This window comes from Lagopus leucura, unplaced genomic scaffold (assembly GCF_019238085.1).
Source record: "Lagopus leucura isolate 7727_CA_CO unplaced genomic scaffold, USGS_WTPT01 Super-Scaffold_100047, whole genome shotgun sequence".
Lineage (NCBI taxonomy): Eukaryota > Metazoa > Chordata > Aves > Galliformes > Phasianidae > Lagopus > Lagopus leucura.
The window spans coordinates 122,419-192,097 of NW_024962293.1; the positions used below are offsets into that span (position 1 = coordinate 122,419).

At 46.3% G+C, this 69,679-nt stretch overlaps 4 protein-coding genes across 6 annotated transcripts; 1 reads left to right on the plus strand and 3 right to left on the minus strand.

The window, feature by feature from the left end:
* Positions 1-4,036: 4,036 nt before the first annotated feature.
* On the minus strand, positions 4,037-25,100 carry SLC35C2 (solute carrier family 35 member C2). Its single transcript, XM_042884872.1, has 9 exons — positions 24,990-25,100; positions 24,768-24,918; positions 23,296-23,359; positions 23,004-23,076; positions 22,667-22,835; positions 22,309-22,392; positions 21,844-22,019; positions 20,994-21,123; positions 4,037-20,859 (listed from the first exon to the last, which is right to left on the minus strand). Exons 1-9 carry the CDS (start codon positions 25,098-25,100, stop codon positions 20,741-20,743), a joined length of 1,077 nt encoding a protein of 358 aa, XP_042740806.1. The 3' UTR covers positions 4,037-20,740.
* A 115-nt stretch (positions 25,101-25,215) lies between these two features.
* On the minus strand, positions 25,216-43,770 carry ELMO2 (engulfment and cell motility 2). 3 transcript variants are annotated; one of them, XM_042884904.1, is made up of 22 exons: positions 43,705-43,770; positions 38,597-38,679; positions 37,904-38,030; positions 37,375-37,415; positions 36,847-36,919; positions 36,463-36,513; positions 35,460-35,641; positions 35,178-35,277; positions 34,794-34,945; positions 33,881-33,959; positions 30,599-30,649; positions 30,145-30,267; positions 29,386-29,520; positions 28,914-29,018; positions 28,726-28,834; positions 27,938-28,074; positions 27,461-27,624; positions 27,268-27,380; positions 26,872-26,979; positions 26,451-26,533; positions 26,044-26,121; positions 25,216-25,524 (listed from the first exon to the last, which is right to left on the minus strand). In XM_042884904.1, the coding sequence occupies exons 3-22, from the start codon at positions 37,979-37,981 to the stop codon at positions 25,324-25,326; spliced, it is 2,163 nt and encodes a 720-aa protein (XP_042740838.1). In that variant the 5' UTR covers positions 37,982-38,030; positions 38,597-38,679; positions 43,705-43,770; the 3' UTR covers positions 25,216-25,323. The 3 variants fall into 3 exon arrangements, with proteins under 3 accessions (XP_042740838.1, XP_042740836.1, XP_042740839.1); XM_042884902.1 differs by having other exon boundaries at positions 43,630-43,711; XM_042884905.1 differs by lacking the exon at positions 43,705-43,770 and adding an exon at positions 33,222-33,257 and having other exon boundaries at positions 25,226-25,524.
* Positions 43,771-43,787: 17 nt separating this feature from the next.
* SNRPB (small nuclear ribonucleoprotein polypeptides B and B1) lies at positions 43,788-46,477 on the plus strand. Its single transcript, XM_042884906.1, has 7 exons — positions 43,788-43,893; positions 43,979-44,130; positions 44,759-44,870; positions 45,118-45,270; positions 45,637-45,775; positions 45,926-46,051; positions 46,296-46,477. Exons 1-7 carry the CDS (start codon positions 43,891-43,893, stop codon positions 46,331-46,333), a joined length of 723 nt encoding a protein of 240 aa, XP_042740840.1. The 5' UTR covers positions 43,788-43,890; the 3' UTR covers positions 46,334-46,477.
* Positions 46,478-47,096: 619 nt separating this feature from the next.
* Positions 47,097-52,914, minus strand: DDX27 (DEAD-box helicase 27). The gene is made up of 21 exons (XM_042884913.1): positions 52,815-52,914; positions 52,598-52,732; positions 52,458-52,517; positions 52,021-52,177; positions 51,643-51,692; positions 51,398-51,484; positions 51,012-51,117; positions 50,755-50,928; positions 50,278-50,428; positions 50,023-50,122; positions 49,771-49,912; positions 49,543-49,696; positions 49,344-49,425; positions 49,093-49,270; positions 48,853-48,959; positions 48,599-48,704; positions 48,399-48,493; positions 48,169-48,295; positions 47,802-47,886; positions 47,551-47,625; positions 47,097-47,292 (listed from the first exon to the last, which is right to left on the minus strand). The coding sequence occupies exons 1-21, from the start codon at positions 52,902-52,904 to the stop codon at positions 47,277-47,279; spliced, it is 2,277 nt and encodes a 758-aa protein (XP_042740847.1). The 5' UTR covers positions 52,905-52,914; the 3' UTR covers positions 47,097-47,276.
* Between the last annotated feature and the right edge of the window lie 16,765 nt (positions 52,915-69,679).

Here is a 69,679-nt window from a genome sequence, read left to right on the forward strand (position 1 = left end):
CCCTGCTGCTTTGTGTGTGCAGTGCCTTGTACACATCTTGTGCTCAGCCAATAGGGGCAAGAAATGGTGCTAACACAGCAGCAGGGTTTCTCATCCACATATCACTTGGGTATGGTGCTTCCCGCACTGGCAGGTTGTCTGCAGGTCAGGGAGAAGTGGATGTAAAGCAGAAGAGAGTGGCTCATAATCACAGCATGAATCCAGGGGAAATGACCTCTTCCCCAGACCACGAGCTGAGCGGGGCAGCCAGCTCAGGCACCTTTCTCCCCATACAGCTCCAGCACAGCACAAGGCCTCCAAACCTCGTTCAACTGCATGACTCCCACCCTTGAAGGCCAACAGCTCCTCACATGTTTGAGCACTGTGCACAGCCCCCACAGCTCTGTTCCACAGCAAACACCAGCACATCCCTTCTGTGCCATGTCTTGCATTCTCAGTGATGCAAGGATGGCTGGTTATCCTTTATCTTTGCTGGCTTTTCCTGTATCTCCACAGTCATTAAGTCCTTATCTGTCTTCTCCTTTCCTCCTATTCCCATCTTTCTTTATCCCAGCATTCAAGTAGCCCTTCTGTAATTTTTAGCTCCCCTGTACCTGCAGCATTCTCCCCTTATCCTGCTGCACTCTCCCCATCTCACGGAGCTCCAGGCCCCTTTGCTTTGTTCTCTCGCTTTCTTTCTGCTACTGACTTGTTCCATCTCCCATGTTGTGATTTGTCTTCTCTGCTCTGTCCCTTTCACTCATCTTCTCTCCTCGGCTCTTTTGTTCCTTTCCCTTCCTCTTCCCATTCTTTGCACTACCCCCCCCACCAGCTCCCATGTGCCCTTGTCTGTAGGAGTTGAAAATGAAAAGCTTTTCCAACCTGATCCCGAGCAGCTTTCCCTGGTACTTTCATCTCCACAGCACATTTGTAAAACTGCTCAGACCAAAGAGTCATTACATAAACTGAAGAAATACTACAGAAATATCAGAACAAAAAAAAAAACCACCACAAAACCAAACCACCAGGACTCCCAGCATCAGATGGAAATTTGTCTTCTCCATGTAAACCTCCCTCATTCACTACCACTGAGATAATCTCTCTCAACTGTTCCCCATAAACACTTCACACAGTGAGATTTATCAGCACCCCTCTCGCCTGCCTGCAGTCCTTACCCCTTTCTCATGTGCTCTGTGCAGCATCCAGCACTGTCTGGGCCAGAGCAGCTGCAGACAGTGACTCCAAGGAAAACTCAGGGAAGAAGTGCTTTCAGACCTCTGCTCTCATAGTGCTTTGGGGCAGGCTGTGCTGAGCAGGATGAGGACAGCCAACCTTAGCTGTGACCAGCAGTGGGGAATTCCAAAGTTCCCAATATGGATCTATGCTCCACACAAAGCTGTCTGCTCACGTGGAAATTTGTTGCTGAGGAGCTCCTGAATGCTGGCTATTCTCACAATGCTGTAAGGGATTAATCTTGCTAAATCCTCCTACTTCTTCCCTATTGGAGAGCAGATTCAGCACAGGACAAGCTCTGTGACTCACCTCTGTGTTGGCAGAGCCAGCTCCCATTAATCTAACTCCCTATCTAATGTCCATATCTTAGTGGCAGGCAATCCATCTCCAGTCCTGCTCTCTGTCCAGGACCCAGCTCCCTGTCACTCACAACCTGCCTCATTCTGCTGCCCTGCAGAGCTTCTCCAAAGCAGGATGGTGGGACACCTTCATCCCCACTACCCGGGATGACAGTAAGGGACGGAATCTGGGCTGGAGAGGTCCTTGCTGGGCAAAGCAAAATTGGGCTGCGGTGAGAGCTGTGCTCAGCATCAGCCCAAAGGCCTTTTTTAATTCTCAGCTCTCACCTGGCACCATCTCAGGAACAGATATTCCTCCCCTACAGCTCAAGGATGGCATAAGGCCTCCAAACCTTGTATGATTGTGTGACTCCCATCCTTGAAGGCCAACAGGAACACAGCTCCTCATGTGTGCGAGCACTGAGTGCAGCCCCCACAGCTCTGCTCACACCAGCACATCCATCCCTTCCATGTCATGTCTTGCATTCTCAGTGATGCAAGGAAGGACGGGACATCAGAGCCAACGGGACGCAGTTGGAATGGGCACAGCTGTGCACGTTTGCTGAGCACACCCAGAGCAACCCATCTCCCTCAGCCTGTTCCTCAGAGCAGTTCTCACATGCTGCTCCACTCCAGCTGCCCAAGCAGCACTGCCTTGCTTCCACTGATGGTGGCTTCCAGTCCTTTTCTGGGAGCATTTCCACTGTCCCGCACAGTTAGGCACTCTCTCCCTATCTTTATTCTCCCCAAGTACTGTGTCATTTGCAGCCTCCACGGTGTCAGCCTTGTGATTAAATTCCAATGCCTTTATGAATAATTTGTTGCGCAATTATAAAGCAAATATTTAATTGAACTTTATGTAAAATTGCTTCTGCCTCTGAGTGCTGAACCGCTGGTTTGGGATAGGGAGTCACGCAACTTCCCATCAGACAGCAGGAGCCCAGCAAAGAGCCCCACAGCAAATGGGCTGATCCCCTCCCTGAAGCCTGAATTCATAAGCAGAGCTTTGGCACCATGGTGACAATCTCAGGAGAGGCTCCTCAGCCCACAGCAGGGCCAGCAATCCATGAAGAAATACTCTGCACGCCATGACGTCACCTGGAAGAGTTGGCATGGAGGGTCTGAGCACACCTCAGATTGGCCATGGCTTTGCCTCTGTAGGGAAAAACATCTCCATCAGCAAAACCAACAGCACTGGACAAAATCTTAATTTACTACGGTCTGTAAAAGAGGCTGAAGTGCCTATTTCCAGCAAGGGAAATTTGAAATCGAGAGAGGAAAACGAGTGCATTGAAGAGATCAGAAGCTCCTTTCCAAGCGTGTATCTGGTGCAGGTAATTGCTAACTGACCTGAGGGGCTCTTGAAATCGACCTAATGCAGCAGATTGTGCTGCACGGAGCAACTTGGAGGCTGGGGACAGGCACACACACGTGGCATTCCCTGCAGGCAGGCTGGGGCAGCGATGGGCAGCAGTTTCCTGCAGGAGCCCAGGGATAACCCCTTCCCCACCTGCACTTCGCTCAGTTTGGGCAGCACCTGTGGCCAGCAGTATGACAGCCCTCATTCTCTTTGCTTTTACGGCTACAGAGGAAGCAGCACAAAGTACCCCTTGGCTGCTGGTCACACGCTCCCTGCTGCCAGTTCACCCCAGGACCAGGGCCATTAGCTGCTGCCTCTGGCAGCTCCCTGCGCCCCGCAGCCCTTTGCAGCTCTTTGCTCACAGGTGTTAAAGGTTCCTTTCAAGGCGCACCCCTCTGCTTCCTCTGCAATCCAGGCGTTTTTTTAATAAATAGCACTTGCTTTGGCTCTGCGATGCCTATTTGGCTTCAAGCTTTCATCTCTGCCACTGGTTGTGCCCAGCATGAAATGCTGCCACTCAGACTACAAAAATTAATGGTTGGGGCAGTCATTTGTAGCAGTGACTCAGCTCTCACCCTGCTGGTCCAGTCCCAGACTGTGGCTTGAAGAAAGCCCGACAGCAAGAGTTTGGAGTTTCTGGTGGGCAGGCGGCAGAGAGGTGATGAGGAGAGGATGCCCCACTGCTATGGGATGGCTCACACAGTGCCCTTCTGCAGCCAGCACAGACACTCTGTTCCAAGCAGTGTTTACTCCGAGACCTACAGCTAGATGCACGGCTCACCACTTAGGCAGAGTGAGACAGGAGGCATCCCCTAAATGTGCAAAGAAAACGCAGGAAAGGCAGAGGTCTGGGCTACACAGAAGGATCCCAGCTAGGCTGAAAGCTTAGAGCAAGGCTAACTGGAAGGAGGAGCATGACACAGCCTCCTCTCATGATTCTCTCTCTAGTAAATACACATGCATGCACACGCACTCCCACGTGCTTTTCTGTGCCCTTACACCCTCTGAGAGAGGGGAGAAGCAGCGCTCAGAGCAACTGTAATCTTCCCATAAAGACAGGAGAGCTGTGGTGCAGTCACATGCAGTGAAAGCCCCAATTTTGCTGCAAAAAGCTGTGGAGAGCAGGTAAGTTGGAAAATAGCAGTAGTTTATTTCTGGTATTAGGATGGTCTTTGGACTCGCACCCCAGCAAGGCACAGCAACGTGACCCCTTTTGGAGTACGCTGGTGCTGTAATGGCTGAGCTCATTAGCCTGAAAAATAACGTGGCTGGGAGGGAGCAGCAAAGCCCCAGCACTGCAGGTGAAGGAGCCCCTGTCCAGTGCCTGCATCTGGAGGTACAGCATGAAAACCCATCCTTTCCCATGCCCAACCCCCTCCTGTGCAAACCCTGCCCAGCCGTCGCCAACAGATCCACCGCCTTTTAACAGACGTCTGTGCATGCCATGTGAACTCCTTGGCTCCTACAGCCCCTCTCATAGAGGGCTGCCTTTGAAATACACTTTCTTTGCACCATGTGTTTTTCTTCTGTCTCTGCTAACAGATTTCCCTGTGAATCATTTCATGATACGTGTGTGCAGCTGCAGGAACCCAAGCCTCCCCAAAGGCACAGCACAAGAGCACCATGTCGAGCTCACTCAGTAACCAGGATCCAGGGAACAATCCTAACGTTATAACAAACATGAGTATTTCCAAATGGCAAATTGTGTCATCTCTCCTACGTCACGAGTGTAGAACCTACCAGTGTAGGAACTTCTAGAACAGACTGAAATGTAGCCCACCTTGCCCTTTGCCCACAGAACGAAGTTTAGCTGTTCTGTATTCCTTCCTTTCCTTTTTCCAGGGCTACCACACTACCAACCCCACCTGCCCCTCCGAAGCCAACCTAACCTCTGCATTTCATACAGCGCTTCACAGCATGAAGTCCACAATACACTTTTACCTAGAGTCCTCCAGAAGATGCAGCCTTGAAGAACAGATTCTGAGTCACAGTTTTCGGATGTACTTTAGGGCCACATTTGCTATAACTTGGGATTTTCCTGGGAAATACTCCTGCTTTCTGTAAATGCTCCATATCTGTTACCAGAGGTGATTTCTCCTTTCCAAAGGGCAGTCCTCCTGTCCAGACTTCTGCTGTTGCAGCTTCTGGCTCTCATTCATTGGATGCTTGCCTTTCCTTTCATACCACATACAGAATTCCAATTCTGTCAGCTCCACGGTTTTACTGCAGGTCTTCAATCATGTCACAGACTGATTGGCTTCTGCTCGCATGAAAAAATTTACAGGAAGTCGTTGTTTCGTAGGATACATAACCACGTTTTGTCACGTTTATATTTTCTCTTCCACGTTTCTCTCCTCCTCTGACCCTACGCACAGAGACTGGCGCTTTCACGTTAGCGTTTCTTTCATCTACACTAATTGCTGTTAAATGGATCTCAAACTGCCTGATAGTTTCCATTCTCAACTGCATCCCAGCAGGGAAGGGTTTAATGCTGGACCCTGTGATATGCTTGTTAGTTCTTCCAAGAGCTCTCAGAAGCCATCAAAGATCATACTTACATTTTGTGAGAGCCACCTTACAAAAGAGGTGTATATATGAGGAAAGATTGCCTCCACTGCGGCTGCTATGAACCAGCCCTGACAAATGTGACATCTTTCTGAACAGCAAATTGCAGGAGGTTAAAAATAATTTCCCAGCGTATCTGTGTCCCTCGTCTCAAGAAGCAGCAACACCTGGCGTTACGCAAACACAGGCCATGGAGAGCACTGATGGGAACACACATCCCTGGGATGCAAAGAGCTCTGCTTCCTGACCCCGAGGGGTTGCAGAGCCGAGCAGAGCTGTGCTCTGTGCTCAGCAAAGATGAGCACCTCGGCCAAACCCTCTGCATCTCCATCACACAGTGCACTGCAAACCCCTTCCTCCTCCAGCCACGCCTGCAGCCCTCAGCCTGAGGATCAAAGGTGCCGGCAGCAGCAAACCCAAACTCAGCTCTCCTGCTGAAGTTCAGCAGCAGAGCAGCACAAAGGCACTGGCTGGATAGCAGCTCCCAATGCCTCATTCCTCCTGGTTCTGCCATCGGTGCCACAGCAGTTTCAATAGCAACAGGCGATCCGTGAGTGCTGTTTGAAAAGAGAAGTGTCTGAGCAGCGGTGCAGTGGGGTAGGAAAGCACTGCCTCATCCAGGACAGACTCCCAGAGGCATTTTCTAGCAGCAGGGACCCCTTGAGACAAAGTATAATCCCTCTGTGATCATCGCCATCCCTCCAAAGATGCCTAGGAGCCTTTCTGAAATTCAAAGAGACCCTTTGTGCTATCCCTCTCTTTCCCTCTCTCAACACAAACTTTTGCTTGCGGAAACCTCTCTGAAGGCCATTTGAGAACAAGCTGCCAAACATGAGTGCCCATGGATGTGGCTCCCACCATCTTTGTCACAGAAGAACTCCCAGGTTCTGACAGCCATTCAGCTTTTGACTTACGTTCAGTTGTAAATTTCTTTACAGCAGGTCATGTTTGTCCATTGCCTTCTTCTCTATGCTTCATTGCAGCTGGAACAGACACAACAGTCTGCCATTTAACCCCTCCTGGACCTAGGCTGTCAAGCAGGATGCTGCACTTCATTCCACGGCACTCTCAAGCCTTGCAGCAATCTTCTGATGCTGGGGAGCTGCTCCTGTACAAACAGCCTCAGTCCAGGCTGCCAGGAGCTGGGAAGGCAACATCCACACAGAAATGTTCAGTGCGGCTCCTCAGGGTGTTCTTGAGATTGCTTTTGGAGCAGCATAGCCCTGGGACAGGTGTGGGGATCAGGCCTCACATGGCACTTCCTTCCCTGAAACTTCAAACAGCATCGAACCTGAATTATTCACTTGTAATCCCTTGGAGCTGGCAGCAGCTCAGAGAGGATCCAGTTCAGGTGCTAAGAAGCAAGCAAGAAAAAAAGAACCCATTAAATTTAAAAACCTCTGAGTCATAACATGTAAAAATATATTCAGGACAGGAGCCAGGCCAGGATGGGGATGCTGGGTGCAAGCACCATGCTGGCAGCTCTCTGAGTATGAGCAGGTAGGACAAAGATGAGGGAATCTGGGGCTGAGGAAGGTCCTGGGCTTGGTGGGCCCTAGATGCTCAGCTCTGACACCTCTTCCAACTCCTTGCAGTCCCTTGTCTTCTCTCTGTGATGTCACTGTGGTAAGGAAAGAGCAGGAGACAGGAATAGAGGAAGCAGAGCAGGGCTAAGAAAGGCTGAAATACATAGTCCTCCTCCATAAGAGACTGCCCTCTCCCTCCCCACTGCCAGAACCTTGACACAGCCTCTGCAGAGGTGTTAGGGGTCCTCAAACCAAGGTGCAGAGCAGCTCTCCCCAGGGACACATTCAAGGAGCCCGGAGCTGCCCTTGCAGCAATGTAATCTGAAAGCTCCTGTTTGCTAAGACCATAGAATCACAGCATGGCTTGGGTTGGAAGGGACCTTCAGGATCACCTAGTTCCATCCCCCTGCTGTGCAAAAAGCAGCTCTGGAGAGACACAAACTACAGAGAGCTGTAATGGAAAGCATTTAAAAAGTCATGCTCCAGCAGCCTGGCTGCCCAGCAGCCTCAGCTCACTCCTGCTGTGAGTGCTCCATCACTCCTGAACCAAACTGGACTGATGAGGGAGAAACACTCCATCTCAGGGCTGGAAACGTACTCTGCAGCTGCCAGGAGCTGGCTGCTGGGCATAGGGTGAGCAGCAGGCACCCAAGGGCAATGCTGCTTTGCCCTGGGCCATACAGAAATGCCTCCAGCCAGCTGCACAGAGTCTCAAGAGCTCTGTCCATCCTCCTGCTGTAGTGCTTTAGCTCTCCATGTCCAGTGCTCTGGACCCAAACCCAGACTGCGCTCTATGTCTTGGGAACAGGTGCTCACTGGCGCCTGCGGGCAGCGTGGCAATTTGTTTGTTCACCCTCCCTCAAATCCATCTCTACAAGCAAAGCAGCTTTGTGCTTCCTCACCCAATGAACTGACAGAGCACCAGAGCAAGGTCAGGGTACTGAGCAAACTGGTGCAAGTAAAAAATGGTGAGGGTTTTTTGCTGGGTGCAGAATGCAGATGAAGGTCTGGGGAAGGTCTCTGGGCAGCTAGAAAGACCAGGGCAAGCAGGAAGGTCACGCATCCAGCAAAATTTGGTGTTTGTCTCTTCATCAGAACTTGCCACCTCAACCCGAGCACTCTTACCATCTAGATAGAGGAATGTCCCACCTACCGTCTGGCACCCTTCCCACCTCAACAGCTGAGTACAGCCCCTTATTGCTGTCACACCCCAAAATCTGTTCCTTTGCACGGCTCGGAGGAGTGCTGATCCCATCACCCCACCACACCCCAGCTGCTCACTGCTGCAGAGCAGAGCCAGGCAAACAGCTCTTCAAGAACAAAGCTCTTTCCTGAGTGGGTTTGGCTGCCTCGCTTGCAACTAAATATTCAGAGGCACTGTGTGCTAGCCCTTTGATCAGCAATTTATCTCTCCATGCCACAAGTTTCCTGCAGCCTGGCATTTCCTCCCTGTGCTCAGCCCAGCTCCCAGGAGCCTGGGAGACAGGTGTGAGAAATTAGCTATAGGGACTAACGCTCTGACAGGAACCAGCACCAAAAGCAGAGGACAGAGCGTAATGTTTATTACACTTGAAGCAAAGCAAACATGTGGCCTACTTATGTATCTACAGAGAATTAATTGGGGAGCTCCACAAAGCAGTAGATTATAAATTAGAATCATTTTCACCAACTTCAGCCCATTCGTCTTATTTCACACCAGGGCTGTCAGTGCTGCCTGACGCGGCCGTGAGAGGCCCTGGACCACTGGCTGCTGCCACGGAGGGTCTGCCAGCAGAGAGCCCCATGGGCATGGCATACCTGATCCCACAGGGAGAGGATGGGGTCAAGCCAAGGCGTTTCCTTGAACAGAAAGCAAAGCCAGAGACTCGAGAATGGCTGTAGAGGTGCTGAGATGCCACAGCACTCACCTACAGGGCTATGCAGTGCTCTGCACCATTAGCATCAGCTCTGGTTGGACCAAGGCCCAGTAAGTGCTCCAAAGGCATTTCAGGCATTCTGGTCTGGATCCAGAACACCCAGAGCAGCCCCCGACCTCCAGATGGTGACACCTTGCCAGCACATCACAAAACAAAGGATTAGAATAACTCAGATTTGGCCTATAAATACTTACCAATTCCCAAGGGGACAGCACGCAAAATATCACATTGATGCTGGGATCATTTCTCTCCGAAAGGTCACCTGCTGCCTGGCTGGAAGGAGCAGTAAAACAGCCCATGAAGGTTGCACAAGGTCTGAAGATCCGCTCCTGAAGGTGCCATTTGGGTCTGGCAAACAGACCACAGCCCCTGATTTTGACTCTCCTGCCTTTCACAGCAACCAGAGGTAAACAGAACCAAAAGTGGGGTTGGATCCTCTCAGCATCCACCTGTCTCCTACAAAACCACTCCATGAAAGGTGTCTGCAGGGTTCTGGTTTCCTCAGGCACCAAATGGTTTCTGCTGAGAGTCTTTTCAATTTGTGTTGTGTCTTCAGTGTAGCCAGGAGCAACACACAGGAGTAGGCTGGGGACAGGGGTATGCAGGTGATGCTCTTCCCAACTACAATTTTCAGCTCTGGGAACAGCCGCCTATTTGTAATCAGCCCTTTCCACCAAGCTTCCCAGAAGCAGGATGCCCAGGAGCTGCCAAGGGCTTTGGAGCTGCAGTACAAGCCTTGCCACTGCTAACAGGGCCAGACAAGCTCCTTCCCATGGCAGGGACTCACGTCAAACTGTTCTTTTTGCAGCTGCAGCAACTTGCATTGACACACAGGCCATCTGGTTCAGCAGTACCACCGGAGCTCGCACCAGAAAAGCTGTACAGTCAGGGCAGAGCCCACCATGCACCCTGGCCCAGATGCAGAGCGCCCGCTGCAGGGTTCCTCCTGGCTCTGACAGCATGGAGAAGCCCAGGGCCTCATTCTGCTGCCAGGCCCCGTGCCAGAGCTTCACACCCCGTAATCGCTGCTCTCCATGCAGCAGCTGCAGCCCTCGCTCTGCGCCTGGCTGGCTGGTAATTTGTATCGTTAAGCGAGAGTTCGTTCGAATGGCATTCCTAATTAGTACAGCAATACTATTAGCATTGCTAACGCATTCCAAACGTTTTCATTAACGCATTCTGACACCGTGTAAAAGCAGTGCTGGGGAAGAGCCCGGGGTGAGGAAGCTGGGTGAAAAGGCAGCATCCCTGCTCCAGCACTGCTGGCCCTGATAAACGGCAACCAGCAGAAGCTGAACTGGGTCAGATCTGTGCCACTGCGCGTGCACAAACACCCATGTGTGTGGCAGGGAATCACAGCGACAGAAGTGATCCAGAGAGGGAATTTCAGGACAAAAGAAGAAAACTGGTAGAAGGGAGCTGGTGGGGGCAGGGGCAATAAACCAAAATGTAAGCTGAATAAATTATTTACTGCAAGAAACAATGTGAAGTTACTTACTCTGGCTCTCTGCATCCTAAATGGGATCTACAGCATTTCTCACATCTCCCCAGCGTGCCGACTGATTTTTTTGTTACAATTGGATGCATGAGGCTGGGGCAATCTTATAAAGGACTCCAAGAGATCGGTTTAGCATTGATCATGTGCTGAATTTAAAGGCTTTTCACATCCATCTGCTGTCGCTCTTCGAGTGATAGGTCAGCTGGGACCTGGGCACGCACTGCACCCTGCGGCTGGGCTGCTGTAGGAGCCTTCTGTATGAGAAATGTCCCAACTTCACAAACCAGCAGAACAGAATAGAAAAAAAAATGACTCTTACAGGTCCACATTTACTCAACAGACCTGGAAAATGAATGGCAGCAATCTCAACATCTACATGGTCTGGTCTGACAGAGGCAGGGATACCTCTGTATTCTTGGCAAGCAGGAGAGCAGCTCACAGTTTGGGAAACGGGCAGCTCCAAGCTGGGATGTGCTGGCTGTCCTGTGCATGTAGCTCTGCCAGCAGCTGATGCACGTACTCTGGATCCCAGGTTTTCAGATGGAACAGGAGGAGTTACAGCAAAGAGCAGCAGAGTAATTGTGACTTAATACCATCCCATGTTTTTTATTACACTCAGAGTATTAAATTGATAGCTTGGTACCAGAGGCCAGAAGTGCCATCTCTCAGCATGATGAAATCTATGAAGCCCATGAACAGGAGAAAACGGTGAGATTTATAAAGGCATCCGTAAAATTAACGTTTGGGTGAGAATGTGGGAGAGCAGAGAGCATGAAATGCAGCAGCAGGCTGTCAAGAACCCCTCTGCACATACAGAGCTGTCAGTCCAACAGACCATTGCCTGGGTGCATCCTCCTGCACTGGTGCTCAGCTGGATGGGGCCCCAGGGCCTCACTACTGCCACGAAGAAGGGCCGCTTACCCAGACCAGCTGACACTGTGTTGCACAGCACACACTTCTGCATGCAGACACCATGGCACATCCTACCTGTATGCACTCAGACACGTGCCATACACACCCTGCTGCCTCCAATGCTCAGTGTAAATGGAGGTGTTGCCACCACTGCCTGCAGTATGACTGGTTTGCAATTAAAGCAATGAAATGTTTATACAGGAATAAATCTATGTTAATGAGGTGAATTCCGTTCCTCCCCTGGCAGACTAGGAACTTGGGGAAGATGGATATCTGATGTGCACTGCTTCCAGCCAGTAGCTAGGCTTGGGAGCAGGAAGGCAAAGGGGAGTAACTCTGGCAGGTGGTTAGTTGTGCTCTGGAGACACCAACAGTTTGATTTCCATCTGGTTTCCCCTACAAGGGGCTAGCAGGAGAGACCAGAACAGTACCAGGAGGCTGGTTGAGCTAGTTTATTCCCTGGAAAGTGAACAGCACCTGGCTCAAAGAATTAGGAAGAAAACACAAAATTCAGGCAGCAACACTACCAAAGATTAAGGACATGCTGCTCCCAGCCCTTCCACCTCAACAGCCTGTTCAAAAAGTCCTTTGCTAGCAGCAGGGGTTATGCAGGAGGAAATCCCCATGCAGGTCATCCTCAACTCTCCTCTGTTCCTCAGAAGCACTACAACTAATCCCTGTTGCCTGCCTACATGAGAAACCACGGAGACACAGAATCCAATTAGCTTGAAACCCAGCTCTGGCTCCCACACAGCATCTTCCTTCTAATAGAGCTGTGAAGCTGCAGAGATAAATGGTGCATTAGGATTCCAGTGGGATATGACATGCAAGGATGGCTCTGGAACTGCAGCTGCAGCCCAGGGAATGAGTGAGACTCCAATGCACCTCTACCAAGCACCTCTCTCTATCTATGCATCACACCAGCTCTTCCTCACTTGTCCTGCAGCACCACGTGAGTGAACCCAGGTGCACATAGTGAAACCTGAGGACAGAGGCTATGGCCATGCCTGCAGCACTCACTCTCTCCTTTGCACCCACAGTAAATTACCTGCTTTGCAGATTGCAGCAACAACTTAACAGTATTAATTTATTGTGTCCTGTCTTTAACAAACACCATTATCATATCACCAGCCAGGATTATGCAAATCCGAGGAAAGGAATTATTTCTCTCCCCAAAGTCACCTTGATTTATCAGCGTTAGCCCAAAATGAAACAGAAGTTGCTTTAATAGTTGTTAAACACATGACCACACACCCGAGGGGCTGTGAGAGCCCCAGGTGATAAAATGCACATCCAGGCCAGGCACAGCCCAGCTGGGTGACCCTCAATATCCACAGGTGACACAGGGACAGCTCTGTGCTGGCTCCCATATCTGCTCCATCGTTTTTTCTTTGCAAGATCCACAGGTGGCAGAGAAAGATACAGGTGCACTGAACAGCCACGCTGCGTGGGTTTGCCTGGAAGCAGCACAGAGCTGTGTACAGACTGATGCTTGTGGCACGTGTTTCACACCACAGACAAGCTGCAAGGAGGAATGAGGACGAATGACCACCACAGTCACAGCCCAAGATGTGGGATGCCACACCTCTGCATGGCACAGCAAACCCTGGGATCAAGGCTGCTTCTTGTCTCATGAGAAGTCAGTCAGTCTCTTTCCTGCTGCATGTTCAGTCTGGTTTCTCCCCCAGCTGCTCACCACTAGTCCTCCTTTCCAGTTGTGTCTGATGTCTTCTGATCATCCCAAGCCTCCTCATGCACTGCCCCGTGTCAGGCCCTGCCTTTACTGTCCTTGCAGAGTTGGAAGGAAGCTTGGAAAGGGTCTTTATCCTGGCCTTGCGAGTCCCAGGGATGAAACCCTCCTAATGCAGCCAGCCCTGCCCACAGCAGCACCTCTCCACAGACGTGAACGCCTTGCAGACAGACACTGCTCTGCTGAGCGTAGGGACAAGGGAGACCAGAGGCAGGAAAGCATGTGCAAAGCTACAGCACAGGAGGGATGCAATGGCAGAGAGAGAAACAGGGAAGGCAATTCAATTTTCAGAGGCTGTCCCACCAATTCAACACAGAGATGATAAGAAACCCATTTCCAGCGATAGGCACCCTAATCCCCAGCCATCCTGCATTTCCATTTCTGAGAGGCACCGTTTCCAACAGGGAGGCATTTTCCCATCTAGGTTTGCTAGAAGGGACAGTGCTGGATTAAATACCAATTTTCCCAGCACTATTTAACTCCTTCTGCACCCACTCTTGCCACTTACGTGAGCACTGGATGCGCGTGGCAGTGGGACAGCTGCTGCAGTCCCCTGCAACAGACACTGGGTGCCTCTCATGGGATTCTGCCAGAGCACTGCAGCCTGCAGAGACAGAGCCAAGGGTGAGCAGTGCAGCTTAGGTCAATTTATTACTGCTCAAGGTATGGTTCTCAGAACTGTGGGACTGGAATCCTGTAGTGAAGCCTACAAAGGCCTTGCTTCCCACATAGAGCAGGACTCCTCACCACCTGGGATCCACTAGGCTGCTGCACTCCTGAAATACCAGCATGGTTTATCCTCAGGTGCTTGCAGCCAACCCTCTGTGTTTCCATCACACAGCCCAGTGCTCTCCCTCTGCAGAGACTCTCCATTTTTCCTTCTTTCCTTACACCAGGGCTCTTACCCACAATTTACATCAGTCCCTCACTGTACTGTTATTTACTGGATCAGAAATGACGAATGGCAACACAAAGGGGCTGGGCCCAGTGCACAGGGAGTGCTGATGCAGCAGTAGCCAAGGGAGCTGTATGCTAGGGGGAGAGACCCACAACACGGGGCTAAGGGAACAGCCAAGGACCAAATTCCTCTCACACCTTCACCATTCAAGGCAAGATTTTTAGCAGAAGCTTCTGTAAGAAACACCCACATGACAAAGAATAGAGATGAGCACTGCGTGAGCTGCGCCTGTCCTCTATGCTCCTGAGAGCTACGCTTCCCATGGAGCCCCGGCTGGTGCCACTGCAGATTTAAGGCACAAGAAACAAACACCAAAAATGCTTCAGCCCTGGGGGAAGAGGAGCACCTGCTGGAAAGACAGAGTAAACGTAAGCATTACCACTCCTCCCCCTCGTAATCTCCCAGCTGTGGAGAGTTTGATCTGCATTCAGCAGTAATCTAAAGCAGGCTCTTTAGCGCAGGTGCCCATTACTGCCTGCTAATGTAAGCAGCTCTGATAAAGCAATCACCCAGTCCTGCAAAGCTGAGAAGTTTAAGAGCAACTCAGATGGCAGGGCTATGTAATCTAGAGGGGGTCTTGTAGGACAGTTCTGTGCCCCACCAAAGCCCTTTGAATGCTGGGCAGAATGAGTTCTTGCACTCATGCCCTCTAGCTTCTGCAACTGCATCTCTCACCATTCTCATTCCTTGTTTTCTGTGTCCTTTTCTGGTTAGATGCCTTCCCCTCCTCTTCTCTGTTTAAAGCCTCCATTTTGCTTGCTTTTCCATGGAAGATGTGGCAGTGGGGAAGGCAGCTAAACCAAGGGCCAAGTGCCAATGATGGAAACAAGTATATACAATTCCCAGCAAAAACTCACTGTTCTTTGTTCTCTTACCCTCCAGGACCTGCCAACCTGGTGGGTTTGACAGTGGGCAATGACAGTGAGACTGACCCACCTGGGCTAATATCAGGCAGAGGGGAAATCAGTCATTCATGGGCCACAGAGTCCTTTTTTGCTCTACACAGAGCACTCTGTCTCCTGCATACGCTATTAGTCGGGAAAGAAGAGATGTGGATGGTTGTGGTGAGTGGGATGGCGCTGACGATCCGTTCTGGTGCCCACATTTCTAAAGGGATTTTGAAAAAATAAAAAAAAAAAAAAAGTAGGATGTACAGAAGAATGACAAATGTGATTTGGAGGCTGGAAAAAACATTTGCCAGAGACAGAATGAAAGAGTTCAGTCTGTTATCTCACCAAAAAGGGAGCCTGAGAGGTGATTTGATTGTAAGCACTTCACAGAGAGAAAATACTTGGTGTGAAAGAGCTCTTTAACTTTGTGAAGAAAAGAGGCTGGAGCTTGTAGTCAAGCAAGTGCAAATAGGAAACACAGCACCAGGCCACGCTACCAGGGAAGTGCCATCTGCTCTGCCTCCTAGCATCCTCCATCCTGTCATGGAAAATACATCAGCTGAGAGATACTGAGTTCATTACAGGCTAAAGAAGATAATGGCATTTCTCACTTGGAGTTACACAGGGCCCCCGGATAACTGAACAGTCACTTCAGGCCTTAAAATCCATGAAGCTGGCAGCACGAGGTCCAGCAGCACTGTGTGCAGAGGCACTCCATCACCTGCAGGGAGCTCTGGTCTCACCTGCCACCTGGGGACGGACCTGGGATCAGTGCCCACCTCTGCCCAAACCCACAATGGACAGCACTACTACTAGGATGGCTACTGGGATGGCTGGGGTCACCCCTGGTGGGAGCAAGGCTTCCTTTCTGAGGCTGGCGCGAGGACAGGTAACAAGAATATTCCTCCAGGCCCTCCCCCCACACGTGGGCTCCTTTCTCATCACACTGTTCCTACCACCCACACCAAAGCCCATCAGACTGCAGTGCAGAACTGCCTCCCCTCCCTGTGCCAACAGCAGGGGAGTTCAGCTGTGGGCTCTGATAAGAGTGTTAACAGGAAGGGCAAGGCTGCCGAACATCAAAGAATACAGATGTAGGGAAGAATGAGAGCTTCAAGGGGAATCCTGCAGGCTGCACCCTGCACAGGTAGGCGGTCAGATGCTGAGGAGCACTGGCAGATTGAGGACAACTTCCTGGAAGGAAACTGGGGAGAATGTTCGCAGTGCACTTGTGTCAAGGAAGCCAAAGACCTGTCCCAGGGCAAAAGCTATGCTGGGTTTGCCGTTTTCTCTCACAAGAAACAAATTTGGAGGAAAGTGTTGGGCAGAAGGAGCATCCAGCTCCATAGAACATGCAGAGGACAAGAAAAAGTTGAGGATCTGCAGGCTTTTGAGAGCTGGGAGTAGACCCTGCCTGCAGAGCTTATTATAGCAAGGCCAATCTGCACCCGTTCCAGAATCTGGACAGCTGTCAGCCATGCCAGCCCAGTGACAGCAGTATGCCACATGTTCTTGCCCACCCCTCCTCTTTCAGGCCTGACTCCAATGTCACTGTCCCTGTCTTAACAATTTTGCAAGTTAAGTCCTCCAAAACCACATAGCTTTTAAACTCACACTAGCACAGGGAATACCCCTGTGGTATCTGTGCCACAACAGCAGCCTATCAGGGCAGCCTAGCGCCCTGTCCAAGTGTCTGCAGGATTACCCCTGGCTTTCCAGCTCCTCTTACGAAGAGAACCAGGGCATCTCAGGAAAGAAAACATTAAACATGAGCCAGCTACACACACTGGCATTTTAATTGCTAGCTACACAGCAGGTGATAGGTCAAGGGAAGCGATGATCCATCTGTACCCGTATTTTGTAAACACTATGAAGAATACTGCATCTAACTTCCCCCCAATACAGGAAAAGACACAGACAAATTAAAATGAGTTCAGTAGAGAACCAGCAAGGCATTCAGGGATTGGAATATCTGCTCTGGAAGGAAAAGCACAGGGAGCCAGGTTTGTTCAGCCTAGGGAAGAGATGGCTTTGGGGGCCCTCAATGCAATCAGTACCCACACAGGAGCTACCTGAGAAAACAGAACAGAGCTCTTGGCAGTGGTGCCTGCTGAGAGAATCCAAGAAGTTCCTGCTTGGCTTGGGCTGATCCAGCTCATCTCACAGATGGAGAATGCAAGGCTGCAGTACCCAGCACCAACTCCAACACCTTCTCCACAGATTGTTCCACTGAAAACTTTCAACATCTGAACACAAAGGAGCAGCTCTACATCAACTTCCACACTTATCACATCCGCCAGGCAGGGTCTGCCTCACACAGGAGATGCTGAAACATGACATGAGAAGAATTACTAGGCAGAGATCAGGAGAATGGCTCTTGGCACATTCATGAGGATGCCACCAATTAGTGCAATCACAGGCCTTGGCTACATCTTCCTGCTTGTGACTTTCATTAACAATTGCACGGTCAATTCTGCTACTTTTCACTGGGCAAGTTGCCACAAGGCAGCAGCAGCAGCAGCTCTGCTCCCAGCAAGGTCCTGAGCAGGGCAGCCACTGGGTGCTGCCTCAAGCTCCAGCCAGCCTCACAGACCTCCCTCTCTGCTCCTGCCAGAAAGAAGACCACCTGGGAGAGGGAAGCAAAAGCCACCACCACCACCACCGCTTTCTTAACTCTCAGACAGCCCTCTTTTGGCTACATCACCTTTCCTAATGCAAAACAAGACAAACAATTCTGCCCATGAGGCCATTCCCAACCTACCTCTCAGGTAAGCGTGACTGCACGAAGAGGTGTCATTCCCATGCACGGGGTGCAGACTAGGAGCAAAGGTTCATCACCACCCTTGGAGCGCAGAGACTTAAGGCTGTGAACACCAAAACCTCAACACTGCAGTGCTGAAAGGGAGAGCCTTGGCACTGAAGTAGGGGCAAGAATTTGCCATGGCAAAAATCACAAATGCATGTGAGCCCTGACAGTAAGCTTGGTGATAAGACCTTGTTTTCTGGGCAGAGAACTGGAAAGTGCAAAGGGGTTTGCAGGGACGATTTCTACTTGCCCTCAGAGTGTTTGCTGCATTGAAATACCAGCAGGAAGGCAAGCAGCTGTTGCTCAAGTAAAGAGACCTCCTGGGAGGAGGCAGGGAGCAAAAATCAGAGTCCATGTAAAAACCTGGCCTTACAGGCAAGGACACAACTTGTGGAAGGAGGGCAGCACCTTTGAGATTCATCCAGCTTTGCTTCCACTCATTAATTAGTTCAAACATCATCAATATTCAACCACAGCCCTCTACTTCCTGTGCCTGGCTGTGTGTCAGTGTGTGCAGACCTGCACAGACCTCCCCAGCAGGAACACGTGTGCATGTTCTCCCCACCTGAGGTGCTGGCATACCCACACTGCCACACACACAGCTCTTCTCAGCACTGCAGCGCTCATGCATTCCAGCATGTCCAACCTTCACAGTCTCCCATTGGGAAAGAGAGGCCAACCAAACTGTGCCAACACACAATGGCACAAAAGATGATGACCTCCCATCCTCAAGCAGCTCCTGACTTAGGGCTGGTGAGAGAAGGGTCTGCACGACCACCTCACTCCTCTCACTGTGTACCCAAGTCTACAACAGCTTCAGTGACAACAGGAGGCCCTGACTATTTCTGTTCCAAAAGGTATTAGCAGCACATATAACTGGAGTAAATGTCAGTGATGCATTTGTCACCAAGAAGTTGTATCTAGGTCAGAAATGCAAAATGTTGGACATTAGGCTGCAGGGCATCAACTCTACCTTAAAGAAGAAACTCTGGAAGCAACAGACTGCAGAGCCCTACAGCTCCCAAGAACCTGCACAGGCACAATTAAATTTTATCTTTCAGCACCATATGGGATGCAAATCTTTGTGAACAAAGTCACCTTACCTCAGATTTGCAGGGACCTGAAATCCAAAGAACTACGCAGTAAAAAGAAGCCAAGAGTAGAAAGTTCCAAGGAGAGTGAAAAGGGAAAGGCAAAGAGCAACTGCAACACTGCTAACAGCCCACGTGCAGAAAGCATCATTGCCCCCCAGTATGTAAAAACAGTATTTAGTGCTTACAAAAGAAGATGGTGCTTACACCTCTCAGCAGGGCAAACAGGTGAACCCTAGTGGAAGCATCAGGAGCCCTAACTATTGGAAAAATCCAGCCAGTGACAGAACAAACCATTCCCACTCTAGGACATGTCCCACTTGGCACACAGGATCCCCTGGGGTGCTGCCAGGCCACCAGCACTGCTTCAGGAGCATTGCATGAGGTAGCTGCTCCACCTGCTGTCTGCTTTAAAGCAAGACACCAGGGTCCTTTAGAACACCATGAAAAATGATCAGCATTAACAAGTTTTCCTCAGAACCATTTTTTTTTCCCCCTCCAGATATGCTCCTGATTAAAGACACCAAGAAAGGCCTCCTGTCTCAAAGCTACCGAGTAAAATCAATGGAGGGGCAACCAGTCAAGATGTTTCAGGTTCTCAGAGTATGACAAATTCACTTCAATGCTCAGCTCCGCTCAAGAGAAAGCCTGCATCGCTGAACCTTTGGGAAGTGTTCTCAAAGTCATTCCCACCTCAAAAACTGTACAAGCTCACACAGCAAACAGAACTGCCAGAGAGGTGAAAATTCTGCCAGGCAGAGAAAAATAAAGAGCTGCTGCCCAACCCCATTTCAGGCTCAGCATAAAGGCAATAGATACACCTTAAATCCTGCGCTATGCCATTTCCCCAGACCAAATTTCAGCTCTCACTGACCCAAACCACTGGGGCAGACATAAGGTTCCAACAGTGAAACAGAATACTACGTGTTCTTAGGATATAGGGTCCTGTTGGCACATCAAGGTAGACAAATCCTCCTCAGCTGGCAAACAGGACCCGTAATCCTAGAGGTCAAGCAACCTGCTGATGAGCAAGTATTTGTCCAAATCAATTGGGCATGCAGTAGAAAGGACACTGTGGGTCTGAGAGAAAGTTCAAAAGAGAAGTGATCTCTGCTTGCTGAAGCACAGCTACATAATGTGCAGACAGTAGGGAATCAGAAAACTAGTTTATTGAAAATAAAAACCAAACCACCAAAACCAACCAACCAGACATAAAAAATACATACTTTCTGAAAAGCTTACTGCTCAAGCTAAGTGCACCCTCTGCCACCTTGGCTGTAGGGCCAGCAGGACTCCCTGCACCCTTGTTCTTTCTCTGCCCAACATAATTTGGCTGAATTTAATTGGTCCCAAATACCAGCAAATAGGTAAGCATCCCTCTCTTACATACATACGTGAAGGTCACCAAGCACAAAGGCCCTTTCTCACTAGGACAAGTCTTGGGAATTACATGCAATTATCTGCTCCCACAAAGACAGGAGCTCCCATTTGCCAGAACCACAAAACGAGCACAGGAAGATGCACCTACCTTCCTCTTTGGAGCTAAAGCCTAAACACCACTAAAACCATCCTGGAACCACTCAGCCTGCAGTCCAGACATGTCCATATTTGATCCGCAGTTCATGGTCTACAATGTCAATATAAAGCCTTCAGGATTCCCTAGAAAGTTTTCTATAGCATTTCCCAGTCTCACCATTTACTTCTGCTGAACTGGGATTCATCTTCCAAGTCTGCTCTCCAGCAAAGCGTATTCCTTGCTTTCTGTGCAGCATTCACACTGCAGTACAACAGCAGGATTCCCAACTGGACCCTCATTCCCCTTTGGAAAGTCAAAGACACAGAATCTTAGACCTCCTTCCCAGGCAGTTGTCAGACAGACCTGGTAAGTACAGAGCAGGGGATTCTGCTTCACGTTCATTCAGTGTTGTTGTAGGGCTCCAACATCTTCTTCCTCCTCCCCATGCTCAGCGTGGTGCAGCAGCAGCTCCAGGTCAGGCTCAGAGTGTGTCTCTTTGTGTAGATTCAGTGTTTTCTCACCTGCGTGCAGACAGCTCGTTTACTAAAAGCCAGCTCAACCCTGCTGCTGGCAAGCAGCTGGAATCAGGTGCAGCTCCTGGTGAAACTGTAAAAACGCCTACAGAGAAACACAAAGGTATTGAAAACAGAATCACCTCTGGAATTTACGGCTTTGAGAATGACATGAAGAGAGATTCCTGACAGACAGACAGCAAAGCCAAGCCAGTTCAAGAGACTGAGGCGGTCTCCCAGCAAGTGTGTGGCAAGGAATAAAACACAGATTTCCTGTGAAAAGAAAAAACACGACAAGTGGCAGCACAGGGCCTGACGTGATGTGAATAAGTTATTTTGCAGCTCAAGCCCAAATCAAGATGTCAGGCTGCTGACTTCCACCAAGTGTTCTTGCATGTGTAGAAAGTTCTAAAAACAGATTCCAGAATCAGAACAACCTGTCAAACTGGGAGTGGGGATTTTATGTCCCCTGATTGAAATACTCATCTAATCTGGAAGTTATAGGATTACTACATAGCTGAGTTTCACGTGTCACCAACTAGCTCAGAAGTACATGCACTGCACTCGTCAAGGAAGGACAGAACATGGCAAACCGGACTGAGGTTTACCTGGGGTAAGGATAAACCAGAGGTTTACCTGGGGGTAAGGTTTACCAGACCTTATCCAGGTCTGATGCAAGAAAACGTTCTTCTTAACTCTCCTCCCTCCCACACCCTCCATCACTCATGAGGCCCACACATTCTAGTTTCTTCCAGATCCCACCAAACTTTGGATCTTAACATATTTAATTTCTCTGCCCTTTTTTGTCAGAGCAGCAGGGAACATGAGCCCTCACTGCAAAGACAGCAAGTCAAAGCATCAAGTTCCTGCGTGAGGAGAATAAAAATCATAGGGGATGACTTCTGAGGCTGTAAGGAAGTTCCCACCACATTAGGCTCGTTAGGGGCGACTCAGTACTTGCCCTGTAGTATTAGAACAGGAACCATGCCTTACCTTAAAAATACCAGCAATAGAAAGGGTGAGGCTAGATGTTCTGGAAACCAGGAGGAACTCAGAAAAGCCTAGACCAAAGGCAAGAATTCCACCCAACAACAGCTTTCCTACCATACAGAACGTCACTCCTGCTTCATGGAAATGGAAGAGCCTCTCTGATATGGACAAAGGCAGGCCTAGGAACAAGAAAGTGAGTAGCAGAGAACCCTTCCCAACCCCCAGGGTCCCCCCCAAAAGGCTCAGTTGAGCTTGAGTATTCCCCTTATTTCCACAAGCGTGGCAAGCTACAATTCTTATGTGCTCTGTGATATTCTACTTCAATTATATCTTGGTCCTTGTAACTCCAGGATTGCTTTGTAAAGTTCACAGATGTTCACTTCTCTGCATGAATCATCTTGAATCAGCTAAGCAAACTCCCAACAGCTCTATTAAGCTACCCCTGCTTTTCCTAATTAACTCACGCACCCTCAAACACTGCAAACAGAGGGAAGAGCACCAGGAACATGAGTGGCTGCAGGTGAAACATGATATCAATGGGGTTCTGGAGCCCTGCAAGAAGAGAATCAATAATGGTAACAAGAAGCCACAGAGTAAACAGTTCCTCGAGCTATTAGTACTACATGTAGATACAAATCTTCTCTGCAATGCCCAGGCTGATGCTGCTGCAGAGGCCAAAGAATCCTTAATACCCACCAGACGATCCCCATCCCAGGTTTCAAACGCTGTCCCTTAGACAAGAGGTTTTGTTTCTGCAGTTAAGTTACAGCCTCCTTATTCCCCACCTTTTGCCAGCACCGCCTCCCAGTTCCTGCTCTTTACATACCCAGTTCAGCCTTCTGCATAAGGATCTGCGTGAGAGTCCAGCGAACACCCCCAAGGAAAGAGGCACACAGCACCAGCATGAACCCCTGTGTGTTGAACTGCGTGGACTTGTAGGTGAACATGAAGAGCCCCCCAGCGATGAGCACAACCACCAGCACCAATGCCACCCTCTGGGTGAGAGCAAACACAAAATCACTACAAAGTCTCCTAGAGCTGAACAGACAGTTAACTCTTTCAGTCATCCACGCAATAGCATTCCTGCTCTGATTATGTTTCTCATGCATTTCATGCCTCCCTGCACCTGAGTTTCAGCCTCCTCAAAGCACTGCACCCCTTACCATTTCCTCCAGCTTGAAGAGCAGTGAAAACAGCAGGATGAAGAGGATGGCAGAGGATTTGGTCATCGTGTAGCTGCAAAGACCAAAATACGTTATCGTTATCTTCCAATGCAGTCCTTCCCAGTGAAGCACTATTGGGAAACAGATCAGTGTTATGCAGCTGCCAGACAGCCTAACACAGCTCCTGCATGCCAACCCCACCGGGCCACACGCAGCTCCAGATACTGACCCCAAAGCAGCACTTTCCAAACCCCACCAGATGACTCCCAAGGAAGATGAGATTTGTACTCACAGGGAGACGGTGACATACAGGAAGCTCCAGTTACTCAGCCCAATATCCAAGGAAGTTGACAAAGCTGAAGAATCAAAGAAAATGTTCTGAAGTTAATTGTCTTCCACCCCACAAAAGAAAACTCTGCTAACTGACCACAAACATAGAGCAGAGCCAGAAAAAAAAGAAAGGCTCTTTTCTCACTAACTTTTCAATACCAGCACAGCCTGGATATGCTCAGCTTTGTTTCTATCCTTTTCCCTGTGATTCAAGTTGAAGCCAAAGACTAAATTCCAACCAGAGAAAGCTGCTAATATAACAGAAACACTGGGCTCAGAAGAAGACTGCGAGGAGCAGCTTGTTTACCAGAGGCTCACACAGCCATCCAGACAGATCTTGACAGGCTGGGGAGGTTTGCTGACAAAATCCTCACACAGTTCAACAAGGATGAGGGCAGGGAGCACTTGGGAAGGAACAACTCCAGGCACAGTACACACAGCAAAAGGCTGAGATTACCTCATGGAACAGGTATTCTTAAAAACCATTTCCAGGCATGTGAAGGAGAAGAAAATCACGTGTAGTAGTCAGCAGAGATTCAGCAACGGGAAATCCTGCCTGCCCAATCTGATAAGCTTCTATAATGAAATCACTGTCCTGATGGATGAGAGGGGAGCCGTGGATACTGTCTTCCCAGACTTCTGACTCCCAGAAAATACACATGGTGAAGCTCTTGAAGCATGGGCTGGATGGGCAGTCAGCTAGATCAAAAACTGACTGAACAGCACGGCCCAGTGGGCAGCAATAAGTGGTACAGAGTGCGGCTGGGGGGCAGTAATGAGCAGGATACCCCAGGTGTCAATACTGCGTCCAGACCTGCTCAGTATCTTCATTAAAGATTTGGATGATGGGGCAAAGTGCACCCTCAGTAAATCCACGTGAACCCAGGGGGAGCTGCTGATGCACCAGAGGGTCAGGCAGTCACCCAGAGAGCTTTGCTCACAAAAACCTAATGAAGTTCACCATGGATAGGGGCAATCACATTTGGGAAGGAACAACCCCAGGCAGCAGTGGTGCTGGGCTGCCCGGGTGGAGGGCGGCTTTCCAGAAGACCTTAGAGACCCAGCGGGCAACACGAGGCAGCAGTGTGCCCTCCTTGCTGCTAAGGAAGCCACCTCTGGGCCACGTGTCACCAGCAGATCAACAGAAGTGATCCTTGCCCTCTACTCAGCACTGGTGGGGCCGCAGCCCGACACCGGGCCCCCGGTACAAGGGAAACACAAAGGGCAGGAGCACAGCACAGACCCACAAACAGATGAACGGAGCGGTACGACTCCCACGAGAGGCCGAGGGCTGGGTCCGTTCAGCGGAGGCTCAGGGAGACGCTACCGACGTCTGAACACCTCCCCGGCCGGAGGTAGTTGCCGTCATCCCGCACGCAACACAACCACGGCCAAAGCCGCGGGCAGCCCGCGCCGCCCCATCCCCGCCCGTACCTGCGGGCGCGGCTCGGCGGAGCCACTCGGCCCAGGACAGCGTCGGCGGCGGCCGCCCGGAGCGACAGCGCAGCACGGCGCGGCACAGCGCCGACAGCGCGAAGATGAGCAGGAGGTGCAGCAGCGTGGCGAGCAGCGGGAACGGGAAGCTCTGCGGGACCGACAGCCGCCGTCACCGCCGCCGCCCGCCTGCCCGCCGCCCCTCCGCCCGTCGCCCCGCACCTTCATCAGCCACTTGTTGTAGAAGGTGATGCCGATGGAGAAGCCGTAGTAGAGCAGCACCAGCGCCGCCACCAGCGCCGCCCGGCCCAGCGCCGCCGCGCCCGTCCCCATGCGCCCGCCCGGGGCCTCGCGGAGCGCCGCGAGGAGCAGCGCCGGGCCGCGCCGCTGACGACGCGGCGGAAGGCGGGGCCTGAGGCGGGCGGAAGGAAGGAGGCCCGGGAGCCGCTGCCGTGCTATTGGTTATTATTGGAACTCGTACAAAAGTCGCACGGCGGCCGAACGCCCGGGACGGCCGCGCACCGGGAGCTTCCAGCGGGCCGGACCGCAGCCCCCGTCAGCCGTAGTGGTACACGAAGTCGTAGCTGCTCGGCTCCTTGGGGATGGGCGGCGGCGCCTCGGGGATCTGGATGTTCTCCAAGTCCAGCAGCCGCAGCTTCATCTCCATGCTCAGCAGCGTGTCCAGGTCGCTCCTTGTCAGCTCGCTGGACATGTCCTTACCCAGGAGAGCGTTAAGCCCATCGATCCAGATACAGTACTGCGGAGAAGAGGACAGCTGACAACTCCAGGCATTATTGATTCCCCTACACAGCTCCAAAATAGGGGGGCAAACTGCAAAACCCAACAGAAAAACAACAAAGCAGAGCGCACAGATTCCAAACTAAGTCAGAAACCCAGAGATGGTAAGCGTGAGCCCAAGGCTCCACAGGGAGTGACAAGAGCTTCTAGTGGGGCCTAACAGCACAAAGAGCAAACAGTAAGAAGGAACAAGGGACTAAATGGGACAAAACGAAGAATGCCTTTTCAATGAGGCTTAACTGACTGTGCTTAGCCTCCTGCAATAGACTTGTTTTATATTCTGTCCCTTCACTCCATAGGGAAGTGGTCATGGCCACACACCTGCCAGAGTTCAACAAGCTTGGACAACACTCAGGCAAAGGGTTTGAATTGTGCTTTTTTCTGTGTGGAGCCAGCAGTTTGGTTGGATGAGCCTTGGGGGTTCCTTTCAACTCAAGAATTATTTTATGATTCTGTAGTTAATTTCTGTGCTTCTTACCTCATATTTATTAGGTGCGATGAAGTTTAAGGTCTCATCTGGGTCATACAGAATCGAGAAGGCCAATTCTAACACTTCCTGAATAGAAAAGAATCTCTCACTCACTGATGGAACAAAACATCACGTTGCTTTCAGAATGCTCACACAAGAACAGCAGTCTTGCTGCAGCTCAGTACACCTCCCTATAGCAGCATTAGTGGCCTACAGAACAACTGGCATAAAAGCTCACAGCACACTTCAATCATATGGAAAAAATCCAGATAATTGTTTTGTTTTTTGTTTCTGTTTTGAAGCAGGGCAATGAGAAGTTGCCAACTGAGAACACCAATTGCTCTTCATGTTTGCTTCTGGCCTTCATATCTCCATACCTTTAGGTATTATTTATAGGCAAAAAACAGAGCAGTTACCTTGTTCTGCTTCAGTGCACTTTTCTCCTTCATGTGTGGACAATCCTTCCCCGTGACAATGGCTTTGATATCTGCAACTGGAACTAACAGTGGAAAAGTAAAACTCACACAGAGGAAACACTTATCAAGAGACAGCACTTTGTTTTGTCTTTGCAACTGAGCATTTTTCCTGTTCTCTAACTCATTACTGCAGTTTTCCAAGACACATTACGAGCAGCACATCCCTACAGTTATCTGTTCTAAGAAATGCCAAGCAACTGACAGAGCTCAAAGGATTTGTGCAAGGGTCAAATATGTATCTCATGGTCGTTAGGAGCTTCAGCCACAGCCATCCTTTTTTCTGGGATGGTCCTCATTAGAACCACTAGATGGCAACGCACAGAACACTTACTGTGTTCAGAGAGCGGTAATTGGGACTTACTTTTTTCCTGCAGTGATTCAAAGGTCACTTCCCCCTGGGCATTGTCTTCCAGATCTCCATAGTGTAGCACTTTGTGGTTCAGAGCAAGGCGACAATACCAAAATCTTTCTGGAACTCAGAAAAAGTAGAGCAGGCTGAGCAGGATCATTCACCTGAGATCTCACAGCCACTGGCCAATCTCTCTACCCCTTCGATTCCTCAGCATTACTGGCTGTTTATGAGGAGATGGCTGTATTCTCAGAAACGCACGTTTCTTCCATCCCAAACTACTGGTTGCTACAGACAGATCAGGATGCCAGCTTCCCTTTCTGGCAACACGCTGCTGACAAGTTAATCCAGTAGGTATTTTTTGCCTACAGCTCACGTGAACAAACGCAGCACACGCTGTCACCTCACCTTGTCTTCTGCGATTTCCAATTTTTCGAAAGCTGCTTCCCTCACAGAGCCTGTTCAGGCGCTGCTGCTTTATCAGCTCCAAGATCTCAGGCTGGATTTTCTCTCTCAGCTCCCTGGCAATCAAACATGGAAGAGTAAAGCAGGAACTAGTGACAACAACAGGCACAGGGAATTGTTCTTGTTGGGCGCTTACACAATAGGAGGTGACTGGAAGTCATCCTGGCTCATTCTCTCAGATTGGCGTAGTCGCAGAATCTCAGAATAGCTCAGGCTGCGCAGTTTACTCTTGAACTGGTCCAAAGAGTTGGGTTTGGAGGGGAGAGCCCGTGTGATTTGTTCCCTCACAACCTGCATAACCTGAAATAGGCAGGGTGAGAAGTCACACTTTTGCTGTTTAATGGCAGAAAAGATCTAGGGCTCAGCTCAGTGGCATCAAAAAACGTAGCCGTGGCCAGGAGTGTCAGTGTACTAGTGGCTCTGAAGATCCAAAATAAAGAATGATCTCAGGTCATACCAAATAAAGATTGGACTATCCTTTACAGCCCACATCGAAGCCCTGACATACTCTCCACCCCCATCTCTTTATCCAAGTGTACTCGTCACGCAACCAAGGATGAGTGAACACACCGTTCTGCAAACAATTCTACAAGGCCTCCTCACTCTGACAGACCTTATTAAAATCTTCTGCTGTTGCCCTCATTTCTTTCCAGGTCTTGTTCAACAGCTGGATGCAAATGGCAAACAACTCCTCAAATGCACGGTCGTGAGTGAAGAACATGGGGTGATAGTCGTTCCGGCCTTCATTAGCTTCAGGAATAAACAGAAACCACAATCACATGAATATACAGAACAACAGCTAATAGAAGTAACTACAATCCACCACAGTGACAGAAAGGCAGTGGTGTACAATGGTACTTACTCACAGAGATAAGGACAGTTCAATGCTTTGTCTCCCCATAGGCAGTCTGTTGGGAACTATGGCAACTATCCCCAGACTTCATCATGCAAGCCTCTGCAATGCATGCACCCTTTTTGGACTAGCCTCCCCAGATGATTGCTTGCAGTTGTTTCCCATTTTCCTCTGACAGAATTTCTTATAGTTGCTAATTGCTTTGGAATGTTTTTGTTTTTCTTTTTTGAGACTCTCACAGCTACTTGACTTTTAAATTTATGATGGTTTCTAGAATGATTTTCTTACAGCATCCCAATGAAGCTTCAGAAAGCTGGAGTCTTCCACTTGCTTCAGTTTTTTAACAAGAACCAGAACACATACAACAAATTTTCTTATTTAAATTCAATATTAGTACTATGGGGAAACTGACAATGCAATTCCAAGCTACCCCTGTCCTTACAAGGCAGAACCAAAGTACAAACGGTTGGGAATCTTCACCAATCTGTATGTTAACCCAGGAAACATCAGCCCAGGCACTCAGGAGACTGCAGGGTAATGTTACTTACGGAGCTCCCCAACTTGTAGGATCTCACAAAGCATCCTGGTAAGCTCAATGGCACTGCGTCCAAAGGGACACTCATGTTTATCTTCTCGACTGCTGTTCTCCAGAACGATCTAAAGGAAGAAGGCAGAAGAAATAGCCAGAAGTGTTGCTGAGGTGCTGCTACTTGCAAAGAACAGCAGCTTTCCTTACCCTGATATAGGTGTCCTGATGAAACTTGGCCAAGTACAGCATGTTATCCAATGCCAACATCCCTGGAGGAGTCTGAGTAAAATCCATAGCTGGATTGATGTGATTCTGCAAAGCGTGCAGAAATAAACCAAAGAAATCAGCCCAAAGAAATGTTGTGAGACTCTTTCCCAAATTCATTTTACAACAGCCTGCCTATCAAGTACTCCCTCACATCTAGCCAACAGGTAACTTAGGACACCTGCTATCTAAACTTTCTAGAAGAGAGGCCAATTCCGAGTTCTTCAAGAATAAGTATCTTCAGAGGATGTGCCTAATGAGCCCTTGCACTTATCCAAACAGTAAGTTCATAATAATCTGTTCTGGAAATCTGAGTTTAGTTTCTACAAGTTAGATATAGAAACATGGTGAAGCAAACAGCTGTTTCTGTTCCTCCCCCTCCCCCTCCACCCCATCCCACTCTCTAGGTGCATACAGTGAATCCCAGCATCTTGTAGTCCTTGGTATACATGGCTTTGCGTTTTTCTGTTCCACTGCCAGGGATGGTGTTGCTGTCAGACTCTGCATCAAATGCAATTCTTCTCAACTCAAATATGATGTCTCTCTGTGCCTGAGGGACGGAAGGGAAGGAAATAGTAACATGCAAGCAAGCAGCAGGGCACCGTTTTCCCATAACACAAAACCCACCTCTCTCCAGAGTGAACACAGTGAACACAAGGAGGTGCCAAAGGTCATTGGCATTACATAAAATGAGGCAACCCAGTTCAAAATGGCAAGTTTCAGTATAATGGATATTACACCATGTTCATTTGTGTTATCCTTTAGCTGCCCTAGGTTTACTTACAGGCAATCTTTAAGGATTCAGATAATGCTAAGGTACTTCTTGTTTAAGACTGCAATGTATTTAATACTTAAGTAACAGAATTCTTAATAACAGTCCAGCTTCCATGCACATTGCAAAGAAAAGTATCAAAAAGGACATGCCCTCCATTGAGGCAGAGGAATCAGTTTGACAGCTAGCATCACACTGGTCAGGAAAATACACGTCTTCCAGCAACAACTGTACCTGTAAAAGCCCCACAGCACACGGCAAGTCAGTCATGAGCATACGAGAAGCTCAAAGACCACAGTGTGAGCAGCAGTTTCACCTTATGTACAGTCTACTGCAAATTCAGCAGAGTAAAGCATCTCAGGAATAAGACCCCTTCTACTTTCTATCAGCTCTAATAGTGACCTGATCATTGGGATCCATCTTGGTCATCATTCTCTCCTCCAGAAGATTAAACGTCAGGACCTGCAGCACATACAGCTGATGAGCCATTTCTGTTTTAATTGGGCGGTTTCCTCTGATCACATGCTGCAAAAGAAAAAAAAAAAAAAAAAAAAAAAAGGGATGGAATGAATATAATACAAATGGACAGTGAAGTATTAGCTGCAGGCAATATGCCAGGTTGCATCTACATCTCTGCATATGAAGGTTCAACTGTTTAACCTCATATTCCATCAGAAGCATAACGATAATGCTCTCTAACAGCAGGAAGAAGCAGGCTGGTAACTCCCTTTTGAACAAGTAGATCCAATTTCACTTTCCTGAAGTGCTGTGATGGCAGCAGACTTTAAACTGTGCACAAGCGAGACTTTTATTAAGAAAACATTAGAAAGCGCTCAGCCTTTTCAGACATACTCACATTCAGGATTATAGATCTCAGGTGCTTCTGGGCAAATGAATTAGCCATTTCCTGTTGGAGATTCAGAGATGAAATAAAAATGAGTGAAACATAAGCAAGAAATCCACATCACGCAGAAAGGAGGAAAAGAATGAAGCCTATGAATCGGAGACAGCGCTGACAAATGACAAAGTGCTTTCACCACAGACTGTCAATTTAGCATGGGGTCTCACCACAAAGCAAGCAGTTAAGTTGGGATGCAATGGTCATCTTTACCATGGCACAATTCATGGATGGCTCCCATACAAAACATCATTAATGTGGAGGAAGGCACTAAGGTAAACCAAGAATAGAAGAAAATTTAGCTTAACACTGAACATCTAACAATACTTGGGTATCAGAATATATGGCTGCAGGGAGCATACTGTGGGTTGCCCTGAGAACCTGTGATGTATAAAAGGCTCCTTCAGTAAGTATTATCCCCATCTTTCTATACCTAAGTTCACACCCAAGATAACAAGGACCAGAGGACACAGTGTTCAGTTCTCATCCATCTCCAAACTTGCCCTCTAAAATGTGCACTGCCCTTTGCTTCAGTTCCTAAAAAGATGTTTAGGAGTCAATTTAAGGACAATCTGAAGAACCGCTCCAGTTTACAAAAATAAAAGGAAAATTTTCTATTGCTTCCTTTACTGTCTGGCTTCCTTCCCCAGAAGAGGAGAGCTTCCCAACCATCAAGACACGATGACAAACAGTCACAAGTATCTGCTTGCTGCAAGCCTTCAGTTCTGGGACCACTTGCACATACACCTGCAAAAACCTAACCTGCACTTGCCTTGTGAATTGTGAAGATTCACTTCCTGAAATACTGGCAGTCTCATTCCACATTCTAGGAGAACAACACAAGTGCTAACAAGTGTTGATGTAAGCAACATTCCTGAGTGAGAAAAATCCATTGGGTGATACACGACCTGGTCCAAAAGGACTACCAGTCTCACATCTCTTCACAGCCCTGTGCAATTCATATGGAGAACTGGAAGCAGATGTGCAGTTTTAATCAAATACACTCAGAACGTACTATTGATTGAGCAGCAAGACTGTTCCTACTGCTCATATCAACCCTGCTGACAGGTTGTAGAAGTAGTATGGTAAAAATACATGTAATAGCCTCATTCTGAGTCCCTGTTACCACTTCTGCTCCAAGCAGAAGCCTGCTAAAACAAGAGTGCTATGCTGACTGATAGCTAAGCTGCAGCAGCTCCAAGTCAAGCAGCACTCATGTTACAACCAAAATAAGCCAGTGCTTTTGTGGAGGGTATCTTAAGAAGCAACTAAATGAAGTAGGAAGTGGTTTCAGACTGCCCTGAGTCATTATTTTTAACTATGACTCATAAGAGGCATTATTCTACTAAAATAAGGGCCGCTGTTAACATTTTTTCATGCATGAAACACAAAGAATTCTTACTCAAAAGTAATTAGTTTGCACATGGGAGAAAGTAAGAGGTGACTGAAGCACAGAAACAGTGGGAAGGACAAAGACACTTAAATGGTTCTTAACAGTATAGTAAGAAGCATGAGCACACACGCAGCCTAACCACTGCCAAAGGATCTGTGTGTAGCACAGAGTCCAATAACACCCACTTCACTGCCTGATGGGGTCACAGCACTACAAAATTCTTCAGGTTGAAAGTGACCTCTTGAGGTCATCTAGCCCAATCCACCTGGTTCAAGCAGCGTCAGCTAGATGAAGCTGCTCAGCACAGTGAGCAGTCAGGTTCTTAGTATCTCCAAGGACAATCTCTGGGTAACCTGTTCCAGCATTTGACCACTCTTCACAGATAAGTTTTTTTTCCCTTCACTTGTGTTCAGACAGAATTTCCTGGGTTTTAAACTGTGCACATTGTTGCTTGTCCTATCAGTAGGCACTACTGAGAAGAGTTGCTCTCTATCTTCTTTATTCCCTTTCATCAGATATTTATACATCCACCTATGCCTTCTCCTCTTCAAGCTGAGCAACACCAGGTCCCTTCAGCCTCTATATGAAAGATGCTCCAGTCCCTTAATCATCTTCATAGCCCTTCATGGCCTTGTGTATTGTGTTCAAGGAAAGAAAAAAGTAATACATCTCACAGAATTGTTTGCTATGAGATTTATTATCCAGGCTAAATTGCCTACAGAGGAATATGTTCCTTCTCATCTTCACGTGTTAAGTGTATCGATTAATTTCAGATGATGATGCAAAATTTACTGAGGTCATTGTTCCCCTTCTGAAGGGGCTACACCTTCAGCAAAAAATGAATTATTTAGGTTTAAGGAGACACAGGTTTCCAAAGAACTGTCTCCAGTTTTAAATTTGTTTCACCTGATTAGTTTTATAGTATAGTATCAATTTTCAAAGCAAGACTTGTATGATCATTAACACCTTGTGCACATGCCAAGTCATGCAGTTTTCTCATGCTACTGAATCTTTTTCTCCCCTTCATAATCTGAGCACATTCCCAGGAGTGCCCCCATCTTTTTCCCTAGGCTCATCCACTCTCTGAATCTTGTGTGCACTGTCTCTAAGATACAAGGAGGCATAACTAGAGAAGAGCTACTATGCCTACGGTTCCGCATGACCAGCCCCCAGCCTTGAGTTACTTACAGTGATGGGCAGGTCTAGCGGGTTAAGCAGCTTGTCCTGATGGCAGAAAGCAAAAAAAGGCACAAAGAGAAGCAGACAAGATTTAGCTCTGAGTCCAGAAAAATAAAAACACAAACAGGGCACTGGAGAAGAAAGGCTTAACACAGCAAAGCTACACAATACAGACATACACACATTTTGCATGTAGCTGAGATGTCACAGGGTCCCTCAGAGCAGGTGCTTCATTTCTCCCATTTGCCATCAGAAATATCCCCATATGACTTCAGAAATGCATTTTTGCTGTTGCTGCCTTTTTTGTGTGTGCGTGTTAAGTAAGCACATCCAACACCAAGGACATTACCCACGACCTCCCTCTGCCTTCCACTGGTCTCCCATACAGAGTGCAGTTTCTTAAAAAAATTAATGCCGTGCAGATTATTTTTTTCTGTCTCTTAAGGCCTTTCAAATTCATTTCTGAGAATCCTTACGTGTCTCCAGAACAAATGATTATATGGGACATTTTTTCTCCATAAGCAGCTGTTTCAGAATGGCATTAAGTTCTTAGCAAGGTCTGAGGTCTGCTTTAGCCAAATAATGCAATTTTTAAGGCACAACAGTCAAGCAGTAAATGTGAAGTAACTTAGTAAGCATTATTTGGGTTTAACTAAGCAACTACAAACCTGTCTCTTGTCCTCAGGTGCCTTCAGGAAGAGGGCATTGATCAGGGCAATGGCATATGTCTGAATCTCTTGGTTTGAGCTGCAGAAATAATAATGGGAAGATCATAAGATGATAACAGGCCCTTTGCCCGTGTGTAAGAACATTTACTGCTCTTTTGCATTTCAGTGTACAAGCAGGATTCAGGTAAGCTACTTTAGTGCCATCCAATCTTTCCTGCAGAGCTCTGAAATCTGACAAATCACCAGTAAAATAAAATAGGACAAGTCAGTTGGGAGGGACCTACCAAAATCATCAAGTCTAACTGCCTGATCAGTTCAGGGCTAATAAAAAGTTAATAAAAACTATCCCAATGCCTCTTGAACACTGGCAGGCACGGGGCATCAATCATCTCACCAGGAAGCCTATTCCAGTGTCTGACCAGTCTATAAATTTCTCCTAATTTCTGTATAGCTCCATTACTAAGAAGGTTGTGTGGGCTGAAGCGCAGCAGACCTCTGAGCTTAGCATGACAGTTTCAGCAGAGAAAGGCATCACTACAGCCCAGTGGTAATGCAGTCTGTTATATGGCCACAGCTAGAAACCTCACTAGAGAAGTCCTTTTTCTCTCTCCATGTCAATGGAAGCCACTGAACACTTTTATCTCTGCCAGTGGAACTAATGGGGAAGGATTACTCAAATGTATGGCACTGCCTTCCAACCCCAGCATTTTGGCTCAACCCAATTTTTTTCTTGTTTTCACTGAGTTACACTAAATTTAAACATTAGAAATCCTCAGTTTCAAGTAAGACATCATATTAGAAGTACTTTAAAGATAGTATCTTTATATGTTTTAAAGATAAATGTATATATTTGCAAATTAACAGAGATTCACAAAATTGATTTGGATCACACCATTGTTTGGTGGGTACTCACACTTGCAGATGAGAGATGAGCTGCCCCACAGTGATCTCTTCTGCTATCTTCTGATACAGAGTCTGACTGTTCAACACCATACTTTCTAGAATGGCTAGGGATCGTTGGAGGATGGAGACATCTACCATAGGCTGACTGACATATCCTGCAATCTAAAACCAGATGAACCATCAGGTCAACAACAGATGCCCACCCAGCAAGCCTTGTGGTGAATGAGACAAAGTAAGGGAAATATGACTCAGAAAGCTGAGATGGAACCATATCACACTGTGCTATCAGTTCATATTCAACATCTAAGAGTCATTTTGCTGGTCCTGGAAGCTGTGTCAAAGCACAAAAAAAAAAAAAAAATAGCATCCACTCATCCCCTTTACCCAAACTCACCTGTTTAATGAAGGTTATTGAGACCATGTCCCAGGAGACAATACCATGGTCCATGAGCTCCAAGAAGGCAGTCAAGGTGAAAGCCAGCATCTCACTGTAACTAAAAAAAAAGAGTCACCAATACAACAGACAAGTAAGATTTTGTCTCAATTATTATACAAGCATTTGCTATAAAGTTAGCTGCTTAACGCTACTTCAACAAGCAAAATTTGCCTCTACTTGAGGCCCTGTTTTATTAAATCAATACCCCTGTTCCAGAGTTATAGAATACAGGAACCTTACTGGGACAGAAGCTTGGTCCCACTCTCCACAAGCCGTGTCAGCACAGTAATCCCTTCCATGTTGATGAACTCTGTGGCAAAGGTCACATCTGCTGAAAGTTTAGCCAGTTCCTTCATGGCATCAAGTCGGACTTCCATACTGTGTGACTGGATCCTCTCCATTAGCTGGCGAGCTGCCCTGGACTGGGAAGGAGGGATGATGCCATTACAGACTGGAGACTGAGTCCTGTCAGTATCAACAACATTCTCTGACACATCCATGGACAGGAAAAAGCTAGAGAGATGCAAGCATTTGACAGAACAAGTAGCAGCAATCAGCTGTTGTAAGATGGACTAAGAAAAGGCTGCTGTTGGTGACAGGCAGGCAAGTAAGAAGTATTCACCCTAACATGTAAAAGAAAATGTTTTTATTCTTGGTGAGACGAGTGGAAGCGGATACACAAATCTAGACCAAAACCACTAAAGAAATATGATGTTCAAAAAAACCCCTCCAATTCAAAGCGCAGTACAAGCTCACTTTATGTACCCATCTGACATTCTCTAAGATTTCCCAACCATGGATCAATTATATCTTCCCAAGCATCTCTTGCCCAAGTAACTTCCTCCTGTCTACATGTTCTCAACTCCATGCCATGACAGTTGCCCAAGACAGTTTATGAATTTTTTTTAAAAGGAAGCTACAGTAAGTTTGCAAAAGGTGTCTACTGAGGTTACAGTAACAAGAATTCACTAGGAACAACTCCCAGAGGATCAAGTTTATCTACTGTTTTTCTTTCCACATGATGTCCAGTACTCTTGCTTTCAGATAGATACCAACTGCACTCGAATTGAGAAAATAAGAGTCAGGTGCCTTACAACATACAAATCTCGGATATGCAATAAAAATGCCTGTTTGGATTTATCCACAGAAAGTTAAGGGCTGTACAGTTCTGGGGGAAAGAGGAAGAAATGGGCAAAGAAAAGCCCATTACACCAGGAGAAAAAGGGATGTGAGGAGCACTTACTGGGGAGACCGCCAGCTGCAGGATCGTTCCATTCTTGATGTCACAGCGAGTCTGAAAGACAAAAGAAACAGAAACTACAGAGAAGTGTCTGAAAAGTGATGCAACTGAATCTACAGTACACACTTGCATGCAGAAGTAAAGGGGTTCCTATAACATATAACCCTGTTAAGGTTATTGAAATTGAGCCACTGGGTCCTTGCACCAACAGGCATGCAAATGGAGAAGTGCAAGGTTTTTCACTGGAACGACACCTTCTAGTGAGTACTTTTGATAGCAGAGATACTGTCTCTCAAGGATTAGTAACAGTATTGCTCCATGATGCTAGCTCAGGGCATCCTCCACTCTTGCCTGGGACACCAACACGTTGCTGCCTCTCAGACTGACCTGCTCTGTGATGTACAGTTGAGGACCATCGGCATACCGTAATGTGTAGTATTCAGGGTTTGGCAGTGACCACCTGGAAGAGGAAGAATATGTAAGCCTCTTCCTCTCAACTAGAACAGCAGCTTGATCACAGGTGGGTGGAAAAGAACATTCAAGCAAAACCCTAGCACGGGTAACTAAATCTCCTAAAGGCATAAGACTTCTCCTTGGCATGAGGGATTTCAGCCTATTCTAAGTCAGGCTCAGTAGATGTTTGCACTTCCAGAACAGCAAGAAGATTGCCAGGCCTTAGAGATGCTGAGTAGCTTTCACTGACATATCCTGAGAAGTGAAATAAAGATGCAAAGCCTCTATTTTCTAGAGCTTCTCTTCTTCCCTGACAGAAATGCAGGCCCATTCTGTGGCTAGAACTGCAACAGGCAACATGAACGATGCCAGCTGTGCACTGACAATCAGAAGACTTTCCACAGTACCTCAGCAACACCTGTCATGGGGACAGACTTTCTGCACAACAGAAACTAGACTTACCCATCACAGACCTCCTTTATGATGGATGCAAGAGGCCTTTTCTAAAACAGAGAGAGAAAGAGAGTGTTCTCAGTAACCATATTATACTCTCAAGCACAAATAAACCATTTACATGTTTCTGTAGCAACTGGACAGATCAAAACAATGGGAAGGGCATTACAACAAAGGTACAATAATGGAAGGACCAGCACAATACAAAGGTGCTATAAAAAAATAATAAAAGAAGATTTCACACCCATATCAGAAGATTCCAGGTTCACAGGGGAAGCTCCACCAAAGAGGGACCTCTAGAGAGAGATCCTTCCCCAGTGGCAGTCAGCCCTTAAATGGGGTCTAAGAGAGGGGCAGCCAGGCTCCACCCCTCCCAATCACACAGCTGAATTGCCTTCACCTGTGCTCCCAGGGCTGACTGGGTCTTTTCCCCAGATGCTCAATCAATGGTTTAGGCCAGGACTCAGCACTTCCCATGCATCTACGTTCCACGCATGGAAGAAATACCCTTCTACTCCATTTAGCTACAAGATCTCACCTGATCTATTTCCAGCAGCTGGGCATTGGCACCTGGCCATTCTACAGCTACTTTCACAATGTCTGAAGGTGGTGGCATTGCTCCAGACTCCTGCAGGTGCTTTCACAACAGCATGCAACCCCCACACCTGTTAGGAGAAAAAGCAGTGAGCAACTCTCTGAAAATGATTTGAATTGTTACATTTGACATCAAGCTTCAAAAGAAGACCAGCCTTACAGGCTGCTGAGCGTATTCAACATAGACAAAGCATTTGGTATGTCAGGGACCAAGGCATCGTACTAAAACAACATAGTGAAGCTTTATGCCTAACATTAATCCCTAAGGTATATTTCTGAGAGCTTGCCAGAGTTCTCACACAAAAAGGAGACTGACTCTCTCATTTAACATCCACTCTGTATGGTCAGTTTTCAGGACTAACAAAACAAGAGTTCCCTAGATTTGGCTTCTACCAGAACATGAGAGCAGGGGCATACTGACCAGATAGCCTCCCTCCCTTGGGCTGGTGATCACAGATGCTGTTATCAATTTCAGATATCTCAGTCTATTCAAGACACTCCTAAGCAAAGTAGCCACAGTTAGCTTTATTCCTCTCCCTTCCTCTAACACCCTAATTTCAAAATATGAACACCCATTACAGAAGAAAAGACAACTCAGCATCTGCTCTGGAAGTCTATCTTCCACTCCTTTATCTACCTTAGAGCGTAAGCTTGTGTTCAGGGTTTGGTCCCAGACAGCTGTCAGACACGGTGGTTTGTGCTTCATCTGGTAGTAAGAGGCTGTAAAGAAAAGTACTTGTTCAGTTCCTTTTCAACCCCCTCCCACGTGGAGACACTTGCCCTACTCTCTCCCATAGAGACACAGGGAGGAAGTCACATTGAAGGCTGACACTCTCCCCCCAGCAGCTCTCAGATACAACAGCTTCATGCTTCCAGACATGAGATCTGATATGCCACAAAAGTCCTGCCCTTAAGGACTCTTCTTTACGCTCAATTACCAGAAAATCCAGAAGGAGATAAGTATACAAACTACAATTCCCCAGCTCATGTGGCACCTCCTGCTGGGGCAACCCAATTCAGCTTTCCCAGAGAGAAAGAACAGAACAGAGGTGAGATGATGCAGAGCAGGGGCAGTTTCATGCTTAACATACTTGCCCAACTTCTTTGATCAGAGATGCTAAAACAGGCTAAGACCTGAAGAGACACCAGCCACCTTAGGAGCTTTCCTGATGCAAGAAGAATGACTACTAAAAGGAAGAACAGATGGAAGACCTTTCCACAGATCAGCAAAGACTGAGCAGCTGCAGAGGTACCTGGCACAGGAAGCTGGTCTACATGACTGCACTGCCCTTGGACACAGTAGGGTATGAAATCTGCTGAGCCTACCACAAAAGATGTGCCTGGCCTGTATAAGATGTTGGCCTAGAGAACCACAAATGATCTCAACAAATAAAGCTTACATGCCTCTTCCTTCCCTAACAAGGACTGGTAAGACCTCACAGACACGTAACATCTCAGGCACACTGATTTCTCTGCTTCTGCACACACACAGACCTATGAGCATCTTCTCACTCTGGTTACTCAACTTCCTGACTCAGAGTTTTAAGATGATGCACAAAATGCAGCTTTTCTTTCTCTGGCTCCAAGCCTAGAAAAGAGCTGTGACCTCCTGAGACAACCTTCTGAGAAGATCACATCTTATGTCTTCTCTGAACCCAGAGAATGACTGAGACCAAGCAGATGCCATGCAGAAAAGCAGAATTCAAGTCAAATTACCCATAACCCACTCAAGTCAGGTTCAGCTTTGCCAGTTTCTCAAAATGATGTCTCCAGCCTTTCAGATAAGCAGCACAGGATTAGTTTAGAATAAAATCCCAAAAGAGCTGCCCTTGGAAAAGCAAGAGACTCAGGGCACCAATCAGGCTAAACGTGTGTGGAGGACAGTGAGAGGAAAAACATTTATGTAAAGATTTCTATTGTTTGTGCATCTGGTTGACTCTAATATGCAATTTCATACACCTGATACTTGACTTCTTAATTCTAGAGGGAAGACAATCAAGCTACCTCCCTCTTAAAAATTCACTCTGAATCAATAAATTACCTCTCTCTTAACAAGTCTGCCCTTCAGAGAATGCACACTAGGTAAAAAAAACTCCAACTTGAACACGGTGAGGTCACACAAAGGAAGACTGCTTAATTAGTATTAGCCAAGAGCTCAATTACATTAGTATCGCAAAGAAGCCTGTGCAGCCCACAGAGCTAGCTAGGCTCACTTACAAACAGAAAGCACTGAGTACATGCTGCCTTCTGCAAACACTGTCTCCAAACACCATAAGCACATGGTAGCATATTCCTGTTTCTTCTCAAACTTTGATTATCCGTGCTCCTGTCTCTCACTCCAAGGAGGGATTTATTCAGGCAATTTACTCTTTGCTAAGAGATACACGTTAACATGCAGCACATAGGTTTTCAAAGATCTTCTAACCCTAAGCTCATACAAAGCTGCTGGTGCTATTTTCAAACCCACTGGAACCAGTAAACTGGACTCTAGCTTTTAATTCATTCAGAGGCAAATTTTGTTCAAACTATATTAAGAATTAAAGGAACACAGTTCTGTTGGGGTTAGTATCATAGCGAGCCTATGCTACATCCATTTATCCTCAGTCCCTTCACAAGAGGAAGCTCAATACCTGCTGCTTCCAAGGGCAGAAAAGGTCTCCAAAGTGTGCCATACTGCACATCAGAAGATCCTAAACATATGACATCTCTACCATCCAAGCATGCTGCAACAAAACAACAAGGCAAAACCAAGAGGGCCCATCAAAACAATGAATTCTTTAGCATCGGTCATAACAACTCTGCACTTGTCTGACCATTTTGTCACAAAGATGAGCCTAATAAAACTAGGAGCCAATCTTTCTTGCCTCCTTTCCCTTAACCATACACACACACACAAATCATTCAGACTCTCCTGACTTTTGCAGCAATAGCCCAGAACAGGCATAGCTCATCAACTAATTCTCTAAGCCCATTATGGCAATTACTATCATAGAAGTGGTAGCACAGCACCGTTCAGATTCTCCAGACAAAATGCCAGTTTGCACGACAGCTCCAAATGTGCAAGACCTACAGATTGCAATCTACCAGCTACAAGTGCAGACACGCAGTTTGCACATTTCCACTCACTGCTCTCCATGCTGCAACTGAAGTTTGTGATAAACCTCACAGCCTCAAAAATCACAATCATGCAGCATAAGCACACACCATCCCTAATGCTCAGGTCGGCTTGCAAGAACAACAGCTAATTACTTTTTCCACAAATGAACCAGCTCATGGCTAGAAACCATTTAAACCATCCAGCATTCAAAGCACTGCAAACAGAGTAAAGAGGTGAGGCTCAAAGACTATTAAGAACAGGACCTGCAATGCTTTACTAATACATCCACAATTAATTAGCATCTAATTGCCACCTCTCCCTTCAGCCTCTTGTTATACAGTCTTCTGCATACACTTCAGCTTCCACTGTGAGCTGCAACTGAAAGTTCATCAGGAGTTTAACTTTAAAAAAAGGCTGTTCCAGCACATGAGGAAATAGAGCATCTCATACGCCAAAGCAGAACTGCCCAGACTGCAGCAGGCAGAAGCCCTTACAGCTCTTTACAAAGTTTGGCTCCTCCCTTGTGGAGAACACGATCATTTGAGGGCATATTAAAGACGCTGATGTTATGGGAAATTGTTCACACAAATTAAATCTCATGTTTCATCACATGAAGTACCACAGGGGCTCACTTGCAGCTCCCATGGACAGCACACGATACCCACAGCTCCTCTGATTCTCACCAGGAAAACAGAATCCAATCAAGTCCTATTGCACTACTTTCAACACTACTCCACAGTTTTCTGCTGCATACAAACTCAGAAAATAACAGACTTGCAAATAAAACACAGCTTCGAGACTACTTCACTCAACAGCAGCATCACAGAGCAGATAACCAAAAAAGGAAGAATTAAAAACTCAAGAAGGTAAAAACTGTTCAGTCAGTCTGGGACAAAACAACACCTTGAAGCACCTGCACAGATCAGGGCCTCAGCAGCAGCAGCTCTCCATAGAGGAGAATAAAGACTGGACTAAGAATACAAAGAGCACCTCATGGCAGTGTCTTAATAGGAGATGGTCTGACAAGTTCTTAGAAAAGATTTTACTGCGTGTCTGCAGCCATAAGATGACAATGCTAAATGTCAGAAGAGAGATTTTGCAGCACATCAGTGATGTATCTGATAAAACAACTGTTCAGAAGCTATTGTGAAGAAGCAGTTGCCACAGTTTCACATAATCACTGTGATCAGTTACTTACTGGTCTCTCACAGCATATTTTTTTCAAAAGTCTCACATAAGCAATTCTCAAGGCTTTATGCAGGGAGAAAGCAGCCAAACTGAAATCCATCAGAAGCAAATTCACTGTGTTTTTACAGAGTGAGGTCCATCATATGAATCAGCAATGCAGGGCTGCAAAGCAAGAAGAAATCAGCAGAGCCACTTATAACACACTATTCAAGAGACTTCTGAGAAGCTGCAAGCTAAAACAAATGGAGTATTTTAAACAGAATTTCCCTATTCACAAACTCAATCTTCTTTTCATCACAGATAGAACAAATTGTGCTGCACACAGAATAAAAATGAGGAGGATGAAAGAACATTCAATGAAAAAAAGAAAAGCTGCCTGGTAGAACCCTCCAGTTAACCAGTGCACGGCCGCACAGCTTCTGAAAACATCAGAGCAAATTCCCTGCGAGCCCCCAGCAGGTGGTAAGGACAGCCCAGGCCAAGCGAGGGGAGGTGCCATTAGCAGAGTGACCAACTACAGAGCAGGCCCCTTCCTAACTCAGCAGCAGGAGAGGGCGGCAGTCAGCAGTCTGACCTGAGGGCCACGTATAGCCTTCCAGGTTACCTCACACACCGAGCAAAGAAACTCAATTCGCTGCAGAAAGCGCTGAACCAGGCGCTCAGATCTCTGCCTCCGGTACCCTAAGCCCGGGGCCACCTACGGCTGCACAAAGCGGAGCGGGCTGCAGCGCCAGGCTGAACGTTCAGCACAGCTGCACGGACTCCCTAGCAAACACAGAAACGTGGTAACAGGCAAAAAGAGAGAAGGCTTTATTATTTTTCATCAGTCGAGCGAGCTGAAAAAGGCTGTAACGCCAGTCAGCGATAGCTCGGGGCGGGCCAGACCCCAACCTACGGGGCGAAAGATTCGTTTTGGTGAACCGCCGTCCAAATGTTCAGCCCCGCTCGGCTCCGGTAGCGGGTCGGCCCGGCACGCAGCGGGCTCGCAGCCTCAGGCCGAAGCCCCACCGCGGAGCCTCCAGGAGGGGAAGGACCGCGGGCAGAGAGGAAGCGGCGGCGGCACCGGCAGCCGACCCGGCCTCAGAGCGGCTCCCGGCTCCGTTCACCCGACCCTACCGCCGCCGCTCCACATTCCACCCCCGGCACCTCCAACTCCGGCCCCACGCCGCCGCCTCCGGCCATCCCTCCGCGCGCTACCATAGAGACCGCGGCCCGGGCCCCGCCCGCCGAGCCGAGCCCCGCAGGTGCGAAGCGGCCCCATCGGCGGCGCTGCCGGGTTTCCCCCGCGGACGAGCGGAGGCTCGCCGGCCCCGGAGCCCCTTCGCCCCCTCGGCACCGCCCGGCCCGTCCACGAGGACCGGCGTAGCTCTCCCTGCGGCGGTTACCGGCGGGGCCCGCAGATAAGCGCCCGCATCGACGCCCGCGCCTGCGAGCTCCGCGCTCCCGCCGACGCCCCGCACCTCCTCAGCTGGGCAGCACCGCCCCCGCCGGCGGCGGAAACGCGTCCTTCGCGCGGCGGAAGGGGCGGGGCCGGCGGCAGAGATCCGCGTGCGGGCGGGCGGAAGTGGCGGTGCGGTGCGGCGGTGCTTCCGGTAGAGCGGGAGGCGTTTGTGCGGCGGCGGGGGAGAGCATAGAGAACCGCAACCATGGTGAGTCTTGCGGGCGCTGCGGGGGGGTCGGGCCGGCTGAGCCGCTGCCCGCGGTAACGCGCGGTATAATGGTGGTTTCTTACAGACGGTGGGAAAGAGCAGCAAGATGCTGCAGCACATCGACTACCGCATGCGGTGCATCCTGCAGGATGGCCGCGTCTTCATCGGCACCTTCAAGGCCTTCGATAAGCACATGAACCTCATCCTCTGCGACTGCGACGAGTTCCGTAAGATCAAGTGAGTGGCAGTGCCGGGTCGGGTGGAGCCCCAGGCGGCTTCGCGCAGCTCCACCCGCGCTGCTGTCGTAGCCCATCACAGCCCGTTAAGCGTGCTGGGGGAAAAAGAGTCGCGGGGATGGTATTCATCATCTGTTTGGGCTTCTCAGCGTTCTTAGCCTGGGTGGTAGGTATGTGTTAATTTATTTTCATAGCAGATTCTCAGCTATGGAACAGTCAGACTGTATCTTTCAGTATTGTAAGAGATTTCTTAACGTTCTTAAGATCCTTACTGTAAGAAAGAAGAGGATGTGGACACTTCAATAGGGCCTCTATGATAGGGTAAGGGGAATGGTTTCAATCTAATAGATGGGAGATTTAGATTGGAGGTAAGGAGGAAAGTTTTTACAATAAGGGTGGTGAGGCAGTGGCACAGAAATGAGGTGGGTGCCCCACCCTGCAGGCACTCGAGTCAGGCTGGGGGGCTGTGAGCACTGATGGAGCTGTGGGTGTCCCTGCACACTGCAGGGGGTTGGAGTTGGTGACCTGTACAGGACCCTACCATTCCATGATTCTGTATTCAGGTGCACATTCAAAGAACAACATGACTTTCTTTGTCTTGTAATGTTTTCTTTCTCTTTTCTCGTTAGACCTAAGAATTCAAAACAGCCGGAACGGGAAGAAAAACGCGTCCTTGGTCTTGTGTTGCTGCGAGGAGAAAACTTGGTGTCTATGACAGTTGAAGGGCCACCTCCGAAAGATGTAAGGAGAATGAGTGCAGAACTAAGGAGAAAAGGAAGTTTGGTAGATGTAGCCTTGGAAGAGATGGCTGTTGTGCCATGTTCTAGGCTTCCAGGTGCTGTTGTGACTGTTGCAGGCACAGCAAATTCCACTGCAGAAAGTTCACCTGTTCACTGCCTCAGATATTGATTGGACAGAAGTGGGGATTCCTAAAACCTGAGGATTTCTGCTTTGATACATTTTTGAGTGTGTGCATGTCTGTTTTCAGACTGGAATTGCCCGTGTGCCTCTTGCTGGAGCTGCTGGAGGACCTGGAGTTGGGAGAGCAGCAGGAAGGGGAGTACCAGCTGGTGCACCCATGCCCCAGGCTCCAGCAGGATTAGCTGGCCCTGTCAGAGGAGTTGGAGGACCATCCCAACAGGTGAGAGGACTTGTATATTCTGGTATATTCTGAAGTTTGATGCAAAAAATTGGCAAAGTGAAAAAAAATAGTAATCTTAACTTCTGGTACCAAGATGCTTGAGCTTTGGGCTTTTGTTGGTGTGGGGTTTTCTTTTTATTTTGATACCAACTCCACCTAGTTACTCTGCATCTCATGCTGAAAGAAAAGTTTTCCTGAATTCAAGTGGTATTCAGGGAATTGTATTACATGGTTGTAGCATTACTTAAAACATAAAGGGGAGACTGGCACAGTTTTTAGAATTAAGAATGTAAGTTTTGGCTATTATATGTTATTAATATAAACCAGTTATATGGTTTTTTATGAGCCTGTTTATGTTGTTTGCAGGTGATGACGCCCCAGGGTCGTGGAACGGTTGCAGCTGCTGCTGCAGCAGCCACTGCTAGCATAGCAGGAGCCCCAACTCAATACACACCAGGACGTGGGGGTCCTCCTCCCCCCATGAGCAGAGGAGCCCCTCCTCCAGGTAGGATTTACTGCAGTGGAACAGCAGGGAGCCTGCATTATGGGGCCAGATGGGCAATGGAGAGCTGGTTTTGAGGATTATATTCTGACATACCATTAGGGCCTTTAGCGTTCAGCTGAATTTATGTACTTGTTTTTTCTCTGGTTTAAGGAATGATGGGACCTCCTCCAGGCATGAGACCACCTATGGGTCCACCAATGGGAATGCCACCTGGCCGAGGCGCTCCTATGGGAATGCCACCACCAGGCATGAGACCACCACCCCCAGGAATGAGAGGTGAGTGGCAGTTATCCTACCTGTATAGAAGCTATAATGTAAAAAAAAAAAAAACAAAAACAAAAACTGACATTTGGAGGGTGGTACACTTCAATGGCTCCCCAGCTATGCTAGTCACCAATGGATTTATCAGTGTTGAAAATGGGGCCCAAGGCCACCTTGTGCACAGGAAAAGATCTCACAGGTTTATTAGCTTTGCTTGCTCTGACCTCTTCAATATTTAACTCTTTTTCTTTATTTCCAGGACCCCCTCCCCCTGGCATGCGTCCACCAAGGCCCTAGGATCCTCTACAACATACCTTAGAACTGTGAGAAGACTAATAAGGAAACATACTGAGGCAGTATCACTTGTTTGAACTTTGCTATGTATATTTTCTATTTACTGCTTGTAAAGTTTGCCCTTTTTAATAAAGTTGGAAAACAATAGAGTTTATCAGTAGTGTACTGATCTCTTCAGGGCTGCACTCATTACATTCTGCTTCTGCGCTTTGGGTGTGAAGGAAGAACATGTTTGAAGCCAGAAGAGTTATTCCCATAGACCCAGGAGCTAGGGTCTATATTGACTCATCCTTTTTAGGAATTGAGGGATACTACAGAAATTTATCAAGTAGCTGATGAAAGATAATTGATATGGAGAGTAAAGAGTAACAAGAGATTAAGGCTGCAGCAAAACTACGGGTTACTAATCAGAATTCTCCCTTTTACTTGGAGTACAGTAAGGACAGTGCTACTTGTATTATTAATAGTAATCACTGAAGCTCTGTATTAAGCTGCTGGTTTTTTAGCTTGCAATAAGCCAACGTGATGTTTATATATAAGTGCAATGCTCCTAGTAACAAATATTGGTATTCTGGTCTTGCCTTATGGCTGCTTTCTGTTCAGTTGGTTAGGAGGGACCAGTATCCTTTCAGAGGATCAGATTACCCCTTGGAAGGGCATCTAGGGTACTCTATTTAGAAACAGATTCTCACGTCTGTAAGTCCTTCCAATCACATTAAGTAACAAATCAGAAGCACAAGAACTAATTTTTTTTTTAATAGAAAATTTATTATATTGGCTGAAAATATTTTCACATAGTGTTCAACCAGCTATAAATGAACAATCCAAAGCTATTCTGAGACCTGATGAAAATCTATTCAGCTCCTCCCCATGTGAAGAAATCCAGGCCCTGGAGAAAAGTCTGAAGTGTCCAGATAGCCCGGATTCCCCACTTGTAAAACAATTCTTACTTCCTCTTGTACCTGAAAGAGATGATCCTTGAAATCACACTGCACCAGCCTACCTTAGTGATAAATAAGGAGCAGCACAGTGCTTTTACTAGGCAATGCTCTCTCATGCTAAAATGCAGACGTATGCTACCACACAGACACTCTCTTTGATTTCTCCCAGACCCTGCAGCACCAGATTAAACTTCTGTAGAAGCATCAGATGTCTTAGAAAGGGCCTTTCAACCATTACAGTAAAAGGAAATCAAGAAAAACTTGAAATAGAAACTATACCTGGACTTGGATTTAAAGTTTCCTCCTTTCCTACGTTGGGCCATACCCAAGCGTTTCCGATCCTCAAACGATGGACTGTTACAGAGAGAAAAACAAGGAAATGTCACTTGTACTTATAGAAAGACACCCTGCTCTGCTATGCCCATAAAATAACTGGAATGGATCCTTTTACCCAGTACCCTGAAAACTACTGCTGAGAAAAGTTCAGACACTATGGAAGGTCTATGCCAACATTGCTGCTCAGCCATTACCCTGCACGATACTGCTTCAGAGCCTTCCTGCTTGTGTTGGTAAGCTCTTCATCAAACACAGACACCTTTTTCTTCCGCTTGGGGCCTAACACAAGGAGACAATACAATAGTCAGAACATTAGATGTAATGAGAAGGTCAGAGCATCATCTTGTTTACTAAAGCCCAGTATTTGTGACCACACCAATTAGCATCACCATCAGGAAAAGCAATGACTCTCCCCTTTGCAACTGTGTGCCCTGGCCAGCACCAGCGGCCTTTCCTTCTGATTTGGTGCTCCCCACTACACAACTTAGTTCATTTCACCCCTATGCAACAAAGCAATTGACATAAGGTTTATCAGCTGTGGAATAGAACTGCTTTCTCCACCTTTTGGTGCTGCTGCTGGTTCCTCTTCTGGCAAAGCTCGGGCCCGCTTCAGTCGCCGATTTCTTTTTGCCAGCCGCTCAGCATACATTTGAGATTTCAAGATTTCAAACTGCGACCTCTCCTCTGGCTGGAAAGTGTAAAAATGTACATTTACAGCAATGAGAGGTTTTGCTGAGGAAAAAACAAAGAAAATCTACTCCAGGGTCCCATTTACCCATAATTATACTCACTGTCATTTGGACTTTTCTCTGTGTGTCCTGCATAAATTTCTTCCTTTTTTTTTTGCCTCGTAATGCTAGGTCAAACTCCTGCAGTGCTTTAGCCACTGGAGAAAGACAGAGAAAAGCATGGAATAAAGACCTCTCAAAGGATAGAGCACATTCTACTTGCAGCTACAGAATTTAGCATGCCCAGCACTGCTACAACTCACGTTTTTCTTTCTTCCTCTCCTCACGGGTCTGGAACCAGCTCCGCTCCACACCCTTGGCTGCAGTCTCCTGTTTTCCTTCCTCCAACTGCTTCTTTGCCTTATTGATCTGAAACAAGTCAGACAAGATGTATGAGCTCATGGTTGCCAAGGAATATCTACCAATTTCCCTTCTAAATTATGCAGGTTAAGCACGCTAGGGTCATCTTCTCATTTTGCATTACAGACTCCAGGTCAACATCCTACAGAAAACCTACCTGGGCCTCTGACTGCTGCATTTCACGTTCCTCACGCTCCAGGCACAGAACTGCATACACATCTTTCTCCAGATTCTCAATCTTTTCTCGGAATTTCAGTATGACATCTGAAAAAGATCCAGCCTGAATTATATCAGACAGCCAATTCAATGTCCACTTTTACTGTTTAGCATCTCGAGTCTCTTCTCTGTACAGCAACGTTCCTTGCCTGTGGCTCTCTTTTTTAATCTCTGTGCCTACCTTGAGGGAGAATTCTGGCTTTCACTGGTGTTTTGGCAGACTTCACAATCTCCTTCAGCATCTTCCGCTCTTCCTCACCCACGAGTGAAACTGAACGACCAGCCCTACCTGCTCTTGCTGTTCGACCCACTCGATGAACGTAGTGTTTGGTGGTGTTGGGCATGGTAAAATTGATCACCTATTAAATGAAGTGTTAGTAGGGAAATTACACTGAAGGACTTGTTAAAAAGATCAGCGTTGCAAACACTCACTGTTTTAACACCTTCTATGTCAAGTCCTCGCGCAGCCACATCTGTAGCTACCAGAATATCAATCTGCTCATCCTTAAAACGCCTGAACAAAAACAGCAAATATATTAGCTATGAATACAGAGATTCACTTTTTCTCTAAAACTTCCAGCTTTTAGCTACTTTGTTCCTTCCCACGATGGCCCAGTAAGCCCAGTAATACCTGAGTGCTTCCAGTCGCTGTGCCTGGGAGAGGTTCCCATGAAGCTCCCCAACCCGCAGACCCATCAACCCAAGCAGGATGTGCATACGATGAGCTTGCTTCTTTGTCTGGGTGAAAAGCATCACATGATCTGGGAAGGTCCGTGTCAGTAGAGCTGCAAGAAAGTCCTCTCAGCAGCCTGCTTCACAGTCACCCACCGATTCCATCTTTTCCTTGGTCATTGCTCACCTGACACAATGGCCTCACGGTCTCCCTCTCGGTTGGGTCTGATCCGGATGAATTCCTGCCTCAGGAAAGGGGCAACATCTGTGTTGCTGTTCACAAAAATTCGGGTGGGATTCTTCAGGGAAACAGAAGCCAAATCTTTCACCTATCAGAAAACATTGAAGAAAAAAGTTCAACACTTTCTGGTGAAAGATTTAATAGACAGCCATCTATTCAACCATCTGCCTGAGCATGTTTCCCAGCAGCCTGTTTTACCTCCTCTGTCATTGTGGCAGAGAAAAGCATTGTCTGCCGGTGCTTGGAACATAACCTGATTATTTCCTTCATCTGTTCCTCAAAGTACTCATCCAGCATCCTACACAAGAGAAACACAGCGAGATCATACAACTTTATCTAGTGCTAGTTAAGAACCATTACGTAAGGCAGGGTCACAAAGATTGCCCTACATCCTGGGAAAAGGAGAAGAGGAAGCTGCCATCACATTTTCCACCACTGTTCTGTCTAGCCTACCTGTCCGCTTCATCCAAAATAAGCACTTCCACACTGCTCAGGTGGAAAGAGGGACAGTTGTGGAGATGATCAATTAGTCGCCCAGGAGTTGCAATAAGAATGTCCGGCCCAGAGCGCAGAGCTGCTTCCTGAGTCTTCACATCTAGGCCACCTGAAAGAGAGCAAACAGACTGCTGAGTCTGTGAGCAGGATCTACACAGTTCATCTTCCCAAATACCCTGAGAAATGGGAAAATAGCACAGATTCATTACACATTCACAACTGGAAGTGCCCTCACCTTTTCTTTTTATGGAAAACAACAAAACCAACAACCAAAAAACCTGCATAGCATTGGAAAGTGAGATTTTGAACTCTAGCACACCTTCTAGAAGCACGTTTGCAACAACCGCAGTGTCCAGTTTTAGAGCACAGCATTTCCAGTTTGACACAGCAGTTTGTAGTGATCTGTGCAATCCATGTATGCAACTTCATACTCACCTACAGCAAGGCAAGTTGTGACACTGCTGAACTGTGCCAGCTGTTTTGTGACAGAATGCACCTGAATACCCAGTTCTCGTGTTGGCACAAGAACCAGTACCCTCGTTATTGGGGCCTGACGAGGTTTGTAAATCAGGCGCTCAAGCACAGGCAAGATGAAGGCAGCTGTTTTGCCTACAGAAGAAAAATTAAGAAGAATTACCAGGAGTTACTGCAAATACTCTGAATTCTCCACGTCCCACGGCTCAAGCCCTCACCTGTACCAGTAGCAGCACAAGCACAAATATCCTTCCCCAGAAGACCCACTGGGATACAAGCCTTCTGAATTGGAGTTGGCTGCTTGAAACCAAGAGCTGTGATTGCCTTCAAAGCAGACAAAACAGTTCAGTGCTGTCTCTATTCACTTCTATTGAGGCTACATCTGGAACACTTTCTCCACTCAATATGGCTCAATAACAGCCATAAAAGTGGTAAAGGACTGGACCAGGAAAGGTTTGAGAGCTTACTATCATACCACACCGCACCTCATTTCCTTTTCAGAGAGGTTGCAAAGAGAGAAGCAGTGCAACGGCTTTGAGTGGCGGAAAGAGACTGTCCAACATTCTTTATAGCAATACATATAATAACTAAACTAGATAAATACCTTAAGCAAAGGTCGGGAAAGATTCATGTCCTGGAATGACAAGCTATCATCGTATTGAGAAGCATCTTCAAAAAAGCATTCTGCTTCCTAGAAACAGCAACAAAAGCAAAACAAGAAAACCACACTCAGCAACACAGCATGCAGTCACAGGGCTCTGGTTTGCTCTGTGACCTACAGTTCATTATGCTCTTCCAGAAGTTATACTGACTGGACAACGATCTGGTGCCATTCTCTCTATCACTTACTTTTTGTCCTCCTTTTTTCGATCTCTTCCTTTCCTTCACTTTAATTGTATCTGCAAAGAATTACAATAGGAATTTTAGTACAACTAAACATATAACAACACATTCTGTGTGCTCTCATTTGGTACTTCTTGCTTATAAGAAGTTATTGATGAAAAAGCCTCAGAAATATAGGCAAGAGTGGAGTAAAACACCAAGCAAACCTCCTCATTCAAGAACCACCCCAACAGAAGTACCAGAGCTACCATTCAAAATGAGCTTGACTGATCACAGAGATCTGCAGATCTCACAAAGTGAGAAATTCTTGCTCATCCCCACCAAGACTTCATTAAAGATTGTTCTCCAGCAGATCAGTGGCCTGTCCATGTTTGCTCTACGTACCTGCTTTTGTGAAGATAGTTTCATCATCCAATGAGTACTGGGACTCGTTGTCCTCTTCTTCCTCTCTACCAAAGTCCTCACATTCCCTCTTTTCGGACTGATTATCCTCAGTTCCTGCATCGCCATCTTTCACTTTTGCTTGCTTAGCTTCTTTTTCCTGGGCAGAAGAATAAAACAAGCCAAGTGGATAAAGTGAAACGGGCAAAGAAATGGAATGGATGATGTGAAATGGGTAAAGAAGGAAACTTTACTCCTTTGCGAGCTTTTTTGCTTTGTTACGAGCCCACTCACACCCACAGCTTCAACGTAAGCGTTAACAGTTCTGCATACAACAAGGCCAGCAGGTGTGGCTGCAAACTGACAGCTGCAGCTCCAGCACCGCGTTCAGAGAGACCAAACTCATTCCAGACCGCACCGCAATGTGGAAGAAGCCCGACCTGAATCTTCCTTTTCTGCCTCACTTTCTCAATCTTCTCATCCAGCGTGGTAGCCGATCTCTAAGCAGGAAAATAAAGGCGAGGAGATGAGAGGAGACCGGGACAGCAGGCGGCGATCCGCCCCCGGCCGCAGGGCTCACCTTGCCGCGGAGCTGCCGCAGCGCTGCCGCCCAGGCGCCCTCCCCGCCGGCCTCCACCTCGCCGAACACGAAGGCGGAGCTGAAGTCCCCTCCTGCCGCTCCCCGCCGTCCGGAGCCCGGCGCCGGCCGCACCTCCTGCAACGACACCCGTGAGCGACCGAGCCGAACCGAACCGGCCTCACATCATCCAACCCAAAGTGAACCGGCCCGGCCTCACCTCTTCATCCTCAGAATCTCCCGACTCGGGCTCCTCGGGCCCCGCGTCCCCCTCCGCGATGGTGCCCACCAGCCCCAGGCTGCGCAGCATGCCCGCCCCTCCCAGGGATCCCGCAGCACCGCGTGGCCGCGCAGCAGCGCCTGCGCAGTGGGGCGGCACGGGGCGCAGAGAGCGGCGGCTCCGCCCCGGGAAAGGGAAACTGAAAGCGGCGGCGCTGGGAGGTTTGGGGGCTGTCGTTCCTACGGCACGTATGTGCTATTTGCAATTCGTGGGCTCGGCGGAACGATCTGGGATTTTTCAGTGGCTTTCTCTCAATCCCCCAAATAGGTGGATTTTCCCCTTTGGGGGACAAATAGATTTGGAAAAGTGGCATTGATACCCAATAGTCATCTTAATTTACGGCTCAATTTTGTGCACGATTACTTTCGTAGAGGATTGAAATTCAGTGTTATGTGCTCGAATGCTTTGTTCATTCTCAGAGTGATGCCGTGCAGGCATGCAAGCCTTCCTGGCTGATAGGAGCAGCAGCACAGCGAGGATGGGTTTGGGGATGTAAGTGAGGCATGAGGCACAAAACACCTGGAGATGTAATGGAGCCCAATTTGTGTTCCTTCATTTGCTCCTGCAGAAGGGGACTCTCAGCTAACTAGAACTCAGCTAACTAGAACTGCCTTCCCTGGCATAACCCTCTCAGATGGGCAACGATGAAGATCTTTTCTTATTGGATCGGTCCTTTTGGGAAACTTCTTTTGCCACTGTCTACATCCCAAAGCAATGATTGGCCAGCGATAGCTGCATTTACATCTATGAAACAAAAATAATTTTAAAAAGTGATAAAACCAAAGTGGAAGGAGCTGCTGTTTGCATAGCAGCATGCCTGGCAATACCAGTTCACCCAATAGCAGCACTCCAGAGGTCCTAAGAACATCATCAGTGTCAGAAGCAATTCTCAGTTGCATTAGCATCCAATTATTTCCCAACCTGCTGTGGTTTATGATTGATACGATTGTGTTCATAAAGAGCTGCTTACCACTCCATTGGTAATTGTTCTTCTCTCTCTTGATATTTGATGGCAGCCCAGCGCAGAATCACACACAGAATCACAGAATCACCCGGGTTGGAAGGGACCTCAAGGATCATGTAGTTCCAACCCCCCTGCCTAGCAGGGCCACCAAACATACACATTCAGATCAGGTTGCCCAGGACCCCGTCCAACCTGGCCTTGAACACGCCCAAGGACGGGGCATCCACAACCTCCCTGGGCAGCCCGTTCCAGGGCCTAACCACTCTCCTAGTAAAGAACTTCCCCCTAACATCCAACCCAAATCTTCCCTCCTTCAACTTGGATCCAGCAGATCATTTCATCAAACATTCTTCTTCTTAAAAAGGTGTTGAAGGCTAAGGAGAGCAATTGGCAGTATGTAGCAGTAAGTTAAAGGTGTTGAAGAAAGCAAGGAAGGATACAGCATGAGAGGGAAAAAAAGATATCTTTGCAGTTGTACAATACACTTTATGGATATACTGATAGGCTCTTTGTGTCATCGGTTCAGTCTCTGCAGCCACCACACAGCCTCCTTCTTAAAAGTAAACTCCAGGTCTGAAAGGAGCTTTCTGATTTAAACTACTTCTGTAAGTTGTAGTCGGCTCTTATCCGATCAAACAGATTAGACAGATCATTTTACAGTGGGTTGAGGTGATAGGCTCCCAATTTATTCTCACTTAAATGGTAAACATTTTACTTTTAAATATGAATACATTTAAAACACCGAATCAAATCCCTTTTAATTGACAGAATTTCAACTTCACTTCTACAGCTTGCTGCCAACACACGGATTACTTGTGTCGCAGGTGTGATGGCCTCTGAGGAAGGCGCTGATCTCTCGCTCAGTCGATGCAGGCTGAAGCCCGAATATTTTGATTCCTGTGCCCGTTTTAAACCCGGGGCAGCATCCTGACCGAGGAACCACTAGAGGGCAACGCGTGACCGTGCCTCGTCTGAAGCGGGGCGCAGCGGCCAAACGGAAAATGAGGCACGAAGTTAAATAGGAAAGCTTTTACACGATATTTCCAAAGAGTTCTCTTTAGTTTTGAACCGAGTATGTTAGGCCGAGATTTTAGCATCCCCGGCATTTCATTTTGCGCATCAGTTTCTCCGTGTGAGCAATTCGTACATCAACATTCACTTCTTGCCATGTGAGGATGTTTACAGCCATCTGAAGTGCAGCCTGGAAAAGACCGGGGCTGCGATGAAGGTTTTCCCCTTAAGACCAAGAAAGAACTCTTTGGTCCACGGTGTTGTGTTGAACAGACGTGCCTTGCTTCCCACTTAACACCAGTCAATTTTCTTGACTCGTGAGAGAACTATTTGTCAGCATTCCTCCTTCTCTTTTTACCTATAAAGCAACTGTTCCATTCTGTTCTCTGATGCACAGGGAATTTTCCTTCTATAAACCCTTTAATGGAGCGATGTCTTCTGGCTTCTTCCATAAGATTTCCCTACTCAGCTGGTGGTCTGTTCACAGTTCTCATCTCCTGCTTGTCTTAAGACAGAATTCTCACAGTGTAAAACTTTCTGTTTGAAGTGGGATGGCAGCATTCCTTTTTAATGTCTCTTCTCTCTGTCCCAACACGGCTTGCCTCTGGCTGGAGTTCTTACATGTCTGCAGGGAAACTACTAATCCACTTTGAAAGAGAGTGGATATTGTATTATACAGACATCTCAAGTCTTTTGTTCCCAAATAAGTTTAATTTCTATTATCATTCTTGGGGGGGGGGGGGGAGGAAGTCTTATGTTTAGCTGTCATAAGAAACTGTAAATAAAAATTCATATTGAGATTAACAGTGAAGTTCTTGATTCTTTCTGAATGTCACAGGATTTTGGGGGTAATTTGGGAATTAATAGTAGGATTTTTTTCCCCTTTAGAAAAGAGAGATGAGAAAAGTCAGTAACAATTTTTCTAGAGCTTTAAATGTAGCGAAATGACAGCAAGCCCTGAAGAATTTCCTAACTGGGTATTTAGCCTTGGTCTAGTCGCCTAACTATGGTTATATATTTGTAATGTGATTCTACTTCCTTTTAACCCAGTCTGAGACAGTTTCACAGCATGCTTTATCAAAAGCATCTAATTTTTCATACATCTTCTGGAATAACTAAGCTTCCTAGATGTTTCCTATTTGATTGAGAGCCACTTTTCGTGTCAAAGAAAGCTGTATATATCTAATCCTTCAAGATGAGCGTTCCAGCTACTTCTTCCAAGTAGGCACTGATTTATCTGGTTTGCCATAGTAATTTTGCCTTGGAGGAATTAAAAAACAATGCATCAACACTGTTGGTCAATTGCAAAACTGCAGCAATTTGCATTGGCTGATAATCTGTTTCCAAAAGGTGTTGTATGAATCTGCGCTTTCACTCTTGGAATAGTAAAGGCAATAGCAATGTCATTTTTCCACTTTTGAATGTATTTTGCATTCTGCAACGCAGAAGGCAGTTCCCAGTGTTTCATAATGATGGGAAGTTGTGTCCTGCAGGTGTTATCAAACACAGTTAACCTCAGTGAAGTACCTCCAGTGTGCTGTTACTGGTGTGACTGGTTTGTGCTGCGGGTGATGGAGAAGAGTTCCTGATAAGGAAGCCTGCAGGCAATAGGGGTAGAAGACCAATGTCAACAGCTCCTTAACTAGCTGACAGGTCTTTATGCCCAGTGTGCTGCTTCTTGTGCTTTAATGACTAGTCCTCACCTGCTACTTTTCCTTTTGACAACCAAGTATGTTTAAAGGCAATTCAAATTGTGGAAAGTGACCAATATACTTCAGCTGCAAGCTGGTAGACTTTTCTTCATGTTTCAAGAGACTGTTTATTCCTAATAGGTGAATCATGTGAGTTAGAGAATATGGACCCTTTCTGCAAGAATACTGATTGTGTAAGAAATATTTTGACACATTCCCTCTTTTTTAGGGAGTATCCAAAAGAAACAAAGCACCAACTCAATACAAAAACCCAAAGATGGAAAAGTCCAGGTTAATCAGAATGTCTTAAAAACATTGGAAACACAAATCTGTGTGAAGAGTGTGTGAACACTTGGCAAGCACTGCGAGCTTTTGATACGAGGAACATGTTAATGCCTGAGGATTTGATATTGGCTTCAAGAATGTCTCAGTCATCAGTTCTGGATATTGAACCCTGCTCTTTAAGACTTATTTCTATTGTACACAGTCTTCTGCAATGGCACTTACGTGAAGTTTCCACTTAGTATTAATTTAGCTACGGTGGGAAGAGAGAAACAAAGAAATGCCCCCAGCTAAAAGTGACTGGAAAATGGTTGCCTCAAAACTGATGAGGGAATTGATGTCATGCTGTGTCCGTGTCCCTTCTCTTGTGGGGTGATTGGAGATGAGGAAAGCAGCTTTCTTTTGTGAGAAAACATCACTCTCTGCTTTGTGCTGCTGGAGAAAATATTTTCTGTATTTAAGTAACTTAAAGATCTGCAGTGTCTCCATATTTTCTGTTTGAATCGTGGCTGGGCCCATTGAATTCTCATTGGAAACTTATGAAATGGCAAGAACTGGAAACAGATTCTTCTATATAGCAGAACTGTGGTAGTGATATTCTGAATACACAGCTTGGGAATCTTACAGTCAAATAGGTGGGTGTTTAATTGAAGGAATGATGGTTGGGTGAAACAAGAAAGTTAAGAAGATGGATTTATTTCAATGTGTTTCCTGTAATGATCTGTTGTGGGATCTAGAGACTGTAGGCTTTCAGTATTCGTGGTGCTCTGGCCTGGATACTGTAAGCGTTCCATAATTCTGTTGTCAGTGCTGGAAGTGCAAATAAAGCTGTCAGAAGTGAAGGCTCGCGGGACTTGTCGTGCCCTGCCATGTGTTTTGAGGACTGATAAGTCTGATTGGCACCTCTAGGTTGAAATGGAGATGGTTGGGTTTTACGCTCTGGCACTCAGCCTGACTTCAGAGCTTCATGCGGGATGTCCTTACATTTCCCAGAGCAGCCGAGGCTGTTCCCAGAAGGAGCTCCAGCACAAGGAGTTGTTCAGGCTGGGGCAATTGGCTGCTTGAAATGCTCTTTTCAAACAAAGCTGAAGTCCTTCAGAGTTTTCTGAAGCTGTATTTCTCATGGTGGCTTTTTTAAATTGGAAGTAAGGGAGGAGGCAGGAAGGGTGCCCTGCTCTCTCTCAGGTTGTGCTGCTGATCCAGATTTCCATACAATGACAAATTTAACCAGCATTCCTGGCTAATAAGATGTAATTGCACATCTAAAGCTAACAATTTCCTTAAGGCACCAAATGACTGATGCTGCCTTTGAGTCCTTTTTTATCTCATTTTGCCCTGGGAGCAAACGTTGATATTCCTTAATGTAAGGATAAGTACAGCAGTGTTGTTAAATATACCCCAGGACTTGGTTGTGCTGTGTTATGGTAGTAACCCAGTATGCTGTTTGTTGGCATTACTAATGCCTCACAAGAACAGAGTGTGCTTTTACCTATGTTTGGTGTTATTTTCTCAGCTGCTGCTTTTCATTTAAAATCTCTCTTCAATCATCTGCGATGCTGCTGCTTTTTCTGAAGGAACAAAACACGATGCACTTCTTTGATTAAATTCAGTTGTTATATGCATAGCTGACAGGCTAATATCTCATCCTATCATACTTAAATAAACATCTTTTCCTCCCATCAATTTCTCATAAATCCTATACTTGTTTTGTATATCCAGAGGAGTCCTTTTGAACCTTGCATTTATTATTTTAAAATATGAGTGCATGTTTATAGGGGACAGTGATATCTTGGTAAGCCATTTTGGTTTAATTGATTTCACATGAGAGTCATGAGATCAAAACATGCAAACACAAATTTTCTGGCTTCATGTTCCATAGAATTGAGATGCAGGAGGACAAGCTTTAGATCGTGGAGTTGAGGAACTGTTTTTCTATTTTGTGTTGTATACAACTGAATTATAGACTGTTGTCTCAGTGACCTTTGGAAAAATCACAGAACTAAATTCTTTTGGCTTATGAATTGCTATGCAAATGTAATTATGTGTTGCGCATTCATTTTTTTCCCCTCTAGTTTAAGTGAACATTATTTACTTATTACTCTGTTATGCTTCAGGTTAGGCCGCTGCTACTACATTTGGGTCATTAATTCCTTTCTTGCACAACAACATGCAGTTCAGTGTTTACTAAGGTTTTCCATGCTATGGCATCTTCCCACAGTGTGAGCTTCACTTTTTGTAGTTGTTGCTAAGGATAAAATAAAGCTGTAAAACAAACCAATTGTGATTAGCTATAAAAATGCTGCTGTGAAAGAATGCAAACAAGTATTGACCCCTTCATTTCTCTCCTCTTTGTAAGACTGAGACAGGAGGAAATAAAAAAAAATCCATATTGTCCTCATGCCAGTTGCTGTACAAGTTGACAAAATATTTAGACAGCTTGTTCCCAAGAAAATACACATGCTAGAAAATCAGATGAAAGTTGTGATGGATCTGATAATGCATGTATACTGAGACCACAAATCACTGAAGGCATCCAAACAGCTGCCCAGCCAAACAAGCTGCAGCACGGAGATGAGCAGTGGGTTGAAAATGCCTGGTGTCCTTCTACCCAACACATCTTCCATCAGCTCAAGCTGGCTGGAGCTGCTCGTCCTTTCCCTGTAAACAGCAGGAAATCAAGAAAAACAACCCCATGGTTGTTTAACTGCAGGGGAATGGCATAATCCCTTCTGGAATGTCCAATAGGGGCTGGGGTCTGGAGGCAAAGGGAAACACTTCTCTGGTTTTGTTTCTTGAGTATTTCTTTCAATGCAGCCTTTTGGAAATCCCTATTTTTTCCCACCATCAAATCTACTATTTCGTGTTCTTTCTTTTTTTATGAAATCATTTGCTTTTAGTTGAAAATCTGTAACACTGCAGCAAGAAGAAACCAAGTTCCTGAACTTTTTGCTCCATCCATGTAATTTTTCTAATTTTTGGGGGGGGGGGGGGTGAAATTTCAGTGTTGAAAAGCAATGCTGTTCTCTATGTAACAACGTTTGTCTTTCAATATATTCCTAACTGAAACATAAGGCAATCATATCTCTCTTCTCTTTATTTAAAGGGATTGCAGAGGAGGAAAAGTTATGAAATCTGTCAGTTACACGCAGGTCTGTTGTCACAGCACCACATTTACCAGATTTGGGACTTTGTCACTTCAATTATGGAACACAATTTTACTATGTAAACAAGTACCATGCAGCTTGTGGCTTTTGCTGTAATAATCTTTTGCTCATCAAACACCGTGCATCTTCAGCTCCCTATGGGATTTCCACTGCCTTAATGCACAAGTATGTCCAAATATTCTGGTTAGGTTGAAATGAAAGAAAATGGATCCGGGGTCTTGGAGATTCCAGGGCTGCTGCTGTGTGACATGACCTTCAGATGCCATGAATCACAGATCTGTAATGATATTTAACTCCGTAGGCCTGAGGTTAGAGATACCTCTGGATTTTTTCCCCTGTTCTTTAAAAGACAGTTTTTAATTTCATTTAATTTAGAAGAACTTTCAATGGCAGTTTCGATAAGATTAAAACTCTGCCAATTACGAATTTATTTACAAAGAAAGGCAGTTGTGCTCCATTCCTAAGACTTGTTTCACTTGTGTTGGAGTGCCCAAATTTTGTGTTTTTTTTTCTTAAATAATTGAGTTTGGATGTAACTGAGAAAGTCCTTCCTTTCTGCCAACACATCTTCTTCATGTCTGTTGGGTTTTCATTGTGTCCTTTTGTGTTCTTTCCTGTCCAACATTCATACTCTGCACTAAGAGGAGAAAATAGTGTAAATCACGTTGCACTTGGCAGTACAACAGATGCTGATACAAGGTAGAGTCATATCTCCATATAGAGTCCTTAGAGTCATGGCTCCATAGAGTCATATCTCCATGGCACATGGATAAAACCAAGGGAGCACTGCCCTTCAGTCCTACAAAGGAGGCAGTTGTAAGTTTGGGTTGTAAGTTGTAAGTAAGGCAGTTGTAAGTTGTAAGTATGGGCTCAACTGCTGTTTAACCTCAGCCTGACAGGACGTGGGAAGTCGCTCAGTGTCACTCAAAAACACATCACTTGTGACACTCATCTCTGTGATTTTTGGCTTCCTAATCAAAACTGCTTATCTACTGGATTTTTGTGGTCTGATATCATGAGAAGTCTTGGAGGCACTGGAGGTGGCTTACATTATGGCTGATCTTCAACTCTTTTAACTCTTCAGTATAATCTTGACTCTGAGGTGCGGTTGATTGGGGTTGCATTTTCAGTGTCAAACTGAGAGAATGACAGCATGAAGCAGACATTAAGAAAATGAAAATCTGCCTTTGAAAACAAGCAGTGTGTTGCTGCACGTTTTCTACAAGACGTTCCTTTTTCCTTCCTATTCGTTAGCAGGATACTTCAGGCCAGCTCAGCTGAGCTCAGCTGTTCTTTGTCACTTTAATTACAGCAATGAAATGGTTGAACTCCCTGTGTGTTTGAGAAGGGAAAAAGATTTTTAATATCCTGTTTAACCTTTCACTACTTTTAATATTTCCCTGCATGGAAGTTAAGTGAAGGCATCTGGCATGTTTCATCTCGGTAAATAATTGTACTTCTCTTTGACATATTAATTATACTGAAATCATGACTACTATAAAATTTAAACAGGAAAGAAGCTTCGTTCCTGATCTTGGGAACTCAGGTTTGCACAAGCAGACTTTCACCTCTTTACTTCTTTGGAAGTAAGCTAAAATTCACCTTGGAAATTGTATGTGTTGAATTAAGAAAAAAGAGGAATACAAGAAAGCCCAGAAGTGGTAGAGTTCTATTTTTCTTCTATGACTTCTATTACTGCCCAGTAAGACATAGACACCAAAAAGTTTATAACAGCTCCTCTAATCTTGTAAGGTCCTGAAATCTAAGGTGAGTGGCTTTCTGTGTGGCTTTGATGAGCTGCAAAGGATGAGTATTTCCTTGGATGGGCAGTGCCACATTAACACTGTGGTAGCTCACCCTAAGCAAGGCAGCTACTTTGCAGAGTGCGTTGCTAATGCGTTGATGCAAGTATGGAAGATGCTTTCCTCATCCACCTTAAGGATCTTTGAATGCATTGCTATGCTTTGAGACGTAGTTTTCCCTGCTTAAGTAGAAGCATAAATATATTTAATGCCATAATAGAGAAGCCTTGTCCATATGTGGGTAAATAGACCAAAAGAAAGACTGCACAGCGCGCATGAAGTAAATCACTCTCCAAGCAAGCACCCGGAGCTCAGTTTTTGCTGTGAGTGGTGTAGGTGTTTTCCCTCCCATGCTGTGGGCAGTAATGTACTCTGAAAAAAACACAGGATCAAGAAGATGAGTTGGATAAATCTGCTCTTTTTGGAAAGTTTGTCGTTACCATTGCAGTAATGATAGTCTTTGTGTCGCGGTACTTTTGGAGCAGGCGGTACTTTTGGAGCAGGCAGTACTTTTGGAGCACTTTTGCCTCTCTAACAACCGTGTTTCTATGAAGGAATTACGAAGCCCAAATGTGGAGAGTTAAGAATGGTTATTTGGAGAAGCTCAGTGGAGAAGAATTGGTGAGGACTGCTTTGTGAGATGTTTTTAGTACTTTCTTGTCTAAAAGACTGTGAGTAAATGGAAATTCATTAGCAAACATTTTTGTCTGTGACATTAAGCTTAGGGCTTAGGGAAGGCTTCAGGTTTTTAATACACGTTTCCAGGAACACTGAAAAATAAGGATCGGCAGCTTTCTTACACCACAGGTCAGCGGTTAGTCTGCAAAGCAGATGCTGAAAAGTAAGCTTGAGCCAAAGGTGGTCTGTCCTCAACTGTTGCTTTTGGCTTGCTGTTGATGCAGGCTTAACTGAGAACACTCAAAATACTTCCAGGTCCGTTATGTTTCCAAACTCCTTGGTACTCAGAAGAACAACTGGGGAGTGTTAATTGAGGACAAGGGAGCGCTGGGCTTGGTTGTTTGATTTGGTTTGGGTTTTCTGGTGTTTGTTGTTGTTTCATTTATGCAATCTAAAGGTATTTAGTGTTTCAAATTTACTCCTGGAACTCAAAAACTTCAGTATCAAGCAAGGCGTTCTGCCACATCTTGAATCCAGGGTCTGAACTGAATTCTAATAAAAGTAACAGACTTAAGGTGAAGAAATTCTTTGCCATGTTTCTAAAACTTGCCGAATACCAGTAGTTCATAGCAATTTTCTTGTTGAACACGTGTCTGTGAATAACATGCTTCTAGGTTGAGGAATTTGGGTAGCTTTAATCCATGATGATTTCTGTCACAGTCCTACAAACGAAAGTGCTTTTTCTTTTAGGAGCTGAAGATTTTCCATTGTATTACTGCTCGGTGAGTCTCTTTTCTAGGACAGCATGTGTAACTTGAGAGTTTTACACTAAACTGCACCACAGCTCCTGTTGTCTCTGTTGTTTGTGCAGAACAAGGTAGGATTCACTGTGGAGGCAGTGCGCAAGGTGTTGGAAACGCTCAGCTCCACCTTAATACAGCTCCTGAAGGTTGCGGTGGGAATGGCATGCTTGCGTTTGAAGACAGAATTTCGCCTTGTTTCCGTCACCATTTTTTAAATAAAGTCGGATTTCCATTTCCCGACTCCGTTGTCCTTGCAATGGCAGCGGGTTTGTGCGTGGCCGCAGCCGGCGGGCGAGCAGTCAGCCGTGCCGCTAGGTGGCGGTGTTGGGTAGGCTTAGCAGGGCTGGGGCTGGCGGTGCTTTGCAGGGATTGGTGAGCGTTGATTGTTGTCTTGTTTACGTATCGTTGTCTCTAATGAGCAGCTTGGTTTGTTACCGCCCCATTACTGACGGCTTTCCTTCTGCTGTTGAGGAACAGATTTCTTCCAATTCTTCCATGCCTTATGGCGATTACTGAAGCGCTGCCTCCTTGTTTGACATGGTGTTCTGACATGGTGTCGTGGGAGCCTGGAGCAGAGGAATATTGGTAGGGAGGTTCAATCCCCAGTGCCATAACATCAACATCCACCTGTGAGGGGAAGCTTTTGCTTCCCATTTATTTTTGCACATTAAAACTGCAGTTGTTGTTCTCCCAGAGAGTAATGGGCAACCTGATCTGAATGTGGATGTTTGGTGGCCCTGCTAGGCAGGGGGGTTGGAACTACATGATCCTTGGGGTCCCTTCCAACCCGGGTGATTCTGTGATTCTGTGATTCTGTGATTCTGTGATTCTGTAATGTTTCCATTTTGTATCTCTTAAGAGATTTTCATATTTTCCTTGAATTTATCAACGTTTATATTGTCAATATCGACAAAGGTAATAAATAATGGAACTATTGTTGCAAGTGCTTTTGTATTTTGAGTTATACTTCAATTTGTGCATCTCTTTAGCAAGCAGTAGCTCATTTTCAAGAGACACTGAGGCTCTGTACTGACTTCCCTCAGGTACAGGGAAGCTGAAGGCTGCTTTGTTTCAGAGCACTGGAGGTAATTGCTTGGTGACAGACAGAGCTTAACATGTTTGAAGTGCCTGAAGGGATGAGCCAATGAGCTGCAAAAATTACCAAACTGAATAAGCAAACAGGGCCTGGCCCCAAGCCTACATTTCAAAGAGCCTGTGTGACCTATCAGCTAGTGCTGGGATCTAGCATGGGAATTCCTGTATTACATAACGTGACAAAATTAGGAAGGCTCTCTGTTACCCACTGAGGGTACCCACAGGGCATGCTGAGTTACAGAAAGCATATGTGACACGCTATGGAAATATGGCAGGGAGGAAGAGCAAAGCACCAGCTGGTTTTCTGGATGCGTGTCTGCTGGCTGCTCAGAGATGCAGGCATGGTGTGCTGTGTGCTTCAGTGTGATGTGCTGTCTGGTGACAGCCTGTGTCCACATGCATACAGAGGTGGTCCAGGCTGACTCTATGCAGGTGAGGGTAACCCAGAGCTCCATGACATACTGCCTATTTTGTCTGCCACGTGTCATAGAGGCTGCTGCTCAGGGCATCCAGGTTGTGAAATGGCCACATTCAGTCCTTTAAAGGATCCATCAGAGCATATTCTGGGGAGGAACTGGGCCTGGAAGAAGAAAGAAAGTGAGGTTATCGTTGATATGAAAGGACAAGGAATTTAAACATCACAGTGCTCTAAAGAACTGTTTCCTGGGCTATCAGAGCTTGTAGAATAATTTGCTTGAGCCCCTGGCCCCAGCTGTTCTTTCTGTGTTGCATGCACAGATTTCTTACAGCTATGGATTGCCAAATGTGTAACAGCAGGAATATTCCCAGCACCAGCATAATTAAGAACACTTACTTTCAAAGAAAGTATTTTATTGAGGTGTCAGATATTATTCCCCTGAGGGGGAAAAAGATCAGGGTAATAAAGTGTGGATACTTCATTAGTGATGAGGCGTTTTTTCTGAGAAAGAACTTCTCAAAGGAAAAAGGGAAAAGAGTGAGAATCTGAACGTGAACAAAGATAATGTAATTAACAGGCTTGGATTAAAAAAAAAAAAGAGAGAGAGGCTGAATTAAAGACCTTGAACACGTGGAAAATCTTTTTCAGATCTCCCCCACCACAAAAGAAAAAGAAATTTTCTCTAAAATGCAGATATGAGACCCAGGAATGGAGCAACTGCTGGCGCTTGGTTGGAATGATAGCTCACTTTTCTCCCTGTTTTTAATTTAATTACCGATCTCATGTAAGATTGAAGTAGAGATGAAAGAAATAAAGCTGAACACAACCAAAATCAACTAGCTTGCGTCCTCCTTTCTACTGCTGAATACCACGCAAGTTTTGGGGGCTGTCTCAAGGCTTCCCAGAGATCCCAGTGATTGAATTATTGGGTATTGATCCTGACATATCAGTTTCCATCACGTTTCTCCAGGAAGCTCTTTCACCTTGGATCAGTGTGCCAACCATTAGCTTGCTCCGCGTCCATCATTCAGAAGCACTCCCACAGAGTGTGTTGTTTAAATGCAACTAAATCACTGGATGTTGTTACACAACAGGATTGCCTGAGGTTATGTGTAGACTTTGAAAGTGATTATAATGCAGTCTAAGCTTCTGATATTCCTGTCTAGTGTTTCTTTTTATTATACTCTTTCTGTTTGTCTGAAGTGGAAGAGATTATCTGTACTCTAACATAAATCTTCGGAATATCCTACTGCATGAAGGTTATGGGACTGAGCCCTTATTTTTCTGTGGAAGAAATAACTTCTGAACCAATGGCTGCACTGTGACACTGCTCAGGTTCTCTTACTTCCCTTGTGCTGCTGTGAAGCTGGAATGGGCAGCATTACTTTCAGTAGTAAAAGAGAAGGCAGCAGCCTGAGCTATTGCCAAAAATACCAGGATTGAGAAACTGAGAGGTACAGTTAGCCAAGAAAATTATTTTCTTGTAGCACAGGGAGCAGCAGATCTCGCAGAAAAACTAGTCCCAAACCTTTGGCAAAATGAGGATTCCCAAAGCACTGAGAGTTGTGGAACGTAAACGTGGCAGCCTGATGATAGCTCTCAAATTTAGTGATACGCTCCTTGAGTATCTATTAAAGTAATTTGAGATGCAGTCTAAATTACAGCATTCTTTATTCTTGTCCTATTGTAATTTTCTGACCCTCATTTCTTCCTTCCTCATTTGGTTTGGATTGGACCGGGTCATAAGAAATGTCTGCCTTTCCTGTTAGGCATAGATTGTGTGTAGGGGGGAATTCATTGTGGATGTTTATTCTCTGTATACCAAAAATGAGTTAGGACAGTACTGCAATGGGTTTGAAAGCTCTTTGGCCAATGGAGGCATTATGACCTTCATGTGAAAGACTCCATAGTTAGTAATTCAGCATGGCTGTTCTATTGTCGTGTCCATGCAGGTTGTCAGTGATATCATTGTCAGCAGGTGCTTTTATCTGTAATATTTCATTCTGTGGGCTTGGATTCACTGTTGCTTTAATTCTCTTGTCACGATATAAAATAAATCAATTGGACTGCTGTGGCACAGCAGGTTTTTAAGGCTCTCCTAGGAACTGCTCTATTTCTGGTGTCAGTGTGGTGGTGATGCTGGTGTCAGGACCAGGGCCTACAAAAGCTCTGAGCTGTTTAACAGCTGTTAATCTTACGGCGAGTTTGGGGGACTGCTGAAAATTGCATCACATGTGTGAGCCTGACTGCAGGGACAGATAACAGATACGTGCTTAAATCATCATTTAGGTTATGTGAACTCCTTTGGTGTAGTAGATGACAAAAAAAAAAGGAAAGTATTGACTCAGATCTGTAAAAGACACGTGGATATCTCCATGGGAGACCTTTGTGCGTCTCAGTCAATATTACAGCTCAAATTAACTAAAAAGAACTACGGATTTCTTATTTGAAAAAAAAAAAAGCTTTTCTGGTTCTGGTCTGGAACTATTGAAATACCAGGAACTTCTGTGGAGTTTTAGTGATCAGGGTAACTTTTTTGAGTCTTCCTTTCATTGAACAGTACCAGCAGTTCTCACTGGGGACTGAAGGTTTGTCATACAGTGCCTCTAGGGGTGTCGTGGTGATCAGCAGTCAAACATACCTGAATTAAGTAGTCTGAATAAAATCATTATTGTTTCTTGAGCGACCTACCGAATGGCTGGCTGTATGTAATCTTCCAGAGGGAGCTTCCTCAATCGCCCCGTGCTGTCCTCGCTGCCTTCAGTTCCTGCAGAAGCAGTCAGAGCCAATCAAAACATCTCAGCACAAAGTATCAGCATTTTATTCTGCATTAATTCACACAAAGCTAGCTCTTCTCATGTGCTTGTTAATGATTCTCAGTAGATTAATCTAAAACCAGGAAGTGTGAAAGAGCAGGAACTTCTCCATTGTAAGACATCAGGTGCTGGAAAAATAAAAAAGCACTTTTCTACAGACTTGTTGAATAACTGTATAAATTGGTGTTTTTTGTGCATAACACTCAATCTTTCGTAAGTGTTCTTGCTTATTGCTTTCTTAATGAATACGCTTCTCAGTTATGAGCTGTGGCGAGCCTTTTGGTTTTAGGAGGGGCAGGTATTGTTACAAACGCTGATGGTTTTGGTTCAGCTCCAAAGTGAAAATGATTAACCGAGTGGTGGTAGTTACGTGTACCATTTTATATATATTTAAATCTGTTTTATTGTAAGAGTTGTTTGTTCCAGATAGAAGGGTGGAAAGTGCATCCGTGACCTGTAACCTAATCAACCCTTTAGAGTTCACAGTGGCAATCAAGTCATGGGAAGAGTATATTTATGAGGAAAAATCTGTCTGTGAAACTCAATGAAATCTTATTGATTTGGTTATAATGCTTTGTAGGTTTTCTCTTTTCACAGGTCATGTAAGATGGGTTTCTGCCACACTTTTGGCCTGATAGTATCTTTATCACAAGAAGGGTCTTTGCAAGTCTTGTTTGGCAATTAAAAGTAACCAGTGGTCTGTCTACCCTACACTGGTCAGCACTGTAATAATTCCTAAATGAGTTGCCTTGCTGACCCTGCTCCGTTGTCTTTGAGGTGCCCCATGTAAGCCTGCGGCCATCACCTTTCCTGGGGGTGAGCTCTGTGTTGTGCTCATTCCAATCTGGGGCCTGAGGCTCCAATCCTCTGCTGCTCTTGATCTCTGCAGCAGGTCAGGTCAACACCTGCAGTTCCATTTTCTGCATTATGGCACAAATCTTGTTGCTGAGAAGCAATATGTTACTTGAAACGAAGCACTTCAGAAAAAGCAATTTTTAAGAGCAATCAGTCTTACACATCTCCTCATCCATTTAAAGCTGTGTGCAATGCTAGGTGGTTTTCAACAAAGTGAAATCATCCCTTGTGCTTCCCTGATTGGAGCCGAACACTCAGACTCATCTCCTCTTTTATTGCTATCATCGTGCATTAAATATCTCAAAGGTTATCACTTCCTGAAGGAAGAGTTCTTTTAACGTTTTTGGAAAGCAAATACTGTATGTGTTGTAATATTCTCAGAACCTTTTCACCCCTGAGGACAGTTGAGGCTTTAAGCCTTCCAATATTCCCAAATCTTGTTTAATTTCATCAGTTATCAGGAAGGTATTCCTTTATTCCGGATGCTAATACAGTTGGTACACTTAAAAAAAAAAAAAGGCAGCAAAAACATAGCAGGCAGTTCCTTTAGTTTCTATGAAATTCTGTGAGCTCTGTCATTCTTCGTGAATCTTTTGTGAGACCTTTGAAAACTGGTGAGAGTGCTTTTGTGAGTTAATGAATTTGAAGATTCCTCCTAATTAAAGAAAGTCCCTCTTCAATATGAAAGTCTGATGTTTGTAAGATTCTCAGCTGTTGCGACATAGAATGTCAGAGGAATGCCCATAAAGTGCATTTGTATGACAAAATTGGAGGCAGTTCTGGGGGAAAAAGCAGTTCCCAAGACGTGAGGAGATTGAAATTTGGAATAACAAAACTGTATAAAATGCTCTGCAGTCTTTTTAAAGTTGGCACTCACGGTCTTAGATGAGTTACATGATTGGGAAAGACAGTGTAGAAATGGCCTAACAAATTTTAAATCCATTAGCTGGGTAACAGCAGCACTTACAGACAGCATAACATCACGTAAGCCAATTTACTCTTCAGAAGGGTGGTTGTCTATGGGTATGTATTCATGTACGCAGGGTAAGCTGGCTGACGCAGTTGCTGTGGGTAGACCACTTTCAGTAGTTGAGCTAGTTAACTTAAAATTAAGGTTAATTCATTCATCCCTTGGCTGAGTGTTGGCAGCACTATAAGCAAACTGGGAGAGCAGAATTTAACTCAGAAAACCAGAGATTAAATACTGAATAACCGAACACCTGCTTTATGAGTAAATACAGCCTGACCAACTGCTGGGTGCTGGAAGTGATCGTAGTGCACATCAG

Coding starts and splice junctions, on each gene's coding strand:
- SLC35C2 (XM_042884872.1), bottom strand. CDS start 25,100: ATGGGGACGGGCGCGGCGGCGCTGGGCCGGGCGGCGCTGGTGGCGGCG. Junction 23,077..23,295: donor CTGTATGTCACCGTCTCCCT/GTGAGTACAAAT, acceptor TGGTCTTTGCAG/CTACACGATGACCAAATCCT. Junction 20,860..20,993: donor CAAAGCCGTAAATTCCAGAG/GTGATTCTGTTT, acceptor GTCTGCACGCAG/GTGAGAAAACACTGAATCTA.
- SNRPB (XM_042884906.1), top strand. Junction 45,271..45,636: donor TTGGAGGACCATCCCAACAG/GTGAGAGGACTT, acceptor TGTTGTTTGCAG/GTGATGACGCCCCAGGGTCG. Junction 45,776..45,925: donor CAGAGGAGCCCCTCCTCCAG/GTAGGATTTACT, acceptor CTCTGGTTTAAG/GAATGATGGGACCTCCTCCA.
- DDX27 (XM_042884913.1), bottom strand. CDS start 52,904: ATGCTGCGCAGCCTGGGGCTGGTGGGCACCATCGCGGAGGGGGACGCG. Junction 52,178..52,457: donor GGCAGAAAAGGAAGATTCAG/GTCGGGCTTCTT, acceptor TCTTCTGCCCAG/GAAAAAGAAGCTAAGCAAGC. Junction 48,296..48,398: donor AGAGAAAAGTCCAAATGACA/GTGAGTATAATT, acceptor TACACTTTCCAG/CCAGAGGAGAGGTCGCAGTT.
- ELMO2 (XM_042884905.1), bottom strand. CDS start 37,981: ATGCCACCACCTTCAGACATTGTGAAAGTAGCTGTAGAATGGCCAGGT. Junction 33,960..34,793: donor CTCATCTCTCATCTGCAAGT/GTGAGTACCCAC, acceptor TTATTTCTGCAG/CTCAAACCAAGAGATTCAGA. Junction 26,980..27,267: donor TGGAAATCGCAGAAGACAAG/GTGAGGTGACAG, acceptor TCTGAGTTCCAG/AAAGATTTTGGTATTGTCGC.